This window comes from Oncorhynchus gorbuscha, unplaced genomic scaffold (genome assembly GCF_021184085.1).
Source record: "Oncorhynchus gorbuscha isolate QuinsamMale2020 ecotype Even-year unplaced genomic scaffold, OgorEven_v1.0 Un_scaffold_13:::fragment_6:::debris, whole genome shotgun sequence".
Lineage (NCBI taxonomy): Eukaryota > Metazoa > Chordata > Actinopteri > Salmoniformes > Salmonidae > Oncorhynchus > Oncorhynchus gorbuscha.
The window spans coordinates 19,094-90,455 of record NW_025744600.1 but is presented as its reverse complement, the minus strand read 5'-3'; the positions used below and the strand labels follow the sequence as shown (position 1 = coordinate 90,455).

At 46.3% G+C, this 71,362-nt stretch overlaps 2 protein-coding genes across 6 annotated transcripts in view; both read left to right on the top strand.

Annotated features, from left to right (window-relative positions):
- The window catches only part of greb1 (growth regulating estrogen receptor binding 1), a 52,428-nt gene extending 42,729 nt beyond the window's left edge, over nucleotides 1-9,699 (top strand). For all 3 annotated transcript variants that reach the window (XM_046332301.1, XM_046332299.1, XM_046332300.1), the window contains exons 22-33: nucleotides 1,082-1,241; nucleotides 1,325-1,427; nucleotides 1,841-1,996; nucleotides 2,331-2,467; nucleotides 2,621-2,782; nucleotides 3,210-3,414; nucleotides 3,762-3,924; nucleotides 4,082-4,318; nucleotides 4,726-4,861; nucleotides 5,264-5,464; nucleotides 5,561-5,699; nucleotides 9,298-9,699. In XM_046332301.1, coding sequence (XP_046188257.1) covers nucleotides 1,082-1,241; nucleotides 1,325-1,427; nucleotides 1,841-1,996; nucleotides 2,331-2,467; nucleotides 2,621-2,782; nucleotides 3,210-3,414; nucleotides 3,762-3,924; nucleotides 4,082-4,318; nucleotides 4,726-4,861; nucleotides 5,264-5,464; nucleotides 5,561-5,699; nucleotides 9,298-9,461 — 1,963 coding nt within the window. In that variant the 3' untranslated portion in view covers nucleotides 9,462-9,699. The remainder of the gene's footprint in view (nucleotides 1-1,081; nucleotides 1,242-1,324; nucleotides 1,428-1,840; nucleotides 1,997-2,330; nucleotides 2,468-2,620; nucleotides 2,783-3,209; nucleotides 3,415-3,761; nucleotides 3,925-4,081; nucleotides 4,319-4,725; nucleotides 4,862-5,263; nucleotides 5,465-5,560; nucleotides 5,700-9,297) is intronic.
- Nucleotides 9,700-17,518: 7,819 nt separating this feature from the next.
- Nucleotides 17,519-66,416, top strand: LOC124016965 (phosphatidate phosphatase LPIN1-like). Of its 3 annotated transcripts, none has more exons than XM_046332297.1 (21): nucleotides 17,519-17,836; nucleotides 32,940-33,140; nucleotides 34,207-34,302; nucleotides 48,693-49,015; nucleotides 51,130-51,246; nucleotides 51,562-51,660; nucleotides 52,158-52,269; nucleotides 52,728-53,070; nucleotides 53,249-53,342; nucleotides 53,541-53,722; nucleotides 55,132-55,225; nucleotides 55,485-55,554; nucleotides 56,406-56,498; nucleotides 56,811-56,878; nucleotides 57,181-57,319; nucleotides 59,825-59,973; nucleotides 60,211-60,297; nucleotides 60,553-60,705; nucleotides 62,389-62,503; nucleotides 62,798-62,901; nucleotides 63,048-66,416. In XM_046332297.1, the coding sequence occupies exons 1-21, from the start codon at nucleotides 17,777-17,779 to the stop codon at nucleotides 63,718-63,720; spliced, it is 3,372 nt and encodes a 1,123-aa protein (XP_046188253.1). In that variant the 5' UTR covers nucleotides 17,519-17,776; the 3' UTR covers nucleotides 63,721-66,416. The 3 variants fall into 3 exon arrangements, with proteins under 3 accessions (XP_046188253.1, XP_046188252.1, XP_046188254.1); XM_046332296.1 differs by having other exon boundaries at nucleotides 17,520-17,836; nucleotides 52,155-52,269; XM_046332298.1 differs by lacking the exon at nucleotides 17,519-17,836 and adding an exon at nucleotides 27,387-27,583 and having other exon boundaries at nucleotides 52,155-52,269.
- Nucleotides 66,417-71,362: the final 4,946 nt, after the last annotated feature.

Below are 71,362 nucleotides of genomic sequence, written 5' to 3'. Positions count from 1 at the left end.
CACACACATCTCACCTGTCTGTAGACTGGGCCAGCTCCTTCAGGTAGGGACAAACACACACACACACACACTCTCACCTGTCTGTAGACTGGGCCAGCTCCTTCAGCTAGGGACAAACACACACACACATCTCACCTGTCTGTAGACTGGGCCAGCTCCTTCAGGTAGGGACAAACACACACACATCTTACCTGTCTGTAGACAAACACACACACATCTCACCTGGGCCAGCTCCTTCAGTTAGGGACAAACACACACACACATCTCACCTGTCTGTAGACTGGGCCAGCTCCTTCAGGTAGGGACAAACACACACACATCTCACCTGTCTGTGGACTGGGCCAGCTCCTTCAGGTAGGGACAAACACACACACATCTCACCTGTCTGTAGACTGGGCCAGCTCCTTCAGGTAGGGACAAACACACACACATCTCACCTGTCTGTAGACTCCTTCAGGTCAAACACACACATCTCACCTGTCTGTAGACTGGGCCAGCTCCTTCAGGTAGGGACAAACACACACACATCTCACCTGTCTGTAGACTGGGCCAGCTCCTTCAGGTAGGGACAAACACACACACACATCTCACCTGTCTGTAGACTGGGCCAGCTCCTTCAGGTAGGGACAAACACACACACATCTCACCTGTCTGTAGACTGGGCCAGCTCCTTCAGGTAGGGACAAACACACACACATCTCACCTGTCTGTAGTCTGGGCCAGCTCCTTCAGGTAGGGACAAACACACACACATCTCACCTGTCTGTAGACTGGGCCAGCAAACACACACACATCCTTCAGGTAGGGACAAACACACACACATCTCACCTGTCTGTAGTCTGGGCCAGCTCCTTCAGGTAGGGACAAACACACACACATCTCACCTGTCTGTAGTCTGGGCCAGCTCCTTCAGGTAGGGACAAACACACACACATCTCACCTGTCCGTAGTCTGGGCCAGCTCCTTCAGGTAGGGACAAACACACACACATCTCACCTGTCCGTAGTCTGGGCCGGCTCCACACACACTGGTGAATAAGATGATGCTGTATTTGAATGTTTTCTTTGCGTTCCTCTGTCAGACCTCTGCTGAGTAAGATGATGACGTGTACAGAACAGTCTCTGTATTACCGCCAGTGGACCATCCCAAGGCCTTGCCACATGGACAGCAGCAACCGCCCCGCAGAGGGACGCACTGACAACTTCCATCCCCGCAGACTGCTGCTCAGCGGGCCCCCACAGGTACACACACACACACATTCACACACACACTGGTGACAGACTCACACACACACACACTATTCTGACTACTGGAACCTGTTCAGGTGGGGAAGACAGGGGCGTACCTCCAGTTTCTGGGCATCCTGTCTCGTATGCTGATCAGACTGATGGAGGTGGACATCTATGACGAGGAAGAGATCAACACCAGTGAGTTACCTTGACAACACTCCCTGGCCTCGGCTCCATAACTACCACGGCCCTCCACTCTGCACCAGTCTTAATAATATGCATCACATGTGTGTAGAACACTTTGAATGAATTACAGGACAGTACATAGCTTCCACGAAGAGGTTATTTTAAGTAGATATTTCCTGGTATAGACGTCTGTGTGTTGTCTACACAATATGTGTAATGCATTATGAATCAATGTTATTTTATTAAGTAGATGTGAATGTGTGTGTGTGTGTGTGTGTGTGTGTGTGTGTGTGTGTGTGTGTGTGTGTGTGTGTGTGTGTGTGTGTGTGTGTGTGTGTGTGTGTGTGTGTGTGTGTGTGTGTGTGTGTGTGTGTGTGTGTGTGTGTGTGTGTGTGTGTGTGTGTGTGTGTGTGTGTGTGGTATAGGTGACCAGCTGGAGGGTGTCCAGTACCACCCAGCCTGTGCTCCCTGGCCGATAATAGAAACACTGAGGAGCATGCCCTTCGACTACACCGTCCACAACCCCAAATATGAAGACATCAGCACTGTCTATTGCCCTGACTACTACCCCAACACTGATGGTAGGATAGGGGAGTGGGGCATCTCTCTCGGTTACCATTATGATTGTGAGGTTTACTAGATGACGTCTTTGTCTGGGACCTCCTGATCTCTTTCTCCACTATTTCCAGCTTGGCTGAGCCCTGTACAAAAAAAAAGGCTTATTCTACTGTCCACATAGGAGAACCCTTTTATGTTCTAGATAGATGTTCTAGAACCATTCTGGGTTCTAGATACGTGCATTTTATTCTAAGAGTGTAGCTGTATGTACGTGACTGTGGTTGTCAGAGATGTTCCATGGTTCCAGACTGGCGTTTGCCAGGTTAACTAACCCCCAGCCCCTGCTCTGTCCCCCAGGAAACCCCAGACGTAAGGAGGACGTGTATCTGCGCAGGCGTACGGCCAGGATCAAACTGTCCAAATACGCAGCCTACAACACCTACCACCACTGTGAGCAGTGTCACCAGTACACGGGCTTCAACCCCGGATACCAGGTGAGCTGAGAACACACACACACACACACACTATTTATTCTTAGCTGCTCAGTTGGTCTCATTCTCATTGCTCAGTTGGTCTACTCGATGTGTAATAATGTATTCTAGACCTGTAGCTAGATAATGTGTTCGACCATATACTTTACCTGGTAGATGTATGAGTCGCTGCTGCATGGCTTCACCTTCTCCCACCTGCTGCTGGGGGAGGAGATCCAGCTCTACTTCATCATCCCCAAGTCTAAGCAACACCACTTCAGCTTCAGCCAACCAGGAGGCCAGCTGGAGAGCATGAGACTGCCACTCACCTCCGATTGGGTAACCTAACTAAGGCCCTTTGCCCCTACTACTAACCATAGTACCCATTCTCTACCCTTCTTCCTCAAGGGCGCACTTGTTCACTCCCATTTATGGGTGTAAGAAATGTGGTACAAACGTCCAGCAATCCGGTGCCTTTCAATCTGCTAGAGGGGGGTGAGCAAGTGCACAAGTCAAGGAGGAGAGTAGAGAGTCAGACCACAGCCATACTCTAACATTTACATGAACCCCTGCAGAATGCACTGGCTAATTCCACCACCCAGGTTCCTGTTTGCCTCATCTGCCAACCGTTCTTTGTTTCTCTATGCCAACACCATCTGAAACCTCCTCTATATACGGACCTACAAAGTGTAGAGGCCCTAAGATCATCCAATCTTTGCAGAACCCACTCAGACATTAATATACCGCTGCATGTTCCCCCCATCAGAACCCAGACTGCATCAAGAGCCCCATCTTCACCCCGACAACGGGTCGTCATGAGCACGGCCTGTTTAACCTGTACCACGCCATGGACGGGGCGGCCCACCTCCACATCCTGGTCGTCAAGGAGTACGAGATGGCTGTCTATAAGAAGTACTGGCCCAACCACATCATGCTGGTGCTGCCCACTGTCTTCAATGGAGCCGGCATCGGTACGCTAAGTACCGCCAATTTCTTTCCCATTCACTCACTACCTCTCTCACTCTCCCTCTCACTTTGTCTCTCTCACCCTCTCCCCCATTGTGGAGTGAGTGAGTGAGTGAGTGAGTGAGTGAGTGAGTGAGTGAGTGAGTGAGTGAGTGAGTGAGTGAGTGAGTGAGTGAGTGAGTGAGTGAGTGAGTGAGTGAGTGAGTGAGTGAGTGAGTGAGTGAGTGAGTGAGTGAGTGGAGAATACACACAACAGACAAGAATAACTAACAACATGAGACGCACTAACACAGAAAAATAACAGCAGTGTTTCCTGATGTCTCCCTCTCTGACCTCTGGCCCCTCCCCCAAGGTGCTGCCCACTTCCTGATCAAGGAGCTGTCTTATCACAACCTGGGGCTGGAGCGCAGGCACAGGCTGGAGGAAGGGGGGCCGCCGGCCGACGTCTGGCCCTTCATCATAGTCTCTGATGACTCCTGCGTCATGTGGAACGCCGTGGACCTGGACTCCCACAGGCATACAAACACACACTCACCCAAACACACACACACTCACACATACAAGGAACAAGTTTCAGCTACACACACACACATCAACACATTTTTTTGTTTATATTGATGTTTTGAATGTATTGTCCTCACGGAGCTCTGTAATCATCTCTCTCCCCTCCAGTGCCTCAGGGCCTGTAGAGAGGAACGTGTCTCTGAAGCAGGTGCTGCAGCACATGGAGGCGTGTCCCGACCTCACCCAGTACGGCCTCTGTGGGATCAGGAAGTGGGGCAGTCGCTCCCCGAGTCAGGGGAAGGGGGGAGGAGCTCGTCACGAGGAACCGTTCTCCAGAGGACACCTCCACGACTTCCTGCTTCTCAATGTGGACCTGACCCAGGACGTCCAATACAACGAGAACAGGCGAGACAGTAGAATAGAGTCAAATATTATCACATTTTAGTAGACACTCTTTTCCAGATTAAGTGCCATGCTAAAGGGTACAACGGCAGATTTTTCACCTCGTCAGCTCAGGGATTCGAACCAGAAACCTTTTAGTTACTGGCCCAACACTCTTAAACGCTAGGCTACCTGCTGCCGAATATGAAAGAATGGAATACAACCAGAATGGATGAGAGAGGACAGCCACTTTACTTTACATAAGTAATTGTTATGGTAAGAGGCTGCTAGGTTGAAGTGGTTTCTATGTGAAACATCACATCTCTGGTGAAAGAAAACTTCACTGAGCCATCACTCTCTCTTTCTCACTCTTCTTTTTATCTTCCTTTTCTCACGCTCCACTCTCTTCCTCTTCCTCTGCTCCACCTCAGGTTCATGTGTGATGATGTGGACTTCACCCTGCGAGCCCACAGTGCTGGTCTGCTCATCTGTCGTTTCAACAACTTCAGTGTGATGAAGAAACAGATCGCTATCGGAGGATACCGTACCTTCATCATCAAGACCAAGGTACAGGCTTACACACACACTCACATACACAAAACCACACGCACAAATACAATAAAATAAGCAGACATGCACAAAACCACACACACACACATCACCACCTTCATCATCGTGTCACTCGACTTAAGATCAAATGTAGTGTTCCGATGAGATCGATTCATATCCCTCTCTAATGTAATATCTCAGTTCTGGGGCTCGATTCTGGGGCTCATTTTTAGGTCATTTCTGATTGAGCCGGTGGCGTGTACCGTGAATCCAGTCTCCGCCAATTCTGGAACTTTACCTTGAAATGTATATCGCGCCGTATGGTGGAACTTCAGCAACATGTATATTGAATCCAGTCGCTAATTTTGTCTAATGTTCATGCGTTGACCGTTGCAATGTTGATGTAATGTGTGGTTTTAGATAACCGACGTCCCCACCTCCGTCCAGCCGTCACAGTATATCTGTGCCCCGGACAGCAAGCATCCATTCCTGGCTACGCCTGCACAACTACTGCTAGAGAAATACCTGCAACACACCAGCCAACGGCTGTTCCCCCTCAGCGCACGCAACTACACACACCCCATTCTGTCTGTAGACTGCTACCTCAACCTGGGGCCTGAGGTACACACACACACGCACACACACACACACACAAATACATGTGATTGTTTCGATGTCAGATCACTCAACGGTGCGTCTTTTTCCCCCTCCCTCTAGGTGACGGTGTGTTTTGTGAGTTCCAGACCTCACTCCATCAACATCAGTACTGCAGAGCTGCTGTTCAGCGGCCTGTTGCTCTGCTTCTGTGATTCCTTCGTCACACCAGGCTTTCTTAAGAAGTTTCACTTCCTCAAAGGTACACGCACAAAGACCCATGCAAGCACACACCACATGTTATAACGTTTCTGGAAAGACCCAGATGCAGACAGTGTCGAAGTAACACAAGTTTATTACTAGAACAGGGGGCAGGCAAAACGAGAGGTCAAGGGCAGGCAGAGGTCAGTAATCCAGTGTGGTGGAAACAGGAGACAAAGGGCTGCGAGATAGATAGATAGATAGATAGATAGATAGATAGATAGATAGATAGATAGATAGATAGATAGATAGATAGATAGATAGATAGATAGATAGATAGATAGATAGATAGATAGATAGATAGATAGATATGGAGGGTACGGGGCAACAGAAGACAAACAGCAAAGGGGTAATGACCTTGGAGATGGGGAAAGGGCCTATAAACCGGGGGGAAAGTTTGTGGGACTCCACCTGGAGGGGCAGATACCGGGTGGACAGCCATACCTTCTGTCCGAGACGATACTCGGAGGTGTAGCCACGGGGCTATAGCAGCGTGACAGCGCATCCGGCTTGATGTTCTTGGATCCTGGTTGGTAGGAGAGGGAGAAGTTGAACCGGGGGAAGAGCAAGGCCCACCTAGCTTGCCTGGAATTGAGACCCTTGGCGGTGTAGAGATATTCCAGGTTCTTGTGGTCGGTCCACACAATGAACGGATGTTCCACCCCCTCCAGCCAGTGCCTCCACTCCTCCAACGCCATCTTCAATTCGAGAAGCTCACGATTCACCACATCGTAGTTCCTCTCCATGGCGTTGATGCGATGGGAGAAGGAGGAGCAGGGATGTAATTTGAGGTCCAGGGCAGAACGCTGGGACAGGACAGCCCCCACTCCGACATCCAAAGCATCAGCCTGCACCACAAACTGGTGGGACGGGTCAGGATGAACCAAGATGGGAGCTGTGGTGAAATAGTGTTTGAGATCCCAGAACGCCAGGTCAGCAGCTGGGGACAACGTGAAAGGAACAGGGTGTTGTAACCCCGGATAAAGCGGCGATAAAAGTTGCAGAATCCCAGGAAACATTGTAGCTGCACCCTGGACGTAGGCTGGGGCCAATCCACCACCGCTCTCACCTTCCCGGGATCCATCTGTACACTACCTGCATCGATGATGTAACCCAGGAAGGGGATGGTGGAGTGATGGAATTCGCACATCTCCGCTTTCACAAAAAGCTGGTTCTCCAGGAGATGTTGGAGAACCTGTAGGACGTGGAGCACGTGTTCTTGGGCGGAGCGGGAGAAGATGAGGACGTCGTTGAGGTAGACGAAGACTAACCGGTTCAACATGTTGCGGAGAACATCATTAACCAGAGCCTGGAATACAGCTGGGGCGTTGGTAAGGCCAAATGGCATAACCAGATACTCATAGTGACCGCGTTGAAGGTGGTCTTCCACTTGTCCCCTTCCCGTATCCGCACCAGATTGTAGGCATTCCGTAGGTCCAGATTGGAGAACATGTTGGCCCCCTGGAGCTGGAAAGACTAGGCGGAGGTGTGGTAGGGGGTAGCGGTTCTTCACCGTGATTCCGTTGAGGCCCCGGTAGTCAATGCACGGGCACAGGGTTTTTCCCTTTTTCTCCACAAAGAAGAACCCTATGCCGGCGGGGGAGGCAGAAGGATGGATGAACCCTGCCTTTAGGGAGTTCTCAATGTAGGTTTCCATGGCCTTGGTCTCTGGACCCGACAGAGAGTACAGTTGTCCCTGGGGTGGAGTGGTGCCTGGAAGGACAATCCTGCAGTCATAGGGTCGGTGTGGCGGAAGGCAAGTGACCTGGGCCTTACTGAACACCTCCTGGAGGTCCTGGTACTCCGCGAGAAAGGCGGGGAGGTCTGGGGCAACTTCCGAGCCACCAGGAAGACGTCCTGGGGCAGGCTACGCTGACTTCAGCCAATGGGTGTGGCAGAACTGGCTCCAGCCCATAGTGGCACCAGCAGTCAAATCTATGATGGGATTGTGTCGCTGGAGCCAAGAGAATCCCAATACCACGGGAACCTGAGGAGACTTAATCAGCATAAATTGGATTGCCTCGCTGTAGCCCCTCTCACAATATCATGGGAGTGGTATTGTGAGTGACCCGGCCTATAGAGCGCCCATCCAGCGCTCTAACATCAATGGAAATGGAGAGGGGCTGAGTGGGGATGCCCAGCTCAGACACCAGGTTAGCATCCAAAAAAACTCATTGGCCCCAGAGTACCCAGAGAGATTTATACTTGTTACCCCACAGCACGATGGCATGGAAACGAGTCATGGGAGAGGAAAAGTTCTCCATAAGGCCCACCAGAGTACTCGCCCCTTGATGAGCCTGGTTTTTTAATGGGCAGGTAGCTACGAAATGTCCCGTAGTTCCACAATATAGACAGCTCTGGGTGTGGAGTCGGCATAAGTGTTAATCTAGCCCTGCCCAGGTGCCTGGATTCCAAAGGAGGCGAGTCGGCAGCCCTTTGTGATTCCCGAGAGAACTCGTGTGACGTCGGGTTCACTCGGACATGTAGACTTCGGGGATCTCCGGGGTTCTTTGGAGGCGAGGTGGGAATCAAAGGCGACAGGGCACAGATTTCCTCTCTCTCCTACATTCTCGAATCCGCCCATCGATCCGGATGGTCAAGGCTATGAGGGAATCAAGGTCCATGGGTAGCTCCTAGGCTGCAAGCTCATCTTTGACCACCTCCGATAGTCCGTGAAGGAACATGTCGAATAATGCTTCCGGGATCCAGGCACTCTCAGCCGCCAACATGCGAAAAGCCATTGCGTTGCTCCCACACCGCCGTAGTCCAGGCTAGTGCCCTCCCAGACATCAGCGTTATGATGTAGCCCTATCCTCGAGCAGTCTGAGGGGAACGAAGAAGACTGCAGCTCGAATGAGGGAGCACTAGGGGAGAAAAGCCCGGCAGGTTCCAGAATCTCCAGCATAAGGCTCCGGAGGAGGTAAGCAGGTTTCTCGGGACACTGGGGTAGGCTGGGAGATTATGGGTGTGACCCGCTGTCCAGTGGGCAATCCGCAGAATTGCTCCAGCAAAGTCTCGAAAGTCTAGTCATGGCGTTCTGCAAGGGTATGGAGTCCCTCCATAAGACATTGCAGTAACTCCTCGTGTCGTCCAATGGTGGCTCCTTGCAGGGAGACAGCATTGTGTAGCTGGTCTAAGTCTGCTGGGTCGGTCATGGCCTGTTCGTACTATCACATTTTAGGAAAGACCCAGATGCAGACAGTGTCAAAGTAACAAAAGTTTATTACTAGAACGGGGCAGGCAAAACGACAGGTCAAGGGCAGGCAGAGGTCAGTAGTCCAAAAGGTACAGGACGGCAGGCAGGCTCAGGATCAGGGCAGGCAGAATGGTCAAAACCGGGAAGACTAGAGAACAGGAACTTTAGAAAAGACAGGAGCAAGGGGGAAAACGCTGGTAGACTTGACGAACAAAACAAACTGTCAATAGACGAACAAAGAACACAGGTATAAATACACAGGGGATAATGAGGGGAGGTGGGAGACACCTGGTGGGGGGTGGAGACTAGCACAACGACAGGTGAAACAGATCAGGGTGTGACACATATACACACACACAAAAGCCATCGCATCCTCATAGGTATTCTCTCTTCCCTCGTCCAGGGGCGATTCTGTGTGTGATATGTGCTGACCGCAGCTCTCTGAGACAGACGGTGGTGAGGCTGGAGCTCGAGGACGAGTGGAGGTTCCGGCTGAGTGACGAGTTCCAGACAGCCAATGCTAAAGAGGACCGCCCCCTCTTCTTCCTCACAGGGAAACACATATGAACTGCCGTACCCCTCACCGTGAGCCCTGCAGTGGGGTCAAAACAGAAAGCTAAAAACTGTCTGTATTCTTCTGGTGGATCAAGCCAATAACCCATAGACAGTAGTTGGTAGTGAATATAGCTACAGTTGAAGTCAGAAGTTTACATACACTTAAGTTGGAGTCATTAAAACCCGTTTTTCAACCACTCCACAAATGTCTTGTTATTAACAAACTATAGTTTTGGCAAGTCGGTTAGGACACCTACTTTGTGCATGACATAAGTAATTTTTCCAACAATTGTTTACAGACAGATTATTTCACTGTATCACAATTCCAGTGGGTCAGAGGTTTACATACACTAAGTTGGCTGTAGCTTTAAACAGCTTGGAAAATTCCAGGAAATTATGTCATGGCTTTAGAAGCTTCTGATAGGCTAATTGACATCATTTGAGGCAATTGGTGGTGTACCTGTGGATGTATTTCAAGGCCTACCTTCAAACTCAGTGCCTCTTTGCTTAACACCTTTGGAAAATCAAAAGAAATCAGCCAAGACCTCAGAAAAACAATTGTAGACCTCCACAAGTCTGGTTCATCCTTGGGAGGAATTTCCAAACGCCTGAAGGTACCACGTTCATTTCTACAAACAATAGTACGCAAGTATAAACACCATGGAACCACGCAGCCGTCATACCGCTCAGGAAGGAGATGCATTCTGTCTCCTAGAGATGTACGTACTTTGGTTCAAAAAGTCTAAATCAATCAAAGAACAACAGCAAAGAACCTTGTGAAGATGCTGGAGGAAACAAAAGTATCTATATCCACAGTAAAACAGGTCCTATATCGACATAACCTGAAAGGCCGCTCAGCAAGGAAGAAGCCACTGCTCCAAAGCCACCATAAAAAAGCCAGCCAATGGTTTGCAACTGCACTTGGGGACAAACATCGTACTTTTTGGAGAAATGTCCTCTGGTCTGATGAAACAGAAATAGAACTGTTTGGCCATAATGACCTTTGTTATATTTGGAGGGAAAAGGGGTACGCTTGCAAGCTGAAGAACACCATCCCAACCGTGAAGCACGGGGGTGGCAGCATCATGTTGTGGGGTTGCTTTGCTGCAGGAGGGACTGGTGCACTTCACAGAATACATGGCATCATGAGGCAGGACAATTATGTGGATATATTGAAGCAACATATCATGACATCAGTCGGGAAGTTAAAGCTTTGTCACAAATGGGTCTTCCAAATGGACAATGACCCCAAGCATACTTCCAAAGTTGTGGCAAAATGGCTTAAGGACGACAAAGTCAAGGTATTGGAGTGGCCATCACAAAGCCCTGACCTCAATCCTGTAGACAATTTGTGGGCAGAGCTGAAAAAGCGTGTGGGAGCAAGGAGGCCTACAAACCTGACTCAGTTACACCAGCTCTGTCAGGAGGAATGGGCCAAAATTCACCAAACTTATTGTGGGAAGCTTGTGGAAGGCTACCCGAAACATTTGACTCAAGTTAAACAATTTAAAGGCAATGCTACCAAATACTAATTGGGTGCATGTAAATGTGATGAAAGAAATAAAAGCTGAAATAAATCATTCTCTCCTATAATTCTGACATTTCACATTCCTAAAATAAAGTGATCCTAACTGACCTGAGCCAGGGAATTTTTACTATGATTAAATGTCAGGAATTGTGAAAAACTGAGTTTAAATGTATTTGGCTAAGGTGTATGTAAACTTCCGACTTCAACTGTATCAGTCTGGGGCTGGTATGGCTCTGTTCACTGTAGTATTAATTTAGTATCAATGACAATTTACTACCATACTCCTATTAACTCTCCACCTCTCTGTTGTGATGTGTTAAAAAGTAATCATTCCGCAGTGTCTGCCGCCGTTCATATTGTAGTTTATGATATTTTTGAGGAGTGTATTTTGTACAAATATTATTTTTGTAGACGTTTTGTTTTTTGCCTGGGCTTTTGTGACAAACTATTTTGCATATATTTGGACTGCTTTGTGTCATGTAAAAAGTACCCATGTCATGTTTTCTTTGGTGTCTTCATAATAATGTCCGTTACGAAAGCGTTACGTGTACATGTGGTTGTGCTTTCTGACGCTCAGTGTTTGCAGCCTTCTGATGATCACTATGTTGAGAAACTTGAATCCATATTTTATGTACTGAATGTGTAAATGTACGTATTTTGAAAACGATCTCCATCTCTGCTGCCTTCTATTGGTTACACACCAGTCCAGGTGTGTGTACATTCTGAATGATATATCTGTTTTACTATGATCTACTTCTTGTGGGGTAGTTACAGTTGAACGGGGCTTTAAACGAGGCCTCTCCGCCTCATGCCTTGGGGAACCAGCCCGGCACCAACACCCCTGTTTCTGATAATCAACTAATCGCAGGCTTCAGTCTGGACCTGGATTAGTTAGTGCGGATCTTCTCTTGGCCTCACAGGTCGGGTCAACTCCCACCGTGCGTTGGTATGAGCCTCTTTCTAGGTGAAGGGGGGCCTTCCTGTCCTACCCTGAGCTGAGCTAGCAGTGGAGCTTGAGTTTCACTTTATGCACACGGTCAACCCACTGGGTCTATCCCTGCAAGCCACGGATGTTAGCTCACTCCTTCCTACTGATTACACTTCACGGGTAGTTTGTGACTCGGTATACTACGCGTCAGCGGGGGCTATGTTTGTGTACAACACCAAACGAGCGATTCAATGATTATTTATAGTCCACTCTGTACTACTTGGTTACGTGGTGCGGCTCTCACTGCATGGATACGTTCCGCCACGGGGTTAAACTATTATAAATCATGTCAGACACCCCTGCTAGCGGCTGGTCCTCCCTATTGAATTTACTGGACAGCACCCACATGGGTGAGTCACACTAGCTAAGTCCCGGGTGTAGGGTTTCAGCTAAAACTAGCTGCACTTCGTCTGGGTAGAGGACAAGCTATAGACACCCAGTGCTCCTTTAGTGTGCTTTTTAGTTACCCTCAAGCCCCCCTTTGGTTTCCTGCTCAAGCCCACAATATGGTCTGGCTGCAGGCTACCTAAGCCTAGTTGTTATGTTACACTAATTCAACCAGTAAATGACCTAGTTAATGAAAACCAGTAACACTTCTTCTTTTATATTATTTTATTTTATAGCTATTTTAATGCAGTAGCTTCTAACAATATCAATTAAATTCACTTCTTACCTTGCACCAAAGTGTTCTAATACTACATCAATCAGCTCCTTTCTTCCCCAGGATCTCCCTTTCCCCATCTTGTACGTTGGTTTTTATACACATTTTGCCCAGGCCTATGCCTCCTTTGACTACAGCCACACAACACGTCGTCGCCCTTACACGTGACATCGACGCAAAGTTACATAACAGATTGTCTCGTTCACCCGGGATATCTACACACAACAATCTGTGGTGTCATCTGCCTCACGACCCATGTGCCACCAGGCAACTCCACCAGCTCCTTCCCAGGGCTCGAGTTTGACGGGTATGTCAACACATTAGATTAACCTCTGCCCCCCCCCAGCAGAGGAACATCTGCATACAGTCGACCTTCACCTGTCACTTCCTCCCTGCACTTGACTGGGTTTCGATGCTCTCTAGCTGCTTGTGGTTGAGGCCTCTTCCTGTTCTTCACCTTCTTCTTGATCGTTCTTGTTTCACTGTTACATAGAGTTCTGTCTGGGGACTGGAGGAGTCCTCGGGTCATGTTGACTTGGCTCATTCACGACAACGGGGCGCAAAAGCCTGCACAACCCGACTCGAAACGTTGACTCGCTTCACAAATCTCTCACAGCAACTCTAGTTTCTCACCTCTAGGGGGGTGGTGTCTCCCTCTTTATTCCCTTTCTTCACATTCTGTTTGCTGCACACGAGACTGAACCCTATATCTGTGGTCAGCAGAGGGCCGTACACACTATATGTTGACATGACTGACAGTCAGCGGAAGCTATTGTCACTAAGGCTCAAGTTGTGAACAGTACATCTAGTCCAATTGAAATTTGTCACACCAATCAGAATCCTATGAAAACATTTTTTTCTTAATTGTAGTTCTAGTTTGCTGTCATTTGTTCCAGTACAAATTCAACAACAGTTCTATCTTCCTTTCGTATTTATTCACCACAATATGGGAGGGACGCAAGGCTTGCCAGTTGATTTGCAGTATGACCGCCAGTACAGTACACCTTCTTCAACAAAGAACTCACTTGAGGTATTTGATTAGATTCTTTGTCCTGCAACATCTTGTCTTTGAATTAGACATTACAATATGATACAGTACTATATACAATGTTACAATAACACAAGATGTTGTGGGGTTTTCCCCTTTGAATGCACAGCATCTTTACGTTGCTTATTTGCAAATAAAAAGTAGAAGGAAAATACATTTTTAGGTACAGCAACTCAAAGACATGAGAATTTCTTTCATTTCATATATATACAGTGCCTTGCGAAAGTATTCGGCCCCCTTGAACTTTGCGACCTTTTTGCCACATTTCAGGCTTCAAACACCTCTCCCCTGCTGTCCTACCCACCCTCCCTCACTCCTAAGGTTGTACCCCTCTCCCCTGCTGTCCTACCCACCCTCCCTCACTCCTAGGGTTGTACCCTCCCCTGCTGTCCTACCTGCCCTCCCTCACTCCTAAAAAGGGTTGTACCCCTCTCCCCTGCTGTCCTACCCACCTCCCTCCCTCACTCCTCCCCAGGGTTGTACCCCTCTCCCCTGCTGTCCTACCCACCTCCCTCACTCCTAGGGTTGTACCCCTCTCCCCTGCTGTCCTACCTGCCCTCCCTCACTCCTAGGGTTGTACCCCTCTCCCCTGCTGTCCTACCTGCCCTCCCTCACTCCTAGGGTTGTACCCCTCTCCCACTCCTGTCCCCTACCCGCCCTCCCTCACTCCTAGGGTTGTACCCCTCTCCCCTGCTGTCCTACCCCTCTCCCCCTCTCCTGCTGTCCTACCCACCCTCCCTCTGTCCTACTCCCTCACTCCTAGGGTTGTACCCCTCTCCCCTGCCTGTCCTCACCCTAGGGTTGTACCCCTCTCCCTCTGTCCTACCCACCCTCCCTCACTCCTAGGGTTGTACCCCTCTCCCCTGCTGTCCTACCCACCCTCCCTCACTCCTAGGGTTGTACCCCTCTCCCTGCTGTCCTACCCACCCCCTCCCTCACTCCTAGGGTTGTACCCCTCTCCCCCTGCTGTCCTACCCACTCCTAGGGTTGTACCCTCCCCTGCCCTCACTCCTAGCCCTCCCCCTCACTCCTAGGGTTGTACCCCTCTCCCCTGCTGTCCTACCCACTCTCCCTCACTCCTAGGGTTGTACCCCTCTCCCCTGCTGTCCTACCCACCCTCCCTCTTCCCTAAGGTTGTACCCCTCTCCCCTGCTGTCCTACCCACCCTCCCCCTCACTCCTAGGTTGTACCCCTCTCCCCTGCTGTCCTACCTGCCCTCCCTCACTCCTAGGGTTGTACCCCTCTCCCCTGCTGTCCTACCCACCCCCTCCCTCACTCCTAGGGTTGTACCCCTCTCCCCTGCTGTCCTACCTGGGTTGTACCCTCCCCCTCTGTCCTACCCACTCCTCACTCCTAGGGTTGTACCCCCCTCCCTCCCCTGCTGTCCTACCTGCTGTCCTACCCACCCTCCCTCACTCCTAGGGTTGTACCCCTCTCCCCTGCTGTCCTACCCACCCTCCCTCACTCCTAGGGTTGTACCCCTCTCCCTACCCACCCTCCCTCACTCCTAGCCCCTGTCCTACCCACCCCCTCACTCCTAGGGTTGTACCCTCCCTCACTCCTAGGGTTGTACCCCTCTCCCCTGCTGTCCTACCTGCACCTCCCTCACTCCTAGGGTTGTACCTCCCTCACTCCTAGGGTTGTACCCCTCTCCCCTGCTGTCCTACCCACCCTCCCTCACTCTAGGTTGTACCCCTCTCCCCTGCTGTCCTACCCACCCTCCCTCACTCCTAGGGTTGTACCCCTCTCCCCTGCTGTCCTACCCACCCTCCCTCACTCCTAGGGTTGTACCCCTCTCCCCTGCTGTCCTACCCACCCTCCCTCACTCCTAGGGTTGTACCCCTCTCCCCTGCTGTCCTACCCACCCTCCCTCACTCCTAGGGTTGTACCCCTCTCCCCTGCTGTCCTACCCGCCCTCCCTCAAATCCTAGAAGGTGCTTCATCTGTATCTACCTCCTGGATGTTACTACCAGTCATCTCTTGGCCAAAAAATGACACATTACGATTACATCACGTTCTGTGCTGCACACCTGTTTGACGCAAATGTGGACAAAATCTTAGTCGGTTCCACAGTAACTTTATGGCACCAAGATCCAAATGTTTACTCACATTGTGTCCCCTGGACTTTGGAGGGGATGTAGGGCAGCACGAGACAGCTACTGGGTAGAGGGGACATTGCCAGCGGTTCCCCACTATAGGGTCACCATCTCAAGTGGTAATGGGGGGCCGTTTAATATCAGTTGTTTTGTCTACTGTCCACCTTCGTAGGTAATTGTCGAAGAGATTTGGCGGGTGGGTGCTCAATATTTCAAGCAGCCGAGTTAACTATAGTGCATAGCCAAGATTTGTGGATAAATCCTTTAAAAGGTCATGTAAATATCTATACAATTCCCATTGAGAAAATGAATAGGAATCCTATAGGAGAAAACAAATCTATTGAAATCGTTGGATCCAGTTAGAATCCAATAGGAATTTTGGAACCAGCATTGTATCATTTCTATACAGATATCTTAACAAAACACATACCAGTGTGCTGATGTCTGGTGTAGACGGTCTAAGCTCCTGACTCTAGACCACATACGCCTCCTTGGCCAACTGTCTCTTTCCTCACTATCTATATTTACATCTGTCCTGTAATCAAAAACTCAGATCTCCTTAAATAATATATTTCACCCTCGTCCAAAAAAATCCTTTAGGGTTCCAATGGGAAAGAAATGTATTGGAATCCGATAGGATCTTTTGACAAGGGTTTATCTGTGAGAGTGGTGGTCATTGGTGGTGTCAGAACTGGTCTAATGGTAGAATCCCTGCCAGCACACCTAAGGCCCAGGTTCATCATTATGTGTTTTATTGACAGAGGAGTTCTGTGTTAACAATAATGCTGGGATTCCTGCCATGGTAAAAGCCAGGAGTCTGTGCCTGGGCTACATCAACTAAATCGGAACTCGACACTCAGTCTCCTGACTGAAAATCATCCACCCATGTACCCCGAGCCTAGTTTCAGCACTCTAAGAAAGAATCGAGCTGCGCACTGTTTCTCAGATGTATAGAATTCAACTAAAGTCACAGCCAATCTGGTCATAGCTGGCTGTGATGTAGGATGGGATGGGACATAAACCTAACACATTCAATGACACATCTCTCTGAACAGGGGGGGGACATACCAAATTCATAGAGAATACATTGCATATGATGAAGAAAGAATACTCTGAGCCGCAGCTCAGGGGTCCAACCCAGAGATGCAAGGGGGCAGACCGGGACGTTCAACTGAGCCGTGTACCCTGGGTTGTAAGAGCATGTTGAGCTGACCTACTCGTCTTGCAGCCTTTGGGGTAGGGGGGATAGACGGGGGGAAGAGCAGCGGTTAGAACTTAGTGAACACCAGGTCCCTGTCCCAAATGGCTGTGATGACGTCACTTAGGGAGCTAAGAGTTGGGTAGCAAAGCAAGTTCCAGGAGTAACTGCCCATAGATGTTTTCCTTATGGTGTGTGTGTGTGCGTGCCTGCTTACGTGCGTATTAGTTTGTGTTTGTACCATCAAAGTGTGCATGCATTTATGTCATGACAGTGTGTATGCAATTAATGCATGTGTTTGTGTATTCTATGTGTACACATGAATACAGGTAGTGTGTGTGTGTGTGTGTGTGTGTGTGTGTGTGTGTGTGTGTGTGTGTGTGTGTGTGTGTGTGTGTGTGTGTGTGTGTGTGTGTGTGTGTGTGTGTGTGTGTGCACGCGTGTGTTGTCCTGGTGTCAGCAGCACCATCTAAAGGAGCTGGGATGGGATCTGGTCTGCCCTCTCAGGTTTCGTCTTGGAACGTGGTTCTCAGAACACGCTCGGTAAAATTAAACATCCACAGAAACGACCGGTGAGCACACACAGTATAACAGTCTTACAGAGAATGGCAATGATCACTACTTGGTTTTAACGTCTGAACACATACGTCGGACTACCGGGTTTCTTACACCTGAATACACACGTCCGTCGGATCACCAAGTGTCTAACACACACACACATGTCGGTTGGATCACCAGGTTTCTAACACACACACACACAAGTTGAGGATCCTACGCCTGAGTGGGGATCGAGCCGTGCCATGGAACCATGACCCCAGAGGAACATCTGGAAGAATTCTGCAACGACGCCAGTCCCAACTGGTTCTGGGTAGGGTGGCATGTCTGTCGGCCTGTCCGAGAGAGAGGGGGAGATAGAGATGAAAGAGAGAGAGAGAGAGAGATACTGAAAATGTAGGGTGGTAGAAGCTTGGTCCTGTACTTTTGGTGGAGAGTTATCCAATCTTAATAAGCTAAATGTCATGTCCACACATGGATGGAACAGTGTTAGTTCTGCGGCTGTTGAGGGAGAGAGGGATGGATATTCCTGGCAATGACTGTGTCCAATGTGTACCGCTACAAACTCGTTGGATGCATTTGCAGCAGGTTTTGCTTGTGTTTTGGTTATGTTTTAGAAATCGAACGGTGAATGATGACTGCATTCATTTTCCATTGAGGGAGAGAGGGAATAGGGGAGGAGAAAGCGAGGGATAGAGTGGGCGAGGGGGGAGAGGGAGAGAGAGGAATGAGGGAGGGTATTCCTTTGTCAGAGGAAGGCTCTAAAGAAAGTGCCAAAGATCCAGCCACCCAAGTCACAGGCTGTTTTCTCTGCTATCGTACGGCAAGCAGTGCTGATGCACCAAATCTGGAACCAACAGGACCGATCCTGAACAGCTTCTAACCCCAAGCCATAAGACTTCTAAAGAATTTGTCAGGGTAGCTACAGTATTTGGTTAACTATTTAACTATCTGCATTGACCCTTTTGGCACTAACGGTTTTGACTCATCACACACGCTGCTGCTACTGTTTCTTATCTGTCACTTTCTTCCTAGTTATATGTACATATCTAGCTCAATGACCTCGTACCCCTGCACATGGACTCAGTACTCGTACCCCATGTATATAGCCAAGTTATCTTTACTCATTGTGTATTTATTATAACTTTTATAATAACGGGTTATTACTTTTCTACTATTTCTCTATTTTCTTCCTCTCTGCATTGTTGGGAAGGGGCCCGTAAATAAGCATTTCACCGTTAGCCCGCACCTGTTGTTTACGAAGGATGTGACAAATACAATTTCATTTGATTTAGGTGGGGGGGGGGCCTGTGGGAACGTCTCAGATTGCGCTGTGCACTCAAAAGGCTTCCTTGGACAGATTGCCCCCCCCCTCCCCCTCCTATCCACACACACACACACACACACACTGGTGGACATTAACAGTGTACACTCTTCAGAAACTCTCTGTAAAGTGTAATAACATGGTCATGTGTACTGTACAGCTGTAGCGAGTTTAACCTGAAAGGTTGTACAGAGGTAGGATCTTTGAGGCAGTTTGCTACAACAGGCTTCTTCTTCTTTTTGTAGGGGTTGATACATTGTTTGTTTAGGGGAAATCAAGTCTGACATTTGAGAGTGAAAATGACAAAGTTTAGAATACTTTTTAAACCTTGAATACACTACAAGTTTGCATTTCTAAGAGTGATCAAATTAAGATCCCACATCACGTACAGAGACAGTAAAATGCTGCATTCCATTAGCTGTGATGAACACACTGTTTGTGGCGTGGAGTTGTACTTCTCTGACCATGTACAGTAGAGGCAATGGAGCTGGATTCGATCTTTTTTTACTAATGGTTTCATAATTATGGAAGGTTTTTAATCAATTAAATAAATCAGGAAAGAATCATGATAATGGTTATGGGTCGTCATTGTGGTAGTACAGTAATTGTGGCTGCAGATCACATCTAGCTCCCTTCTGCATTTCCCTGAAAGGTCAACATGATCATGTAATGGCCCTCAGGAATTCTACCCTAATGCATATTAAATAGTATTCTTATATTGTACTGGTGGTACTGAAAGTGTGACGGAATGGGTTTGAACCTGGGTCGTCTGTGTGCCTGTGTGACTGCGGAAGCCCGCTGAGCTAAAATCTAGGCATAAACTAGGGGGGCTAAAGCCCATCTGAGACCTGATTCACACAGTTTATATTATATTTTCGCAATGGCCTGTCCCGTATGGTTCCAGCAACTATGATTGATGCGTAACCAGTCCAGTTCAGATCAGATTGGCTCAGTCTGGCCCCTATAGTGTGAATCAGGCTTCTGAGTACTCAGGTTTCCGGCAAGGTGACTCATGACGTGAGCTTGGTTCACCCAACCACCTCTGTTACAAAGACACCTGTTCTTTCTATGTGGGTTTAAATCTCCCTACATGGCTGCAGGGTAGATGGTCCGGGCTTTAAGGTCATTGCCTAGACAGCACATCCTGTTATGTCATGTTAACAACAGGGAAACCCACCTTTGACCCCAATGTAATACCCTACAGCCACGCAAAGAAATCAATACCATATGGATCTACTATATGGACGATATATGGAGGTCACTGAACATCGGCTTTATCAGTCCCAGCCTGTGTTGTCTGTTTCAGGACACTGCCTGTTCTTTCAGAAGAACACACACATCACAGCTGACACTGTATTTAGTGGGAGAGATAACGAACAGGTCAAGGTGATAGGGACTCATGTAGGTAAAGGCTACTTTATGAGAAATTCTCTTAAAGGTGAATCTCCCCAATGGCATTATATCACAGGAGTAGTGGGGTGTATTTGTGTGTGTGCGTTCGGAGTGTGTGCGTACGTGTGTCAGTCACATTGCGACAGTGGGATATTTATTGAGGACTCCCAGGATCGGAACAGCCTGTGCCGGCCCTTTCATCAACAATGGCAGTATAGTAGTAAACAATGGAATCTCCCACCACTCAGGAATGTCTCATGGCTCGTAAATACCCCACACAGGGGCAGGTTGAGAGTTCACTCATTATGCGCTCCTCAGCAGCTCTCTGATTGGCCCACAAAACCCATCCCAGGCGACTCCCCCATCCCCATGACAACAGTGTGAATGCATTCTTGACCCAGAGTTCCTGGAAGAGATTAGGCTGCAACGCTCTCTCTCTCTCTTCCCCCCTCTCTCTCTCTCTCTCTCTCTCTCTCTCTCTCTCTCTCTCTCTCTCTCTCTCTCTCTCTCTCCCTCTCTCTCTCTCTCTCTCTCTCTCTCTCTCTCTCTCTCTCTCTCTCTCTCTCTCTCTCTCTCTCTCTTCCCCCCCTCTCTCTCTCTCTCTTTTCCCCCCTCTCTCTCTCTCTCTCTCTCTCTTCCCCCTCTCTCTCTCTCTCTCTCTCTCCCCCCTCTCTCTCTTCCCCCTCTCTCTCTCTCTCTCTCTCCCTCTCTTCCCCCTCTCTCTCTCTCTCTCTCTCTCAACCCCTCTCTCTCCCTCTCTTCCCCCTCTCTCTCTCCCTCTCTTCCCCCTCTCTCTCTCTCTCTCTCTCTCCCCCCTCTCTCCCTCTCTTCCCCCTTTCTCTCTCCCTCTCTTCGCCCCTCTCTCTCTCCCTCTCTTCCCCCCTCTCTCTCTCCCTCTCTTCCCCCTCTCTCTCTCTCTCTCCCCCTCTCTCTCCCTCTCTTCCCCTCTCTCTCTCCCTCTCTCTCTCTCTCTCGCTCTCTCTCTCTCTCTCTCTCTCTCCCCCTCTCTCTCCCTCTCTTCCCCCTCTCTCTCTCTCTCTCTCTCCCCCTCTCTCTCCCTCTCTTCCCCCTCTCTCTCTCCCTCTCTTCGCCCCTCTCTCTCACCCTCTCTTCCCCCTCTCTCTCCCCCTCTCTTCCCCCTCTCTCTTCTTCGTCTCACATGGCAGGTGACTGAGGAAGGAAATTAACAGCTTCAGGCGAGGAAAGTTTAAACACAGATACTGTGCTGGGTCAACAATCACAACAACAACAGTCAAATGGTTAGGTTGATTTGTAAATAGCTCTTAACACAATTGTATAAAGCCATATTTGAAAACATTGTCATGTGAAGTACAGCTCTATTTTGTGTGGAAAATCTGTTTGAACTCTCAAAAGCTCTTTCTAGTGGTCAATTAGTTGGATCCATTAGTTGAATGTTAAAAGCACAACTTAGAGTCTCTCAGTCAGAGCTGCTCTCCCTATTTGACCCTAACCCCTTATCTGACCCCTATCTATCCTATACCTCCCTCAGGAGTCATATACACATTCTGGGGAGGCCCGGGGACATTAGATTCTCCTCCCTCTTGGCTATCACACAATGACCGACCATTCTAACAGTTCCTAGAAACACTGCACATGTGTATTCTGTTCCAACTCATGTCCCGCGGGGCTCTTTTGTTGCCAGATAAATGACTGTGGGCTGTTTCGTAATAAATGGCTGTTTCGTAATCGGGAGACAGGGGCTGCATGCACACACACATGCAAGCACGTGCACACACACAGCCCACCCCTGAGTTTTCCTTTACATTGGGCCCCAATTCCTGCAGAAACTGAGTATTTCCCTTAAGTATTTTTTTAAAAACCTTAAGGAATAGTTTTCCCTTGGCTATGGGAATTGTTTAAGGGTGTTGCATAGAGCCCCTCAAACATTTGCTTGGCTAAGGGCCTCTTTTAAGGGTTTTACGGTAGTTTGAAGGACGTGTGGCAGAAAGAGTCTCTTGTCACTATGTAGACGACCTGATTCACTGACTGAATTTCTAATCGAAGAGAGCACATTTATTTGGGGATGTCGAACTTGTAGAAATTCTACATTCAAGACAGGAGAAACAAATTGACACGGAAAATAATAAAACGTGTTTCTTTTTGTTTCTTTTTTTTGTTTCTATTACTTTCGAGCATGTCAAGCTAATTTACAGTGGAGGTAGCTAGCGCTACAAGCTCTCACAGTCTCACGTCAGAATTAGACGTTCACCCATGTTTTCCAGACGTCAAATTTCAAAGTGTTTTAAGGTTAAATTTAGGCATTATAAGGATCGGACCCTTTTTTTGAATTTGGCTTAAAATGGCATACCCAGATCTAACTGCCTGAAGCTCAGGCCCTGAAGCAAGGATATGCATATTCTTGATACTATTTGAAAGGAAACACTTTGACGTTTGTGGATATGTGAAAGGAATGTTGGAGAATATAACACATTAGATCTGGTTGAAGATAATACAACTAAAAAAAACAACCATTTTGTTTTGTATCATCCTCTTTGAAATGCAAGAGAAAGGTCATAATGAATTATTCTAGCCCAGGCGCAATTTAGACTTTGGCCACTAGATGGCAGCACTGTATGTGCAAAGTTTTAGAGTGATCCAGTGAAGTATTGCATATCTATTCAAAATGTTGTATCAAGACTGCCCAAATATGCCTAATTAGTTTATTCATAGATTTTCAAGTTCATAACTGTGCACTCTCCTCAAACAATAGCATGGTATTATTTCACTCTAATAGCTGCTGTAAATTGGACAGTGCAGTTAGATTAACAAGAATTGAAGCTTTCTGCCCATATGAAATATGTCTGTCCTACGATTTTTTGGGGGGTTTCTTGAAATCTCATGCTAATCACATTAGTCTACGTTAGTTCAACCGTCCCGTGGACGGGACACCGATCCTGAAGACGTATTAACTATGAACTTTTTAGGTTAGAGGGTTAAGTTCAGAATTCTTAAATTAGGAACCAATATACACAGGCAGTTTGGAAAGCTAAGTCTAGCTTTTTCAAGCAAAAATGTGCATCCTGTAGCACAAACTCCAAAAGGTTCTGGGACACTGTAAAGTCCATGGAGAATAAGAGTACCTCCTCCCAGCTGCCCACTGCACTGAGGCTAGGAAACACTATCAAATCCACTATAATTGAGAATTTCAATAAGCGTTTTTCTACGGCTGGCCATGCTTTCCACCTGGTTACACCTACCCCGGTCAACAGCACTGCACCCCTCACAACCCAAGCCTCCCCATTTCTCCTTCACCCAAATCCAAATAGCTGATGATCTGAAAGCTGCAAAATCTGGACCCCTACAAATCAGCCAGGCTAGACAATCTGGAACCTCCCTTTCTAAAATGATCTGCCGAAATTGTTGCAACCTCTATTACTATCCTGTTCAACCTCTCTTTTGTATCGTCTGAGATTTCCAAAGATTGGAAAGCAGCCGCGGTCATCCCCCTCTTCAAAGGGGGGGACCCTCTAGACCCAAACTGCTACGGACCTATAACTATCCTACCCTGCCCTTCTAAGGTCTTCGAAAGCCAAGATAACAAACAGATTACCGACCATTTAGAATCCCACCGTACCTTCTCCACTATGAAATCTGGTTTCAGAGCTGGTCATGGTGCAGCTCAGCCCCGCTCAAGGTCCTAAACGATATCATAACCGCCATCGTTAAGAGACAATACTGTGCAGCCGTATTCATCAACCTGGCCAAGGCTTTCGACTATGTCAATCACCATATTCTTATCGACTCAACAGCCTTGGTTTCTCTCCATCGATTGCCTCGCCTTGTTCACCAACTTCTTCTTTGATATAGTTCAGTGTGTCAAATCGGAGGGCCTGTCTGACCTCTGGCAGTCTCTATGGGGGTACCACAGGGTTCAATTCTCGGGCCGACTCTCTTCTCTGTATACATCAATGATGTCGCCCTTGCTGCTGGTGATTCTCTGATCCACCTCTACGCAGACGACACCATTCTGTATACTTCTGACCCATCTTTGGAAACTGTCTTAACTAACCTCCAGATGAGCTTCAATGCAATACAACTCTCATTCCGTGGCCTCCAACTGCTCTTAAATGCAAGTAAAACTAAATGCATGCTCTTCAACCGATCGCTGCCTGCACCTGCCCGCCCATCAAGCATCACTACTCTGGTCGGTTCTGACTTGGAATATGTGGACAACTACAAATACCTAGGTGTCTGGTTAGACTGTAAACTCTCCTTCCAGACTCACATTAAACATCTCCAATCCAAAATTAAATCTAGAATCGGCTTCCTATGCTCTCGTTGACTGACCCTCGCTTCATATTCATCGCCAAACCCACTGCCTCCAGGTCATCGTAGTCTTTGCTAGGTAAAGTCCCGCCTTATCTCAGCTCACTGGTCACCGTAGCAGCACCCACACGTAGCACGCGCTCCAGCAGGTATATCTCACTGGTCACCCCCAAAGCCAATTCCTCTCTTGGCCGCCTTTCCTTCCAGTTCTCTGCTGCCAATGACTGGAACGAACTGCAAAAATCACTGAAACTGGAGACACATATCTCCCTCACTAGCTTTAAGCACCAGCTGTCAGAGCAGCTCACAGATCACTGCACCTGTACATAGCCCACCTGTAAATAGCCCATCCAACTACATCATCCCCATACTGTATTTATTTATCTTGCTCCTTTGCACCCCAGTAACTCAACTTGCACATTCATCTTCTGCACATCCACCATTCCAGTGTTTAATTGGTATATTGTAATTACTTTGCCACCATGGCCTATTTATTGCCTTACCTCCCTTATCTTACCTCATTTTCACACAATGTATATATACTTTTTTTTCTACTGTACTATTGACTGTATGTTTGTTTATTCCATTTGTAACTCTGTGTTGTTGTATGTGTCGAACTGCTTTGCTTTATCTTGGCCAGGTCGCAGTTGTAAATGAGAACGTGTTCTCAACTAGCCTACCTGGTTAAATAAAGGTGAAATAAAACAAATACAAATGAAAAAGGTTAGGCATTAATTCCGATGGTTAAGGTAAGGGAAATGGTTTAGGATTGGCTTAAATCTAAAATATGAAAAACAACTTTCTATCGCTGAATTTGAAAATGCAACCTTTGTGATCAGAGGCAGATGCTTATGCCCATTCCCCATCCACAATGCTCTAGCAAAACCGAAACCTACTTGAAGGCAACAGCGCTCACTGATGCCCCTAGTGGCCGGTTTCCATGTCATTTCCCGACTGTCCTCAGACATGGATGGATGTCGAAAGCTGACTTGTATCACTGGTGGCCTGCCTGAGCTAGCTAGCCAGCAGCTTTCTAGGTATGGGTTGTGCACCTTCCATTGTCTAGCTAAGTAGCTAGCTAGCTAGTGGATGTTTTCCTTTTGAAACCAGGTCAGAGAAAAGCAACAAACACCTCCACAAATGTTATTTACATTGATATCCATACTAAATGAAGCACTTGAGGGACCTTAACTTAACACCCTTAACTTTTTCACTTAATGTCAGCGAGAAATTCACCTTAAAATGTTTTGTGCGACTGACTTAAAGCTAAGGAAACTTCAAGGGAAAGATGAGAGGGAAATGAACTTAAGATGCTTTATGTAACCGGGCCCAGAGCCTTATTCCCCTTCTGGCTGCCCAGCACTCACAACGTGCTGTCATGTCATAATGAGTGGAATTCTGGCGTGTTCTTGGAATTCTGAGCAACAACAACGTAGCTTGCTGTGTTTGTTTTTTTAGGTATACTCAAACATGTCCCTGTGCCGGTACTTGCAACTTTAGTCACCAGAGTTTCCCTGAGGACTCGCACAAGTTATGGCTGTATCTACTAAATCACATTGCTCATTGAAACAAGCTTCAGGGCTCTTCCACCCTCATCGTCTTTTTAGTCACTTCTTACTCTCGCTCTGCTGCCCCGTAGAGCCCATAGGCACCTGCAACAAACCAGGCCCTGCCCTGATTACAGGCATTGTAGAAGAAAGGAAAAGAGGCACGGTCACTGGCTTGAAGTACTGTCATTACAGCTACTGTAAATATGCCACTTGGCCTGCCCTACCCAGTCCTAGTTCCCATTGTAAACACTTTGTTGCTATGTATTGTATTTCTGGGAATTCTCACCTATAGGCCTGTTGGATCCTATAGAAAATGGTTTATTTGCGTAGTTGGTGACAGGTCAATGGATGCATTGCCAGGCATCAGGGTTTGGGAAGTAAATGATTACCACAAAAAACTGTATCTGTAATCAGTTACGTTACTAGCAGTAATATTGTAAATGGATAACAGATACTTTTGAAAGACTAGAGGATTATTTCTTGGATTACTTTTAAATTCAGAAAGGATGTTTTGCAAAAAAAATACATTATGACACCTTCCTGCTTTCTCAATGACATTCAATTCAGCGTTGACAATCGGCGCAGGTTTAAGTTTGTTCCACCTGAGCGAGTCTGACCACAAGTCAGAGACCACTATGATGACATACCGAATATGTTTGATGGGGAAAGTAATCAGAACGGCGTGGTGGGGAAAGTAATCAAAAAGTAGCGGACAGTAAATAGATTACGTTACTGAGTTTGGCTGATCCAGAAATGATGTTATTGATTTACAATTTTGGACAGGTAACTAGTAACTGTAACAGATTACATTTAGAAAGTCACCTACCCAACCCTGCCAGGCATGCAGCCATATATACAGGCTGGCTTCTGTCGCAGGTTATATCATTTCATTGCTGACAAGACATAGTACGTAAGCAAAGAAGCTTTGCTATTGGATGAAGGAGTCACCTCACCAACAGCTGTCTTCTGCATAACCCCGGTGATATTTACACTTATATGAATATTTTCCTACATCTGTGGAGGACATTACAAAATGACTTTTAGTCTGCCAACTGGACTACACCCCCCTCGCCCCCACCTCGCTTTTAACGTTCTGAAAATATGTCAATTCACCTCTTCGACTGAAGAAATTATAGCCTATATGGGTTAGCCTACTGATCTGAGATTTAACAACGACACTGTCCAATACACGTGTTACTCTGTAGCTAGTAAGGTCAGTACTGTTATGTGTGGGCTGCGGGGTTCTACCATTGGTTCCCATGGATGGTTTTACGCCGTGCTACGTCACCAGCCGAGTATAGGGAGGGTTGTTTTTCTCTCCAGTGACAGGATGAGTATCTGCACCGCGCTTTAGCACACCGCCAAGCGGAAGATCAAATGACGGAAAGGTTCCGTTCGCTATTACAATGTAATAGTTGAATTGGAATAAGAAACGCAGATTTACCGACACAGCGGAAGACATTTGAATGGCTAAAATACTCTGAACCGACAATTCGTCCTCAATAATGTACGTATGAATGCGATTGTGAATCCTAGGCTATTTATCCATATGATATTCTTCTAGTTTCGGTGTAATTTCTTATCGACGGATAGCTGCACCCAGATCATCTTTGCATGTGTTATTATTAGCCTCGTTTCCTTTAAAAAAAATATGAATCAATTGCCAGGCGTTATGGCAAGGACCGCTTCTTATAACCTACAGACTGCACTTATGTTCATAATTGCGTTGATGCAATGGAGATTGAAATAGGCTATGGTCATAAACAACGGCTCATTTTCCCAAAGTTGTTATTTACGCATTCTAAACTGGGCGGAATGTGAAGGATTCTGTGTCCGCGGTGTTTTATATAAACAGCTGTTTGTGTTAGGTCATGCTTGTCGCCTGCTGCAGTATCTGTGTTATGCATCAGCATATCTCGCAATTAACCTAAAATATATTTGTAAACATATTTTAAATACTGTCAGTTGATGAGGACCAGTGTTGGACAAAAATGGGCCACCTGAATATGTTCTCTACCCAGTTCATGGCCATTTTATTTGGAAACCTTGACTGCCAGACTGCTTTGGATGGGAAGTCACATGACTTCTACTCAGTGGGGAAGGGAAGTGGGATACCTAGTCAGTTGTACAACTGAATGCATTCAACTGAAATGCGTCTTCCACCTTTAACCCAGCTCCTCTGAATCAGAGAGGTGCGGGGGGGGTTTGCCTTTATCGCCATCCACGTCTTCGGCTCCTGGGGAACAGTGGGTTAACTGCCTTGTTCATGGGCATAACGAGAGATGTTTACCTTGTCAGCTCGGGGATTCGACCCAGCAGCCGTTCGGTTACTGGCCCAACACTCTAACCACTAGGAGTAAAGTACTTAAAGCATAAATACATTTGCATTATCATGATGATGTGGCAATTTGCTTCTTTAAAATCTAATATCTAAAAAACTTGACAGGAAAACATTTTGGGACTGTATCAACAGTGGACTAATGAACAAAAATAGTTTTCCTTCAATTAAAAATAGGCCTACTTTAAAGTACTACTTACCTATATATATTTTTTATATCTGTACTTTACTATTTATATTTATACAGCTTTTTCTTTTGCTTCACTACATTCCTAAAGATAATACTGTACTTTTTACTCCATACATTTTCCCTGACACCCAAAGTATTCGTTACATTTTGAATGCTTAGCAGGACAGGAAATTTGTCAAATTCTGTGAATTAAAAAAACAAGAACAAACATTGTCTGGTTTGCTTAATATAAGGAATTTGAAATAATTTATACATTTACTTTTGATACTTAAGTATATTTAAAACCAAATACTTTTAGACTTTTACTCAAGTGGTATTTTTACTGGGTGACTTTCACTTTTACTTGAGTCATTTTCTATTAAGATATTTTTTTAACTTTTACTCAAGTCAATGTCTATTGAGTACTTTTCCCACCACTGTATATAAATAAGATCCTCCACCCTCATGATTTGCATAAGGTATGAGTTGATCCTATGTGCTTGTACTTCTACCCAGAACTGACATAGTATTGTGAGTAGAGGTCGACCCGATTATGATTTTTCAACCCCGATACCAATACCAATTATTGGAGGACCAAAAAAAGCCAATAGCGATTAATCTGACAATTTTTTTAATGTATTTGTAATAATGACAATTACAACAATACTGAATGAACACTTATTTTAACTTAATATAATACATCAATAAAATCAATTTAGCCTCAAATAAATAATGAAACATGTTCAATTTGGTTTAAATAATGCAAAAACAAAGTGTTGGAGAAGAAAGTAAAAGTGCCATATGTGCCATGTAAGAAAGCTAACGTTTCAGTTCCTTGCTCAGAACATGAGAAAATATGAAAGCTGGTGGTTCCTTTTAACATGAGTCTTCAATATTCCCAGTTAAGAAGTTTTAGGTTGTAGTTATTATAGGAATTATAGGACTATTTCTCTCTATACCATTTGTATTTCATTAACCTTTAACTATTGGATGTTCTTATAGGCACTTTATTATTTCCAGTGTAACAGTATAGCTTCCGTCCCTCTCCTCGCCCCTACCTGGGCTCGAACCAGGAACACATTGACACCAGCCACCCTCGAAGCAGCGTTACCCATGCAGAGCAAGGGGAACAACTACTCCAAGTCTCAGAGCGAGTGACGTTTGAAACGCTATTAGCGTGCACCCCTCTAACTAGCTAGCCATTTATGATCGGTTACACCAGCCTCATCTCAGGAGTTGATAGGCTTGAAGTCATAAACAGCGCAATGATTGATGCACAACAAAGAGCTGCTGGCAAAACGCACAAAAGTGCTGTTTGAATGAATGCTTACGAGCCTGCTGCTGCCTACCACCGCTCAGTCAGACTGTTCTATCAAATCATAGACCGTTCCGTATTTTATCTAAGGGGTGGCATCCATTAGTCTAAATATTCCTGTTACATTGCACAACCTTCAATGTTATTTCATAATTACGTAAAATTCTGGCAAATTAGGCGGCCCAAACTGTTGCATATACACTGACTCTGCGTGCAATGAATGCAAGAGAAGTGACACAATTTCACCTGGTTAATATTGCCTGCTAACCTGGATTTCTTTCAGCTAAATATGCAGGTTTAAAAATATATACTTCTGTGTATTGATTTTAAGAAAGACATTGATGTTCATGGTTAGGTACACATTGGAGCAACGATACGCACCGCATCGATTATATGCAACGCAGGACACGCTAGATAATATCATCAACCATGTGTAGTTAACTAGTGATTATGATTGATTGATTGTTTTTTGTAAGATAAGTTTAATGCTAGCTAGCAACTTACCTTGGCTTACTGAACGAGGCAGTTAACCCATCGTTCTTAGGCCGTCATTGAAAATAAGAATGTGTTCTTAACTGACTAGTTATAAAAGGTCAAATAAAGGTGTAAAAATACATTTTAAAAATGGCCAAATTGGTGTCCAAAAATACCGATTTCCGATTGTTATGAAAACTTGAAATCGGCCCTAATTAACCGTCCATTCCGATTAATCGGTCGACCTCTAATTGTGAGTGTAGTTTATTTTACTGTGGGATATACCTTGGGCCAATACTGTGTGTCTTTTGATTGGTTGGAAACCAGGAAGCAGGTTCATGTCCTTGAGGGGGAAGTGGAGGAAACTCTTGAGCTGAATGAGTTCCCCTGTTAACACATGGTCTGTTTTTGTGTTAGTGGGGATGGCAGAACGTGTGGGGAGTGGGGGTTGGGTAATCATGTAATTGTCCTGAAATGCCACTGATACTGGGTATAGGGCGGCAGGTAGTCTAGCGTTTAGAGTTTTGGGCCAGTAATCGAAAGGTTGCTAGTTTGAATACCCGAGCCTACAAGGTGAAAAATGTGCCTTTGTGCCCTGACCCTGTAAAACAACACATTTCACTGCCCCTATCTGGTGTATGTGACAGTAAAAACGTCATTTTAGGGGGAGTCTTGTCAGTTGTCACACTGAGGGAGAGAGACGTGTGTGTGTGTGTGGGAGGGGGAGAGAGAGAGGGACTTTATGCTTCCATTGTTTGAGTACTGTTTAAGGTATCTTAGTCAAGGATTTACTGTTTGATCAAGTGCAAAGATTAGATCTGTTAGTTTCAGAAGCTAATACAAAAACGTTTTCAGAAAATGACAACAATGTGAAAAACAGGATTCATAGATTCAAGCAGCTATACTTTACCTCAAGATATCTGTTCTCCAACGTCTAACTTTGCCTGTTCTATTCGTCCTTGAACATAGACTATCAGGTGCCCAGGCATAAAGTAAACACTTAGTAGGTCTGTCTCTCTGTGGTTGATGATGTCTGTAGAGTCTATTAAATAGATAGCCCACTCTGAGACCCTGGTAATTGAGAGGTGTTACGAAATAACGATCATCGGTCAGGAGAACTGACAGGATATTAAGCCATCTGTCCAGAAGGCACGTGTGTGTGTGTGTGTGTGTGTGTGTGTGTGTGTGTGTGTGTGTGTGTGTGTGTGTGTGTGTGTGTGTGTGTGTGTGTGTGTGTGTGTGTGTGTGTGTGTGCGTGCGTGCGTGCGTGCGTGCGTGCGTGCGTGCGTGCGTGCGTGCGTGCGTGCGTGCGTGCGTGCGTGTGCGCATGCTAGACTCCACTCAGCAGAAACTGAGTCGGGATAATAAGAACAGAGTTTACAGCCAACAAAGTAAACTCACTGTTTCGTGAGATGTCGTTCTCCCTCTCCCTTTTGCAATTGGTACGATGTGTTACGAATCCAATTTGTACTTTTTACACATTTGTTGTGCTTAAGATCCCGGAGTGCATCTTTAACTCTGACTTCCACATAAACCAGGCATACATGTCGAAGGGAGATTTGCACCCAAATAATTGTAGTTGTGTGGTCAAGACTTCTACAGAACACGTTGTCTCTGTCTTTTGCCCTGTTAGCGAAGCGTCTTTTGTCTATCCTACATGAATAATTATGTCTGAATCCTAACTTCGTTCACATTGGGCCTCCGGTGAAACGGTTTCCTCTCCCTCCCCAGGGCCCTGTTGGTAATTCGAAGACATTAGTGTTGCTGCCCGCCTGTGACTAAGACACTGGCATGCTGATTAATCCCCTTTCATATGCCAGTGCAGCAGAGGGCACTGTGCCCCAAGTGCATGTGTGTGCCAGTGTGTGTCAGTGCGTGTCAGTGTGTGTCAGTGTGTGTCAGTGCATGTCAGTGTGTGTCTGTGTGTGTCTGTGCGTGTCTGTGCGTGTCAGTGCGTGTCAGAGTGTGTCTGTGTGTGTCTGTGCGTGTCTGTGCGTGTCAGTGTGTGTCTGTGTGTGTCAGTGCGTGTCAGTGCGTGTCAGTGCGTGTCTGTGTGTGATATGCAGAGTGTAGGCACGTGTTTCAATGAGAACGTCAGTGTGTTTATTTGGAGGGGAGGAGATAGGATCTCAAGCACCTTCAGCCATACAGCCTCGGTTTAGTCAGAGTTGTCTGCTGAATATAGCTTTCCATTACAATGCAACTCCAGCTCCATTCTGCTGCTTCTTCTGCACAGGGCCGTGGGACTCGGCAGAGGGCTTTTGAGGCACGGTTGGTTGCTTTTCAGCATTATTGTGATAAATGCATCAGTAAAAAGCCTTATAATGACCTGATGTGAGGGGAATGAGGATGGTGGGTCAGAGTGGAATGTGAATCACAGTCAGAGAGTCGGGGAAACATAATTCAGCTGATCCAGCCATATTTCCCAAGGCATTCACGTCACTCTGGTATATCATGATATTACTCGACAGGATCATCAAGAATCAGCGTCAGGCAGTTTGGGAAATGAGAGATTTGATGTATTTCTCTCTTCCTCTCTCCCCCTCCACCCTCTCACCCTCCCTTAGTCTCAGACCATGAACTACGTGGGCCAGTTGGCGGGCCAGGTGTTTGTGCAGGTGAAGGAGCTGTACCGGGGCCTGAACCCGGCCACTCTTTCAGGCTGCATTGATGTCATCGTCGTACGGCAGCCCGACGGCACCCTGCAGTGCTCGCCCTTCCACGTCCGCTTCGGCAAGATGGGCGTGCTGCGCTCCCGTGAGAAAGTGGTGAGGGGACAAGGGAATGGGGCGAGGGGGGGGATCTGGGTAAAGGGGCACTGGGGCAGAGGACATACGGTAATCGAGAGTGATGGTTGTTAATAGTACTGGCAAGAGGGAGGGAGAGGGGGGGGGTCCTCCTGGCTCAGTTTGAAATGGAAGTTACCAGAGAAATAGGAGGATGAGAGAAAAATAGAAAATAGATCAATAAAAACATTTTAAAAGAAGGAGAGTTGGACATAGAGATGGTTGGTGAGGCAGATGCATGCCGGGAAACAGAGAACGTTTTTTAGATGGAGATGGGAAGTAGGAATACAGAGAGACATGAAATGTAGAGCGGAGGAAAGGAAGTGATTGAGGGTAGAGCGGAGGTAGCTCAGTTGGTAGAGCATGGATTGAGGGGTAGAGGTTCGATCCCGGGACCACCCATACGTAGAATGTATGCACACATGACTGTAAGTCGCTTTGGATAAAAGCGTCTGCTAAATGGCATATATTATTATATATTATATTAGGAAAGGAAGTGATTGAGGGTAGAGCGGAGGAAAGGAAGTGATTGAGGGTAGAGCGGAGGAAAGGAAGTGATTGAGGGTAGAGCGGAGGAAAGGAAGTGATTGAGGGTAGAGCGGAGGAAAGGAAGTGATTGAGGGTAGAGCGGAGGAAAGGAAGTGATTGAGGGTAGAGCGGAGGAAAGGAAGTGATTGAGGGTAGAGCGGAGGAAAGGAAGTGATTGAGGGTAGAGCGGAGGAAAGGAAGTGATTGAGGGTAGAGCGGAGGAAAGGAAGTGATTGAGGGTAGAGCGGAGGAAAGGAAGTGATTGAGGGTAGAGCGGAGGAAAGGAAGTGATTGAGGGTAGAGCGGAGGAAAGGAAGTGATTGAGGCTAGAGCGGAGGAAAGGAAGTGATTGAGGGTAGAGCGGAGAAAGGAAGTGATTGAGGGTAGAGCGGAGAAAAGGAAGTGATTGAGGGTAGAGCGGAGGAAAGGAAGGGATGGAGAGTAGAGCGGAGGAAAGAGAGAGTGAGCGATAGAGTGGGATAGAGAGCTATAGTGATGGCTGGTTTCCTCTGTGTATCAGGTGGACATAGAGATCAATGGAGAGCCTGTGAGTCTACAAATGAAGCTGGGGGAGAACGGAGAAGCCTTCTTCGTCAAGGAGACAGAGAACACACTGGTACGTACCGTGTGACACACACACACACACACACACACACACACACACACACACACACATAACCATGGCTAGAAACAGCACCCATATTGTTCACAGGACAACATATGCTGAATGTCACTCAGCACAAACCCTAAAGAGAGAGAGAATGAAAGAGAGTTGAAAGAGAGAGTAGAAGAAGTAGCCAAGTGAATTGATGTAACATGTGATCATACTTCTTAACTCTCTGGCGTTGTGTTTTTAAAGAAAGGACTGTACAGCCAGCGGCCCCAGTTAATTGATGTTTATTCTGATGAAAGACACAAGGAAACACATTAGAGGTGCAGGACAACAGTATGCTGAAGGCTGTAGATTCGTGATTCATTCTTTAGCATGCAAATAATATATATATATATATATATGTGTGTGTGTGTGCAAGCGGTGGGTCACTTTCTGAAATAGTGCATTCTATTTACGTATTTACAATGTGTACAAGTTCACTATTTACATTTCCTATATCTCCCCCTAGCTGCAAGCATAGGCAATCACATAACACCTTATTGACATCTGACTTAAACCAACCAATAGAAATACAGAAATATTGCAGTGTCATGAGGAAACATATCCAACCCTGTTAGACGGACTTGGTGCGTGTTCAGTAATGTGAACGGTGCTTTTTGGAAACAAACCGTGAGGACACATGCTGTAACTGGATCCTAGACAGGACGGGAACAGAATGGACCCCTTACCCCGCCAAGGCCACACACACAGCCCGGCCAAGAACCATGAAGAATCTATGAAAAGGTCACAGGTTCATGCCAAAAAGGTTTCGGGCAGAATCTCAGTGATGTGATCTCACACAGTATGAAGTGATGCAACAGTCATGCTTGTACACACACACACACACACACACACACACACAAGCCATGCGTACTAAATAGTGTGCCAGTGTGAAATTTGTGGCACCGTCTTATGCAGATACAGACGACAGGAGGAGCGAAATAATCTTTTAATAGATGACATTTACTACGATCCGCAAATTGAAAGTCAATTCGTAACCATTAGTAGGGGAAATGCCAGACTGAATCGTTTTGTTTGATGTACAGTCTACAGATGTGTGTTCTTATTGTCAATCATTTATTCATCTAGTATGTGGCTCTCAGAGTAGCTGCTACACCCAGCTCCCAGCCTTTAGTTATAACATCACGCAGGAGAGAGGAGGAGAGGGAAGTGATGAAGGGTGATACTTCGTCTTTTCTCCAATAAGGGAGTAAAACAGACAGTCATAATCTGGGGTTTAGATTCATTGGGCTGTCGTGACTGTCTGAGTCAGACTTCGATCCATGCCATGGTCCATTTCCCTCCACCCCTCTTTCCTGATACAACCTCTCCTCTTTACTTCTGTCTTTTCCTCTCTCCTCTCCTCTCCTTCTGTCTCCTTCCACACCTCTCCTCTCCTTCTGTCTCCTTCCACACCTCTCCTCTCCTTCTGTCTCCTTCCACCCCTGTCCTCACCTTCTGTCTCCTTCCTTCTACCCCTCTCCTCACCTTCTGTCTCCTTCCACCCCTCTCCTCTCCTTCTGTCTCCTTCCACCCCTCTCCTCACCTTCTGTCTCCTTCCTTCTACCCCTCTTATCACCTTCTGTCTCCTTCCTTCTACCCCTCTCCTCACCTTCTGTCTTTTCATCTCTCCTCTCCTTCTGTCTCCTTCCACCCCTCTCCTCACCCTCTGTCTCCTTCCTTCTACCCCTCTCCTCACCTTCTGTCTCCTTCCTTCTACCCCTCTCCTCACCTTCTGTCTCCTTCCTTCCACCCCTCTCCTTACCGTCTATCTCCTTCCTTCCATCCATCCTCTCTTCCCTCCTCTCTCCTCCTCTCTCCTCCTTCCTCTCTCCTCCCTCCTCCCTCTGCTATCCTCCTCTCTCCTCCTCTCCTCCCTCCTCTCTTCTCTCTCCTCTCTCCTCCTCTCCTCCCTCCTCTCTCCTCTCTCCTCGACTCTCTTCCTCTCCTCCTTCCTCCTCTCTCCTCTCTCTCCTCTTCTCTCCTCTCTCTCTCCTCTCTCCTCCTCTCCCCTCCTCTCTTCTCCTCTCTCCTCTCTCCTCCCTCCTCCCTCTGCTCCTCTCCTCCCTCCTCTCTCCTCCTCTCCTCTCTCCTCCTCTCTCCTCCTCTCCTCCCTCCCTCCTCCCTCCGCTCTTCTCCTCCCTCCTCCACTCTTCTCCTCTCTCCTCCTCTCCTCCCTCCTCTCTCCTCCTCTCTTCTCCTCTCTCCTCCCTCCTTTCTCCTCCATTCTCTCTCCTCTCCTCTCTCCTCCTCTCCTCCCTCATCTCTACTCCTCTCTCCACCTTCCTCTCTCATCCTCTCACCTCTCCTCTCTCCTCCCTCCGCTCTTCTCCTCTCTCCTCCTCTCCCCTCTCCTCTCTCTCCTCCTCTCTTCTCTCTCCTCCTCTCTATTCTCTCCTCTCTCCACCTCTCTCCTCTGCCCTCCTCTCTCCTGCTCCTTCCTCTCTCCTCTCTCCTCCTCTCTTCTCCTCTCTCCTCCTCTCCTCCCTCTGCTCTTCTCCTCTCTCCACTTCTCTCCTCTCTCCTCCTCTCTCCTCCCTCCGCTCTCCTCCTCTCCTCTTCCTCTCCCCTCCTCCGCTCTCCTCGTCCTCCTCTCTCCTCTCTCCTCCTCTCTCCACCTCCTCTCTGCCCTAGTCTATGCCCCTCTTTCAGGCAGAGACATGTTCCTTAATAACAAAGACTCACTGTAGAGCTTCTATTTCCCTGACAGTGATTGTTTATCTTTTCCACATCTAGTCGGTTCTTCATTTTACAGTATGTGTCTTGGTTGGACTGTAAATATCTTGTTTCTCCTAGCCTTCTGGGAATAATCTCCCTCCTAAACATAGCTGTCCCTCCTCCGCCCCACTGAAAAAACAACCCTATTTATGCACAGTCCACACACACGGCTGAGAAATAGATGGGAGGGGTTGAGTGGAGCTGAAGAATGGGACTAAAAACAAACAAAATTAACTATTGTAAAATATACTGTGTCTGTCAAATGTATATAGTATGTATAAGCTGGAAGTAGAAGCCTAAGAGTTGTTGTCCGTTAGTTTACTTCAATTAGGGGAGGGATGGTAGTGTTAGGGGAACATAATAAAGGAAAATATATTTAAATATATATAAACTCCCGTTCAAAAGTTTGGGGTCACTTAGAAATGTCATTGTTTTTTAAAGAAAATAACATTTTGTTGTCCATTAAAATAATATCAAATTGATCAGAAATACAGTGTAGACATTGTTAATGTTGTAAATTACTATTGTTGCTGGATGGAATTCTAATGGAATATCTGCATAGACGTACAGAGGCCCATTATCAGCAACCATCACTCCTGTGTTCCAATGACATGTTGTGTTAACTAATCCAAGTTTATCATTTTTAAAAGGCTAATTGGTCATTAGAAAACCCTTTTGCAATTATGTTAGAACAGCTGAAAATTGCCGTGCTGATTAAAAAAGCAATAAAACTGTCCTTCTTTAGACTAGTTGAGTATCTGGAGCATCAGAGAGAAAAAAAGCCAAGAAACTGAAGATCTCGTACAGCGCTGGGTACTACTCTCTTCACAGAACAGCGCAAACTAGCTCTAACCAGAATAGAAAGAGGAGTGGGAGGCCCCGGTGCACAACTGAGCAAGATGACAAGTACATTAGAGTGTCTAGTTTGAGAAACAGACGCCTCACAAGTCCTTAACTGGCAGCTTCATTAAATAGTACCCGCAAAACACCAGTCTCAACGTCAACAGTGAATTGATGCTGGCCTTCTAAGCAGAGTTGCAAAGAAAAAGCCATATCTCTGACTGGCCAATAAAAATAAAAGATTAAGATGGGCAAAAGAACACAGACACTGGACAGAGGAAGTTTTATTGCTTCTTTGATCAGATCAACAGTTTTTCAGCTGTGCTAACATACAGTGGGGCAAAAAAGTATTTAGTCAGCCACCAATTGTGCAAGTTCTTAAACAGATGAGAGATGCCTGTAATTTTCATCATAGTACACTTCAACTATGACAGACAAAATGAGGGAAAAAAATCCAGACAATCACATTGTAGGATTTTTTATGAATTTATTTGCAAATTATGGTGGAAAATAAGTATTTGGTCACCTACAAACAAGCAAGATTTCTGCCTCTCACAGACCTGTAACTTCTTTTTGAAGAGGCTCCTCTGTCCTCCACTCGTTACCTGTATTAATGGCACCTGTTTGAACTTGTTATCAGTATAAAAGACACCTGTCCACAACCTCAAACAGTCCACTATGGCCAAGACCAATAAGCTGTCAAAGGACACCAGAAACAAAAGTGTAGACCTGCACCAGGCTGGGAAGACTGAATCTGCAATAGGTAAGCAGCTTGGTTTGATGAAATCAACTGTGGGAGCAATTATTAGGAAATGGAAGACATACAAGACCACTGATAATCTCCCTCGATCTGGGGCTCCACGCAAGATCTCACCCCGTGGGGTCAAAATGATCACAAGAATGGTGAGCAAAAATCCCAGAACCACACGGGGGGACCTAGTGAATGACCTGCAGAGAGCTGGGACCAAAGTAACAGCCTACCATCAGTAACACATTACGCCGCCAGGGACTCAAATCTGTCATGTATTGTCATATATTGTCATGTCTTGTCCCTGTGCTTTCTCTTCTATTCGTTTCCCCCTGCTGGTCTTATTAGGTTTCTTTCCCTCTCTCTATCCCTCTCTCTCTCTATCGTTCCGTTCCTGCTCCCAGCTGTTCCTCATTTTCCTAACGACCTCGTTTTCTCTTTCACACCTGTCCCCTATTTTGCCCTCTGATTAAGTCTCTATTTCTCTCTCTGTTTCTGCTTCTGTCCTTGTCGGATCCTTGATGGCTGTGCTGTGTTCTTGTTCCGTCCTGTCGTGTTTTTGCCTTCATCAGATGCTGCGTGTGAGCAGGTGTCTCTGTCAGCTACGGCCTGCGCCTACCCGAAGGGACCTGCAGTCTGTGGCCGCTTATCCTGTTATTCCCCTCTACAAACTAGAGGATTTCTGTTAGCCCCGTTTGGACATTTCCTGTTAAGGATTCAGGATTTGTTATTTTCTGTTTGGACTTGAATAAACTCTGTTTCTGTTAAGTCGCTTTTGGGTCCTCACTCACCTGCATAACAGAAGGATCCGACCAAGAATGGACCCACGGACTACGGATCCTCGCAACTCTGCCGTCGAGATCCAGGGAGCGATGCTCGGCAGACACGAGCAGGAATTGTCTGCTGCTCGGCATGCCGTTGAGACCCTGGCCGCTCAGGTCTCCGACCTCTCTAGACTGTTTCACAATCTCCGTCTCGATCCAACAGCTACTTCCCGGGCTTCCGAGTCTCCGGAACCCAGAATTAATAACCCACCGTGTTACTCTGGGCAGCCCACTGAATGCCGCTCGTTTCTCACCCAGTGTGATATTGTGTTCTCTCTCCAGCCCAACACATACTCAAGGGGTAGAGCTCGTATCGCCTACGTCATATCTCTCCTTACTGGACGGGCTCGTGAGTGGGGCACGGCAATCTGGGAGGCAAGGGCTGAGTGTACTAACAAGTATCAGAACTTTAAAGAGGAGATGATACGGGTTTTTGATCGTTCAGTTTTTGGGAAGGAGGCTTCCAGGGCCCTGGCTTCCCTATGTCAAGGTGATCGATCCATAACGGATTACTCTATAGAGTTTCGCACTCTTGCTGCCTCCAGTGACTGGAACGAGCCGGTGTTGCTCGCTTGTTTTCTGGAGGGACTCCACGCTGAGGTTAAGGATGAGATTCTCTCCCGGGAGGTTCCTTCCAGCGTGGATTCTTTGATTGAACTCGCCATCCGCATAAAACGACGGGTAGATCTTCGTCACTGAGCTCGTGGAAGAGAGCTCGCGTTAACGGTGTCCCCCCTCTCCGCATCACTACCATCTCCCCCCACTGGCTCAGGTGTTGAGCCCATGCAGCTGGGAGGTATTCGCATCTCGACTAAGGAGAGGGAACGGAGAATCACCAACCGCCTCTGTCTCTATTGCGGTTCTGCTGGACATTTTGTCATTTCATGTCCAGTAAAAGCCAGAGCTCATCAGTAAGCGGAGGGCTACTGGTGAGCGCTACTACTCAGGTCTCTCCATCAAGATCCTGTACTACCTTGTCGGTCCATCTACGCTGGACCGGTTCGGCAGCTTCCTGCAGTGCCTTGATAGACTCTGGGGCTGAGGGCTGTTTTATGGACGAAGCATGGGCTCGGGAACATGACATTCCTCTCAGACAGTTAGGGGAGCCCACGGCCATGTTCGCCTTGGATGGTAGTCCTCTCCCCAGTATATTATGTGAAACACTACCTTTAACCCTCACAGTATCTGGTAACCATAGTGAGACCATTTCTTTTTTGATTTTTCGTTCACCTTTTACACCTGTTGTTTTGGGTCATCCCTGGCTAGTGTGTCATAATCCTTCTATTAATTGGTCTAGTAATTCTATCCTATCCTGGAACGTTTCTTGTCATGTGAAATGTTTAATGTCTGCTATCCCTCCTGTTTCTTCTGTCCCCTCTTCACAGGAGGAACCTGGTGATTTGACAGGGGTGCCGGAGGAATATCATGATCTGCGCACGGTCTTCAGTCGGTCCAGAGCCACCTCCCTTCCTCCTCACCGGTCGTATGATTGTAGTATTGATCCCCTTCCGGGGACCACTCCCCCCCGGGGTAGACTATACTCTCTGGCGGCTCCCGAACGTAAGGCTCTCGAAGATTATCTGTCTGTTGCTCTCGACGCCGGTACCGTTGTGCCTTCTTCCTCTCCCGCCGGAGCGGGGTTTTTTTTTGTTAAGAAGAAGGACGGTACCCTGCGCCCCTGCGTGGATTATCGAGGGCTGAATGACATAACGGTTAAGAATCGTTATCCGCTTCCCCTTATGTCGTCAGCCTTCGAGATTCTGCAGGGAGCCAGGTTCTTTACTAAGTTGGACCTTCGTAACGCTTACCATCTCGTGCGCATCAGGGAGGGGGACGAGTGGAAAACGGCGTTTAACACTCCGTTAGGGCATTTTGAATACCGGGTTCTGCCGTTCGGTCTCGCTAATGCTCCAGCTGTCTTTCAGGCATTAGTGAATGATGTACTGAGTGACATGCTGAACATCTTTGTTTTCGTTTACCTTGACGATATCCTGATTTTTTTCACCGTCACTCCAGATTCATGTTCAGCATGTTCGACGTGTTCTCCAGCGCCTTTTAGAGAATTGTCTTTATGTGAAGGCTGAGAAGTGCGCTTTTCATGTCTCCTCCGTCACATTTCTCGGTTCTGTTATTTCCGCTGAAGGCATTCAGATGGATCCCGCTAAGGTCCATGCTGTCAGCGATTGGCCCGTCCCTAAGTCACGTGTCGAGCTGCAGCACTTTCTTGGTTTCGCGAATTTCTATCGGCGTTTCATTCGTAATTTCGGTCAAGTGGCAGCTCCTCTCACAGCCCTTACTTCTGTCAAGACGTGCTTTAAGTGGTCCGTTTCCGCCCAGGGAGCTTTTGATCTCCTCAAGAAGCGTTTTACATCCGCTCCTATCCTTGTTACTCCTGACGTCACTAAACAATTCATTGTCGAGGTTGACGCGTCAGAGGTGGGCGTGGGAGCCATTCTGTCCCAGCGCTCCCATTCTGACGATAAGGTCCATCCTTGCGCGTATTTTTCTCATCGCCTGTCGCCGTCGGAACGTAACTATGATGTGGGAAACCGCGAACTGCTCGCCATCCTCTTAGCCCTAGGCGAATGGCGACAGTGGTTGGAGGGGGCGACCGTTCCTTTTGTCGTTTGGACTGACCATAAGAACCTTGAGTACATCCGTTCTGCCAAAAGACTCAATGCGCGTCAGGCTCGTTGGGAGTTGTTTTTCGCTCGTTTCGAGTTCGTGATTTCTTATCGTCCGGGCACTAAGAACACCAAGCCTGATGCTTTATCCCGTCTCTTCAGTTCTTCTGTAGCCTCTACCGACCCCGAGGGGATTCTCCCTGAAGGGCGTGTTGTCGGGTTGACTGTCTGGGGAATTGAGAGACAGGTAAAGCAAGCACTCACTCACACTCCGTCACCGCGCGCTTGTCCTAGTAACCTTCTTTTCGTTCCCGTTTCTACTCGTCTGGCCGTTCTTCAGTGGGCTCACTCTGCCAAGTTAGCTGGCCACCCCGGCGTTCGGGGTACGCTTGCTTCTATTCGCCAGCGGTTTTGGTGGCCTACTCAGGAGCGTGACACTCGCCGTTTCGTGGCTGCTTGTTCGGACTGCGCGCAGACTAAGTCAGGTAACTCTCCTTCCCATTCCTTCTCGACCATGGTCTCACATCGCCTTAGACTTTATTACCGGTCTGCCTTCGTCAGCGGGGAAGACTGTTATTCTAACGGTTGTCGATAGGTTCTCTAAGGCGGCTCATTTTATTCCCCTCGCTAAGCTTTCTTCCGCTAAAGAGACGGCACAAATCAGAATGTGTTCAGAATTCATGGCCTTCCGTTAGACGCCGTTTCGGACAGAGGTCTGCAATTCACGTCTCAGTTTTGGAGGGAGTTTTGTCGTTTGATTGGGGCTTCCGTCAGTCTCTCTTCCGGTTTTCATCCCCAGTCTAACGGTCAAGCAGAACGGGCCAATCAGACTATTGGTCGCATCTTACGCAGTCTTTCTTTTCGAAACCCTGCGTCTTGGGCAGAACAGCTCCCCTGGACTAAGAGTCCTAGGTATTGTCGCGGTCAGAGAGTATGGCTTTCCACTCGCAACCTTCCCCTTACGACAGCTTCTCGCAAGTTGACCCCGCGGTTCATTGGTCCGTTCCGTATTTCTCAGGTCGTTAATCCTGTCGCAGTGCGACTTCTTCTTCCGCGACATCTTCGTCGCGTCCACCCAGTCTTCCATGTCTCCTGTGTCAAGCCTTTTCTTCGCACCCCCGTTCGTCTCCCCCCGTCCTTGTCGAGGGCGCACCTATCTACAGGGTCCGGAAGATTATGGACATGCGTTCTCGGGGACGTGGTCACCAGTACTTAGTGGATTGGGAGGGGTACGGTCCTGAGGAGAGGAGTTGGGTTCCATCTCGGGACGTGCTGGACCGTTCGTTGATCGATGATTTCCTCCGTTGCCGCCAGGGTTCCTCCTCGAGTGCGCCAGGAGGCGCTCGGTGAGTGGGGGGGTACTGTCATGTATTGTCATATATTGTCATGTCTTGTCCCTGTGCTTTCTCTTCTATTCGTTTCCCCCTGCTGGTCTTATTAGGTTTCTTTCCCTCTCTCTATCCCTCTCTCTATCGTTCCGTTCCTGCTCCCAGCTGTTCCTCATTTTCCTAACGACCTCGTTTTCTCTTTCACACCTGTCCCCTATTTTGCCCTCTGATTAAGTCTCTATTTCTCTCTCTGTTTCTGCTTCTGTCCTTGTCGGATCCTTGTTTGCTGTGCTGTGTTCTTGTTCCGTCCTGTCGTGTTTTTGCCTTCATCAGATGCTGCGTGTGAGCAGGTGTCTCTGTCAGCTACGGCCTGCGCCTACCCGAAGGGACCTGCAGTCTGTGGCCGCTTATCCTGTTATTCCCCTCTACAAACTAGAGGATTTCTGTTAGCCCCGTTTGGACATTTCCTGTTAAGGATTCAGGATTTGTTATTTTCTGTTTGGACTTGAATAAACTCTGTTTCTGTTAAGTCGCTTTTGGGTCCTCACTCACCTGCATAACAAAATCCTGCAGTGCCAGACGTGTCCCCCTGCTTAAGCCAGTACATGTCCAGGCCCGTCTGAAGTTTGCTAGAGCGCATTTGGATGATCCAGAAGAAGATTGGGAGAATGTCATATGGTCAGATGAAACCAAAATATAACTTTTTGGTAAAAACTCAACTCGTCGTGTTTGGAGGACAAAGAATGCTGAGTTGCATCCAAAGAACACCATACCTACTGTGAAGCATGGGGGTGGAAACTTCATGCTTTGGGGCTGTTTTTCTGCAAAGTGACCAGGTCGACTGATCCGTGTATCGTGAGATTTTGAGTCAAAACCTCCTTCCATCAGCAAGGGCATTGAAGATGAAACGTGGCTGGGTCTTTCAGCATGACAATGATCCCAAACACACCACCCGGGCAACGAAGGAGTGGCTTTGTAAGAAGCATTTCAAGGTCCTGGAGTGGCCTAGACAGTCTCCAGATCATCATGAGAGCAAACCACACACAAGTCGGAGTTAGTTATCACAAAGTCCATTTTTAATTATATGAGCTCTATCACAACCCTGTGACTCTCAGATCAATTCAGTGTCTATCAATGAATTCTCTGAGAGTTCCTTACACATTGCAGCTGAGATCCTTTAATAGCAAAGAACACACATAGTCAGACATAATTTATCGTTCAACTTTGTCTCCTAAACTATGTTATTTTCTCAAACTCAGAACCATAAACCAATCCTCCATATCAACAGGCATATATCAAATCCATCCTATCTTGACAAGATCACAGAGACACACTGACTGGCACACAGACATTGTGGAGCCAAGAGATACACGCTTGACCTTTCCCCTCTCTCCGGTCCAAGCAACTTAGTCTTGACATAGAACAGATACTGCAACCCCGCCACAGTATTATACAAAAATAACATTCTGATGAGAAGTAACTTACAAACATATGATGAATATAAAACATTTTACCTATGTTACCAACCAATTCTGATTATTCCCCAACAAACCCCATAGAAAATCTTTGGAGGGAGTTGAAAGTCCATGTTGCCCAGCAACAGCCCCAAAACATCACTGCTCTAGAGGAGATCTGCATGGAGGAATGGGCCAAAATACCAGCAACAGTGTGTGAAAACCTTGTGAAGACTTGCAGAAAATGTTTGATCTCTGTCATTGCCAACAAAGTATTGAGATAAACGTTTGTTATTGACCAAATACTTATTTTCCACCATAATTTGCAAATTAATTAATTAAAAATCCTACAATGTGATTTTCTGGATTTTTTTTCTCATTTTGTCTGTCATAGTTGAAGTGTACCTATGATGAAAATAACAGGCCTCTCTCATCTTTTTAAAGTGGGAGAACTTGCACAATTGGTGGCTGACTAAATACTTTTTTGCCCCAGAGCTAGAAAGTTGGCTGTCAGAAGTATTACAATGTAAACTTACTTTTAATCTGTGTGTCTGCATATTTCAAGACATGGCAGATGGGGTTGTAATGAGACCCAATGGGCTGGACTATTCTCTTCTCATCACTCATCTTGAAAAAATCTATACTGAAAACGTGGAAATAAATCATGAATCCTTCTTCATTAACAAAATGGAAAAATGGAATGATTTATCTTTAAATATTGAAATAGTATGGGCGACCGAGAAAAACTAATTGGTACAATTTAAGGGCATGCGGTAAACAATAACGCAGGCACCAGGGATGGGGGTGTGAGTATATAGTCATTGTTTGTGTGTGTCTGTAACACAGGAGGTTGGTGGCACCTTTATTGGGAGAACAGGCACGTGGTAACGGCTGGAGAAGTGGAATGGTATCAAATATTCCATTCGCTCCATTCCAGCCATTATTTTGAGCCGTCCTGCCCTCAACAGCCTCCACTGGTCTGTAAGTTGTTGTCCATATGTGTATGTTTGAATTTGATGTGAATTTTTAAAAATAATTTAAAAAATATTATAATTATAATATTTTATTTTTAGGAATGACATGTTCCTGTTTGGATTGTGCTATAGTTTAGATTAGGTGGATGCACTAAACTCATTCAAATCTACAACAAGGAGTAATCCACATATAGACATTGGACAGGCCCGAGACGTGATGCAGTTTTAGTCTAAATAATGGTGCTCATTTCATATATTTTATTTAGTGGTGTTGAGGCAGGATTGCATTCCAGTAGGATGAGTTGAGTGTGATGTAGGTTTCAGGGTCAGGGTATTAAGTGAAAGGATGTAACCTGACATGCTGTGCCCAGAGCTCTAGCTGCTAATACGTCTGTGTCCGTACAGCGTTGGACCGCACGTGGCCTTGTGCGTGTGATAGTATGCATTGTGGGCAGTGTTAGTTTGGTGCTAACTGTAGTAGCCTTAGGGTCTTAAATTGCAAGTGTAAACACACTATGCAAGATTGTAGACACACACTGCACTCCTAGTGTATTTCCTTAGCAGAGGAAATCTTTACCATCTGTATGTGTTCCTAAACCCAAACCCACAGATCCCTCTCACGGCTAGACCTTCTAATGATACACAGTACTACAGAGTGCTGCAGCTGCAACCTAGTTTACTGCAGATCGGGACTATTCAACTACACGCCTAGAGGGCCTACTACTGCTAATCTGTACCTGATTGGTTAATTGGCTGATTCATGTCACTAATTGGCCAGAGAGCCAGTGGTGTGTATTCATGGATGCCAAGGGAATCAGGCTTCCCCCAAAAACCAACCTAAATGAACAAAAAAGAAAAGACAAAACATGCCAAATAATTTATTAAGCCCCTCTGTGTTTCATTAAGCCTCTCTGTGTCCTTCAATTCACAAGTGGCTGAACGTATCTCACAGGAGAAAGCTTCAGACTGAGTGAAACGGCGCCCCTCTGTCTCATTATGTGTAGCGCATCTATCTGATGCTGTCTGGCCAAAAATAGTATGACATTGTTGATGCCCATAGCATTGAATGCAAGGGAAGCCAGTGAGCATTTGGCATCCCTTGATACATTTTTTTTTTCAAAGAATAGGGGTTGAGCTAAACTGAGCAAGCTCAATTGTGAATGGTCCTGGTCCACCAAAGAAAGTGTAAAGGGAAGCCAGTTTGGATTCGGCTTCACACCAATCACATCAAGTCAAAAGTAAAATGTCATTGACTGAAAACATTTGAATTGTTCCATCTCGTTGTCTTTGCCCTCCGGTGGCTAGCTAGCTAAAATCTTCCCTTTACTAAATAAACCATGGACAGAGATGGTTATTTGGACTTGGTGTACCTGCCAATGATTATAATGGTGAATCTGATCCAACCATAAAATCATACAATGTGACCCTGGCCTGAGAGGATGGAAGGTCAATATGTAGCTAGTAGTAGACCGTTTTGGCAACATGAAAGGGAGGAGAAAGGTATTGGCATTCCTTTGCAAGTAGGGTGAGTCAACATGTTATTTTCTACTTGCAAACACACACTAACACACAGAAATCAGTACCATATGAACAGCCACATGATATATAGCTTACGTTGACTGGACTAAATCGTTTTTCCTATCTTTAAGTTGTCCCTGCATTAGACCAAGCTAAAGTGATGAGACGACGTTGAAAGGTTGAAGTTGAAGTGGTGCTGGACTGATGTTAGCAGAGGCAGCCCTTGTTTTGACCTGTGGTAAACTCTCCGTTGTTCTAAATCAATAGTTTGTGTTTACATGAACTTGCTTGACCCAAAACATGAATCACTTGCTTGACCATGCTGTAGGTCATGTTTGTTACATACAAGATGCTTTGTGGACTTCGTCGGACAGATGTTCCTGTCTAGTTTCGTGATGAAACGAATGAATTTATTCTGCCGACAGTGACGTTGTCTTCTTGTTGTCTCAGCCTTTATCGCGGTTGCGTATGAGCTAACGGGTTGTAGACCCTTTCTGTGTTTGCGAACGTTGGCGCACGAGGGTGCGGTGAGCACAAGTTGGTGGCAGAACACGGGAGAGTTCTTATAGAACTCCAGCAAAAAAAGCCTCTATTTACATGTTGCTTACGAGTGCATTTCACACTACTTATTATAATTGGATTTTAAGGCTCGTATGAATGTTCTGCTTAATATAATGTTTTGTGTCATCATTGCAAAGCAACTGCATTATATTTTTTTTTAAACACCAACTAAAACCAGTAAAAATCCCCCTTGGCTAGCTTTTGCTACAGCCTATGTCAATGAGCGTTAGCATTCTAGCTAACAACTGCTGCATCCAAAATAGTTATTTTGCCAAGATCACAACCAAATGTAATCTTAGCAACTGTTCGAGCAAGAATGAAAACATCATCGTAAGTGTCTGAGAACCCCAAAAAGTTGTTATTTATTTTTAGAAGTAAACAAAGCATAAATGCTATGTTAAATGGGCACAGATAGCGATTAGTTTCTCACTGCAGCCAAGAGTGAAGTCAGCATGTCGTGTACTGGAAAGGGGTCTATAGTGCAAAAAACAACTACATTATCATAACACATAGGTTGTAATATGGCTTTTTTTCCCCCTGGCTTCCCCATTGATTTTACCCACACACTGCTACTGCAGAGAGCCTAGTCACCTGGTGTACCCTGAAGATTAGAAGGAGGGATTGAAAAGATGTTCTTCTTTATATCAAATATGAACATGTATTTCAGTCTAATTTCTCCTGATTGTCATTTCCATGGCTAATTCTTACTTAACAATCCATTTACGGTTCATCATGACCTCACTTCCGGTTTCCTGTCCCCAACAGGAAGTGGTTCCGTCATACCTGGCGACGTCACCTATCGTGTCCCAGGGGGCGGAGCTAATGGAAGCTCAGCTGGGGAGGGGTGTGTCTCGCCTCTCTGACCCCGCCACCCTCCAGGTCCAGTCCCTGGGATCCCAGCAGACCACAGGAGGAGGAGGAGGTGAAGGAGGGATGATGATGAAGAAGAGAAGGAAAAGGAGGAGGAAGGCACGGGAAAGCGGAGGAGGGAGACGGGAGGAGAGTGGGGAGTACTCAGAGGATGAGGACATGTTCACCATCGACATGAGCACTGATGAGGAGAGAGAGCACGACAACAACAGTAGCAGGTGATGACAGCAATTACACTATTTACATCAACACTGCATGGCTGTGTGTGTGTGTGTGTGTGTGTGTGTGTGTGTGTGTGTGTGTGTGTGTGTGTGTGTGTGTGTGTGTGTGTGTGTGTGTGTGTGTGTGTGTGTGTGTGTGTGTGTGTGTGTGTGTGTGTGTGTGTGTGTGTGTGTGTGTGTGTGTGTGTGTGTGTGTGTGTGTGTGCGACATACTGTGAAGTTCTCAGGACTCTCATTTGAATACAGACAGGGTCACATTTGGGCTGTTTGGAGTGGTCTGCCAGTATTGCAGGGCGAGGCTTGTTTATGCGACACACAGCTGTCTATCAGCAGCTACTGACTGCAGTCAAGTGGTTGTGTGGGGAGGAGAGAGAAGATTACACTGTCTTGTTGAGGTATTCTCAGTTTGTTCTTTCTGCGATCCTGCATATGTGTGTTTGGTAGAGGAATGATCCCTCTGAGATGTGGTTTTTGGGAACGTGCACGTGTGTGTGTTTTTTGCGTGCATGTGTGAGAGAGAGAGAGTGAGAGAGACTCTGGTTAAGAGTCAGAATAGCTTTGCTCCACTGCAGAGGTATAAAAAAACGCCTGATCAGCATCACAATGGTTTCTGCGAAACACATGAACCGCTGCCAGCTCCTCTCTGTTTGTGTGGGACCCAGCAGGGAGGGGCAGACTCTGTTCTCAGGCATTCCATGCAGGTCTGAGACAGACAGACAAACACCTATACACACACACGCAGCACGCAAGCACACACACACGCACACACACACACAAGATCACTTCACAAACAGCCCCTCTCCCTGAGTAGTAAAGCAACAGTTGGTAGTGCAGTCAGTCACTCAGTCTGTTAGTCTGTCCATATGCTGGTTGGGTGCTGGCTGTGAGACTGAGACTGGATTAACAAGCCTGAAGTGGCCAGTGTCTGTCTTTTGTGAACCCAAGTATCTGTGTTCTGTGTGTGTGCGTTTTTGTGTTCAGGCTCTGTGAATACCAGCTCTCTGTCCCACGTGTTGGAGATGCTCCAGTGCCTCGTTCTTTTCCCACAATGCGCTTTGACTCTGTGGATGAATTACTGTGGTGAATGGGACCTCTCTCAGTCCCTCCTGATTCTCTCTCATTCATTTGATGTGTGTGTGTGTGTGTGTGTGTGTGTGTGTGTGTGTGTGTGTGTGTGTGTGTGTGTGTGTGTGTGTGTGTGTGTGTGTGTGTGTGTGTGTGTGTGTGTGTGTGTGTGTGCGTGCGTGCGTGCGTGCGTGCGTGCGTGCGTGCGTGTTTATTTGGTTTTACTATCCTTGTGGGGATCAGAAATCATCAGTAGAAAAGGACAATTTAGCCAGTTGGGACGTTTCGCTGGTCCCAACAAGGAAAAAGGCTATTTTCAGTTTAGGGGTTAGGTTTAGGGTTCGGGTTACAATTAGGGTTCGGGTTACAATTAGGGTTAGGATATGAATATTTCTCATAAAAACTATTGGCATTAATAATTGTACCAATACTTCCAGTGCTGCAACTGGATTCACATCCTCATACACATCAAACTGTCACGACTTCCGCCGAAGTTTGTCCCTCTCCTTGCTCCGGCTGCGTTCGGCGGTCGACGTCACCGACCTTTCTAGCCATCGCTGATCCACTTTTCATTTTCCTTTGGTTTTGTCTTGTCATCCATCACACCATCACACCTAGTTCCAATTCCATCAATTACATGTTGTGTATTGTTTCTTGTAGTGCTTATGCCCGGTATGCTGGTATTTACCGGGTTTTGTTTGACCCATTTACATTATTGTTCTGTTGACGGTGGTTTTTGGATATTAAACGACAGAGTTGTAAATCAGTTTCCGCTCTCCTGACTTCTCTGCCGCCAGTACACACCTCACTACACAAACCAACATACATTTTTCTTTACATCTTCAGCAAAAGAGGCCTGAGAAAACACTGTGTATGATATCTCTGTGTGTATACGTCTGTGTCTGTGCCTGCGTGTGCATGGGTTTGGGTGTGTGTTGTTGCTGCTAACGTGTCTCTCTCTCTCTCTCTCTCTCTCTCTCTCTCTCTCTCTCTCTCTCTCTCTCTCTCTCTCTCTCTCTCTCTCTCTCTCTCTCTCGCTGTCTCAGGGCCTCTTCTCGGGAGCTCAATGGAGAGCAGGGCCCTAAGGCCAGTGTGTTGAGCAGCAACTACACCCAGAACACAACATACACACACTCTGATGCAGACTGGGCACGCTCACAGAGGTACATAAATATGACTCCAACATACACACACACACACACACACACACACACACACACACACACACACACACACACACACACACACACACACACACACACACACACACACACACACACACACACACACACACACACACACACACACACACACACACACACACCAGACATGACTAGAATAGAATAGAATAGAATAATACACAGTTTGGTTCGACTCATCTTGTCGTATGCCTTTGTAAATTAAAATAACTGCGTATGGCTGACAGTTGTTCTCTCTGTATGTCTGTCTCCCTCTCCCCTCTTTCTCTCCCCTTTCAGTGCTATAATAGAGCAGACACGTACTCTGTCTATCCCTCCTAGTGGTGGTCTGTCCATCTCCTGTCCACAGCAGACTTCTGTCTTCCCTTCTCCTGTCAGGTAAGTCATGTCACCATCCAATTTCACTTTTCAGTATAGCTTAATTAAGCCTTAATAAAAGTTTCGGACCAACTACATATTGTCTGAAACCCTGGGACAGAAACCAGCAGAGTCTTCCCACTGGGCACAGTTCAACATATAGTTTTGATTCACATTTGGTTGAGTTGTTTACTAATGTGAATTCAAAGTGAAATCAACCAAATATGTCACCATATCATTGGATTTGGGTTCAAAGTAAGGTGAAAACAATACAAGTGGCTGAATGTATGATCTAGTGGCTGAAATGATCTAACGTTGATGACTTTTTGCAAATCCAATAGGTTTTCCAGGTTAATTCAACGTCAACACATATAATTGTTTGGTTGAAATGACGTGGAAACAACATTGATTAAATAAATAAAAATCCCAGTGGGTTTGTGCTGTATTGTTTATGTCCATGGGTCAGTGTCGTGCTGGCTCAACCAATCACATCTCTCTGTGTGTCTGTCACTCAGCAGCCCCGGTGGCTCCCGCCCCTCCACTCCGAAGAGTGACTCGGAGCTGACCAATCAGAGCAAAGACAACCCTGAGATTCTGTGGGCCTGGGGGGAGCTGCCACAAGCTGCTAAGGTACAGAGGGAGGGAGAGAGGGAGGGAGGGAGGGAGGGAGGGAGGGAGGGAGGGAGGGAGGGAGGGAGGGAGGGAGGGAGGGAGGGAGGGAGGGAGGGAGGGAGGGAGGGAGGGAGGGAGGGAGGGAGGGAGGGAGGGAGGGAAAGCAATAGAAAAAGAGAGTCATAGAGGGAGGGGGGAAGAGAACGATTCAGAGAGACAGTATGTCTAGCTGTAGTCCACACAGTGATCCAGGAATCAGCACTGAACTTTAACCACTTTAATCATCTTCCACGAGAGTAGCTGAGGACATGCTTTTACCCTAGCGCTCATGCTAACCACACATCCTCTCTCTCTCCTCTCTCTCCTCTCTCTTCTTCTCTACTATTGACACCCGGCCTCCCGCGTCCTTGCTGTAGCGTGCTTTCTTCTTCCTTACTCTCTCCTCTTGCTCTCTCTTTCCCTCTCTCCACCTCTAGCCCTCCTACCTCTCTCCGCCCCAGATGCAAGATTCTGGGATGAAGTCCCCTGTCTCCATCCCTGTGTGTGACAGCACACACTTCAGAACCATCCCCGGAGACTGTGGCCCCCCTGGCCAGACCCAGAGCCACCCAGACAATGGCCCCCCATCCCTCAACCCGTACATGCCCCAGCCTGGTAACAACACGGCTGGGCCAGTTGCTGGAGGGGACATGGAGTTAGTAGGGGCAGCCTGTAGAGAGGTGGAGGGGCTGATGGCCTCCAGGTTGCTGTCAGAACTGGATGAGGTGGGCCAGAGGAGCAGCCCGGTCAGACGCACAGACTCCCCATCCAAGAGGAAAGGTACGTCTTCTCGAACCATCGCCTCGCAAGTGGAGTTTAGATTGCAGAATTTGAATGTCAGCTGTCACTCAGCATGCGTTCACGTCTGTAGATGTGATTGCCTCCACCATTAGCTCCACGTCAAGTTAATGGATGAAAATCATTGTATCCATGGTAACGTGTGACGCTGTACCTGCAGACAAGAGGAGCCACCACCTGGGCTCGGATGGAGTCTACCTGGATGACATCACTGAGCTGGAACCAGAGGTGGCTGCTCTGTACTTCCCTAAAAGGTAACACGCCCCCCCCCCCCACACACACACACACACACACACACACACACACACACACACACACACACACACACACACACACACACACACACACTCACCTGTAACACACACACACTCACCTGTAACACACACACACACCTATTCTGTCCTACACAAACACTCGTCCCCCACTCCTGAACCGATGACCCTGTTCCTTAGTGACGGTTCAGTGAGAGGGGGCTCGGAAACAGGGGCGCGGAGCACCAACCAATCACCTCAGTCGGTGGGGAGCAGTGGGATGGACAGCGGTGTGGACAGCTACGCTGACCAGCTTGGAGACATGCCCAACATTGCCATCTCTCTGTGTGGAGGTCTCACTGAAAACAGAGAGATCACAAAAGGTACTGGCTGTTAGACACATGGGCTGCATCTCAATACTGTCAGCTTTGACTTACTGGTATAACTGGATATTGTAGCTCCATCTACTTGCTGTCATTGTTTTCACCTATCCAGCCCTCTCCTGTCTGTGTGTCTCTACAGAACAGTTATATTAACCCTCTCCTGTCTGTGTGTCTCTAAAGAACAGTTATATTAACCCTCTCCTGTCTGTGTGTCTCTACAGAACAGTTATATTAACCCTCTCCTGTCTGTGTGTCTCTATAGAACAGTTATATTAACCCTCTCCTGTCTGTGTGCCTCTATAGAACAGTTATATTAACCCTCTCCTGTCTGTGTGTCTCTACAGAACAGTTATATTAACCCTCTCCTGTCTGTGTGTCTCTACAGAACAGTTATATTAACCCTCTCCTGTCTGTGTGCCTCTATAGAACAGTTATATTAACCCTCTCCTGTCTGTGTGTCTCTATAGAACAGTTATATTAACCCTCTCCTGTCTGTGTGTCTCTATAGAACCGTTATATTAACCCTCTCCTGTATGTGTGTCTCTATAGAACAGTTATATTAACCCTCTCCTGTCTGTGTGTCTCTATAGAACAGTTATATTAACCCTCTCCTGTCTGTGTGTCTCTATAGAACAGTTATATTAACCCTCTCCTGTCTGTGTGTCTCTATAGAACAGTTATATTAACCCTTTCCTGTCTGTGTGTCTCTACAGAACAGTTATATTAACCCTCTCCTGTCTGTGTGTCTCTATAGAACAGTTATATTAACCCTCTCCTGTCTGTGTGCCTCTACAGAACAGTTATATTAACCCTCTCCTGTCTGTGTGTCTCTATAGAACAGTTATATTAACCCTCTCCTGTCTGTGTGCCTCTATAGAACAGTTATATTAACCCTCTCCTGTCTGTGTGTCTCTATAGCACAGTTATATTAACCCTCTCCTGCTGTGTGCCTCTACAGAACAGTTATATTAACCCTCTCCTGTCTGTGTGTCTCTATAGAACAGTTATATTAACCCTCTCCTGTCTGTGTGCCTCTACAGAACAGTTATATTAACCCCTTCCTGTCTGTGTGCCTCTACAGAACAGTTATATTAACCCTCTCCTGTCTGTGTGCCTCTACAGAACAGTTATATTAAACCTCTCCTGTCTGTATGCCTCTACAGAACAGTTATATTAACCCTCTCCTGTCTGTGTGCCTCTACAGAACAGTTATATTAACCCCCTCCTGTCTGTGTGCCTCTATAGAACAGTTATATTAACCCTCTCCTGTCTGTGTGCCTCTACAGAACAGTTATATTAACCCTCTCCTGTCTGTGTGCCTCTATAGAACAGTTATATTAACCCTCTCCTGTCTGTGTGCCTCTACAGAACAGTTATATTAACCCTCTCCTGTCTGTGTGTCTCTACAGAACAGTTCCAGGAGAGAGCCATCTCTTACCAGCAGTTCACTGAAAACCCCTCCATCATCGACGATCCCAACCTGGTGGTCAAGATTGGAACCAAGTACGTAAAATACTTCTAACTAACCTTTAACCTCATAGCAGTAAAGATGTGATCGTTCCCGATTAATCCGGAATTCCTGCTTTTCTGACGTAGTCCTCCGTATATCATTGAATCTGACCCATCCACATCCATCCAGATGTTCTATGTTGTCCTGATCTGATTGGAGAAGTATGTATGTACTGTATACTACCGATAAAAAATGAACTGCAGACACTAAAGATACAACAGTGATCTTATGTTTGTGTCTGTTCTCCTCCAGGTACTACAACTGGACCACCGCAGCCCCTCTCATGCTGGCTATGCAGGTGTATCAGAAGCCCCTGCCCATGGTAAAACCTCAGTAACATTAGCAACATGCTATTAGCATAGCATCTAGGCTACTCGACTTGGTGATGAGACTGTGTGCTAATGTCAAATAATGTGCTACATTTGGGTACCTGAGTGGTTTTACCTAAGAGGTTTAAAACGCGAATCATTTTGCAATGTAAAGAGAGAAGTCCAACTGTAACCCTTCTAGCTAAATCTGGTTCTGCGTCTGGCTTCACGTGTTTTGTTTTTGTCTGAATTCTTCTGTCTCGCTTTGGACTTCCTGTACACTAAAAAGCGTTCTCCTGAACCACGTCTCCTCCTAACACTTGAGTCTTTCTTCCCCCTTTGTTTTTCCCTGTTTTAATTTGTTCTCCCTCCATCTCACCTCCCATTCGGCCCTGTCTTGTGTGTCTTCAGCACTCCTGCCTGAGTTACGTGTACTCTGCCTTTGGCCTCTTCTCCTACTGTTTACCCAGTCTGTTTGGCTCCAGCCCTGTGGGTCCCTTTGGTTTCTGTCTGTCTGTCTGTCTGTCTGTCTGTCTGTCTGTCTGTCTGTCTGTCTGTCTGTCTGTCTGTCTGTCTGTCTGTCTGTCTGTCTGTCTGTCTGTCTGTCTGTCTGTCTGTCTGTCTGTCTGTCTGTCTGTCTGTCTGTCTGTCTGTCTGTCTGTCTGTCCCTCTACTTCTCTCTCTCCCAGTCTCTGTGTTTCCCTCCCTCTTGCTGCCTCTCTTCCTTAGATCGCCATCATCCAGTCACACGGACACACTTGCTTCACGTTTTTTGCGTTTGGGTTTTTGTATCTCTGTGTTTTTTGCGTTTTAGTGGTTTTGTTGAGTTGGGTTTTTGGTCAGGAACTGTGTGCGTTTGCTTCAGGCCACGGTGGAGAACATCATGAAGGAGAAGATGCCCAAGAAAGGAGGCCGCTGGTGGTTCTCATGGCGCAGCAGGAACAGCGACTCCAAATCGGTACACACACACACACACACACCTCTGTAACACAACACACACACCTCCTGAACACACACCTCTGTAACACAACACACACACCTCCTGAACACACACCTCTGTAACACAACACACACACACTCTGTAACACAACACACACACCTCTGTAACACAACACACACACCTCTGTAACACACATACCTCCTGAACACACTTCCATAACCATTTGGGAACCTCCGCAGAAGTTACAATGCTGGACACCACTTGCCTTTTTGACTAGTGCTAGTGTGTCCTGGCTGTTGTATGAGTGTGTGACTGGTTGTCTGTCCCCAGGACTCAGTGTCTGAGACAGGAGTTGGAGACGGGGGAGAGACCTCTCTCAGCATGGCTTCAGTCAATGGGTAATGACACTTCTCTAACACCAGAACAGTTTACGATATATGTGCAATATGAATTAACTATGTTGAGTACACATTTATATACCTTAGTTTGCATATCCTCGAATAAAGTACACAACAGGGGGTGGTTTCATGGACACAGATTAAGCCTAATCCTGGACTAAAAAGCATTTTAATTCATTTGAATCCGGGAAACCGCCCCTAGAGGTTTATAGGCAATTTTTTTTATATATTTATTTTAATATTCTGTTCAAATAATCGGACATTATAGCTGAACTGTTGTTGTATCTGTTGATGTAACACAGAATGAAGGAGGAGTCTTCCTCCAGCGATGAGGAACACAGACCGTCCAATCAGGACTCAGAATCCTGCCAGCCCGAGCCTCTTCTCACTCCTGGTAGTGTCTTCTACAGGAAGACCCTCAGACTGACCTCAGAGCAGCTGGTGAGAGACTCAACACTGTTCCCCTAACCTCTGTTAAGCTAACTTCTGATCTGAACTGCTGGTGAGAAACACAATACTCATCTCATTTGATGAGGTGATGTTGAATTGTGTATTCTCAGGCAAGTCTTCAGTTGAACCAATCAGTAGCAGGGTTAGTTAGTAGAGGCTGTATGGGTAATGTAGTTTTTCTGCCCTCAAGAAAATCTGCAGTTAAACCAATCAGTAGCAAGGTTATGCTGCATTCAAGACAATGTGGAACTCTGAAAAAAATCAGTTCCGACTTAATTTTATTATATATTTTTTATTTCACCTTTATTTAACCAGGTAGGCTAGTTGAGAACAAGTTCTCATTTACAACTGCGACCTGGCCAAGATAAAGCATAGCAGTGTGAACAGTCAACAACACAGAGTTACACATGGAGTAAACAATAAACAAGTCAATAACACAGTAGATTTTTTTTATTTTTAGTTGGAGGCCACGGAAGGAGTGTTGTATGGCATTGAAGCTCGTTTGGAGGTTAGATAGCACAGTGTCCAAGGAAGGGCCAGAAGTATACAGAATGGTGTCGTCTGAGTAGAGGTGGATCTGGGAATCGCCCGCAGCAAGAGCAGCATCATTGATATATACAGTGAAAAGAGTCGGCCCGAGAATTGAACCCTGTGACACCCCCATAGAGACTGCCAGAGGACCGAACAACATGCCCTCCGATTTGACACACTGAACTCTGTCTGCAAAGTAGTTGGTGAACCAGGCAAGGCAGTCATTAGAAAAACCGAGGCTACTGAGTCTGAATATGGTGATTGACAGAGTCGGAAGCCTTGGCCAGGTCGATGAAGACCGCTGCACAGTACTGTCTTTTATCGATGGCGGTTATGATATCGTTTAGTACCTTGTGTGTGTCTGAGGTGCACCGGCGACCGGCTCGGAAACCAGATTGCACAGTGGAGAAGGTACGGTGGGAATCAAGGTGGTCAGTGATCTGTTTGTTGACTTGGCTTTCGAAGACCTTAGATAGGCAGGGCAGGATGGATATAGGTCTGTAACAGTTTGGGTCCAGGGTGTCTCCCCCTGTGAAGAGGGAGATGACTGCGGCAGCTTTCCAATCCTTGGTGATCTCAGACGATATGAAAGAGAGGTTGAACAGGCTGGTAATAGGGGTTGCGACAATGGCGGCGAATAGTTTCAGAAATGGAGGATCCAGATTGTCAAGCCCAGCTGATTTGTACGGGTCCAGATTTTGCAGCTCTTTCAGAACATCTGCTATCTGGATTTGGGTAAAGGAGAAGCTGGGGAGGCTTGGGCGAGTAGCTGCGGGGGGGGGTCCTGACTTCCCTGAACAGTTGCATATCGCGGGGACTATTCGATGCTATTGCAGTCCGCCACAGGATGTTTTTGTGCTGGTCGAGGGCAGTCAGATCTGGAGTGAACCAAGGGCTATATCTGTTCTTAGTTCTGCATTTTTTTGAACGGAGCATGCTTATCTAAGATGGTGAGGAAGTTACTTTTAAAGAATGACCAGGCATCCTCAACTGACGGGATGAGGTCAATATCCTTCCAGGATACCCGGGCCAGGTCGATTAGAAAGGCCTGCTCGCAGAAGTGTTTTAGGGAGCATTTGACAGTGATGAGGGGTGGTCGTTTGACTGCGGACCTGTAGCGGATACAGGCAATGAGGCAGTGATCGCTGAGATCCTGGTTGAAGACAGCGGAGGTGTCTTTGGAGGGCCAGTTGGTCAGGATAACGTCTATGAGGGTGCCCTTGTTTACAGATTTAGGGTTGTACCTGGTGGGTTCCTTGATGATTTGTGTGAGATTGAGGGCATCTAGCTTAGATTGTAGGACTGCCGGGGTGTTAAGCATATCCCAGTTTAGGTCACCTAACAGAACAAACTCTGAAGCTAGATGGGGGGGCAATCAATTCACAAATGGCGTCCAGGGCACAGCTGGAAGCTGAGGGGGATCGGTAGCGTGCGGCAACAGTGAGACTTATTTCTGGAGAGAGTCATTTTAAAAATTAGTAGTTTGAACTGTTCGGTATGTACCTGGAAAGTATGACATTATGTTGCAGGCTATCTCTGCAGTAGACTGCAACTCCTCCCCATTTGGCATCATCCTAGAGCTCCGCCTTCTCTGACCTGAAGATTCCTGACATCACGTCAACAAAAAACATGGCGGCCTTCATCGTTTACATAAAAATATGTATTCTTACCTAATGCATTTCCTCTCTTCTTTAAACACTTTAGCAAGAGGCATATAGCATCTCTGCAAACAAAAGATTCCTTCAGGTGTTGGCAACTTGAACGCACTGAAGTGGGAGGTCGAAAGACTTCCTAGTCGGGATCTCAGAGTTTGCCGAGTTGTCTTGAACGCACCATTAGAGTTAGTAGAGGGTGTATGGGTAATGTAGTCTTTCTGCCCATCAAGCCAGTCTGCCGTTGAACCACTCAGTAACAGGGTTAGAGTTAGTAGAGGCTGTATGGGTAATGTAGTCTTTCTGTCCTCAGGCCAGTCTTCAGTTGAAGGAGGGTCCTAATGAGGTGGTGTTCAGTGTGACCACTCAGTACCAGGGCACCTGTCGCTGCCAGGGCACCATCTATCTCTGGAGCTGGGACGACAAGATTGTCATCTCAGACATTGACGGCACCATCACCAGGTAAGTGTGTGTGTGTGTGTGTGTGTGTGTGTGTGTGTGTGTGTGTGTGTGTGTGTGTGTGTGTGTGTGTGTGTGTGTGTGTGTGTGTGTGTGTGTGTGTGTGTGTGTGTGTGTGTGTGTGTGTGTGTGTGTGTGTGTGTGTGTGTGTGTGTGTGTGTATTGGCAGTTGTATGTGATCACGTTATATCTGTTAATGATAGTCTAATTACATGTGGCGAGCACCATCCTCTTTTTCAGATCTGACACCCTGGGCCACATCCTGCCAACGCTGGGCAAAGATTGGACCCACCAGGGCATTGCCCGCCTCTACCACCGAGTCAGCCAGTGAGTCTCACACAACAGGAGTTACATAACTATAGGTGGCCGTTAGAGTTATGAAACGGGGCTCACATTCAGAATATGCCTCAGTGTAAGATGAGTGAATCATGTCAGCTTTAATCGTGGTGTTTGGCTTTAGTACGTTGCACCATCCTGAAAGCAGCCATTTCGTTGAACTTCTGTCTCCTCCCTCTCTCTTAGGACTTACTAGGAGAGTTTAAAAAAATGTAATTCTTCCCTCCCTCTCTCTCTCTCTCTCAGGAACGGTTATAAGTTCATGTACTGCTCTGCAAGGGCCATAGGTATGGCTGATATGACGAGGGGGTATCTCCACTGGGTCAACGAGAGAGGAACCATGCTGCCTATAGGACCTGTCCTACTCAGCCCCAGCAGCCTGTTCTCAGCCCTGCACAGGTGAGGAACACACACACATCATCACCGTCAAAATAAACACAGCAGAGGCGTCAAACTCAATAGAGAACAATGTACAGTACATTTTAGCAGGCGCTCTTATCCACAGCATATATTTTCATACTGGTCCCCCATGGGGATAAAACCCACAACCCTGACGTGGCGAGCACCATGCTAAACCAACTGAGCCACACGGGACCACAGTAGCTTATATAGAAGAGACATCCCAATATTATATAACGATCATTCTGACCTTCCTGTCCTGTCGTCCTTCCTGTCCTGTCTTGTCAACCTGTGTTTCCTGTTTTGTCCTTCCTGTCCTAACCTGTCGTCCTGTCCTGGCATCCGTGCCCTATCCTTCCTGTCCTGTCTTGTCCTGTGTTGTCATCCCTGCCCTATCCTTCCCGTCCTGTCTTGTCCTGTGTTGTCATCCCTGCCCTATCCTTCCCGTCCTGTCTTGTCCTGTGTTGTCATCCCTGCCCTATCCTTCCTGTCCTGTCTTGTCCTGTGTTGTCATCCCTGCCCTATCCTTCCTGTCCTGTCTTGTCCTGTGTTGTCATCCCTGCCCTATCCTTCCTGTTCTGTCTTGTCCTGTGTTGTCATCCCTGCCCTATCCTTCCTGTCCTAACCTGTCATCCTGTCTTGGCATCCCTGCCCTATCCTTCCTGTCCTAACCTGTCGTCCTGTCCTGGCATCCCTGCCCTATCCTTCCTGTCCTGTCCTGGCATCACTGCCCTATCCTCCCTTCCCTATCCGTCCTGTCCTGGCATCCCTGCCCTATCCTTCCTGTCCTAACCTGTCGTCCTGTCCTGGCATCCCTGCCCTATTCTTCCTGTCCTAACCTGTCGTCCTGTCCTGGCATCCCTGCCCTATCCTTCCTGTCCTGTCCTGGCATCCCTGCCCTATCCTCCCTTCCCTATCCGTCCTGTCCTGGCATCCCTGCCCTATCCTTCCTGTCCTAACCTGTCGTCCTGTCCTGGCATCCCTGCCCTATCCTTCCTGTCCTGTCCTGGCATCCCTGCCCTATCCTCCCTTCCCTATCCTTCCTGTCCTGTCCTGGCATCCCTGCCCTATCTTTCCTGTCCTAACCTGTCGTCCTGTCCTGGCATCCCTGCCCTATCCTTCCTGTCCTGTCCTGGCATCCCTGCCCTATCCTTCCTGTCCTAACCTGTCGTCCTGTCCTGGCATCCCTGCCCTATCCTTCCTGTCCTGGCATCCCTGCCCTATCCTCCCTTCCCTATCCGTCCTGTCCTGGCATCCCTGCCCTATCCTTCCTGTCCTAACCTGTCGTCCTTTTCCTGGCATCCCTGCCCTATCCTTCCTGTCCTAACCTGTCGACCTGTCCTGGCATCCCTGCCCTATCCTTCCTGTCCTGTCCTGGCATCCCTGCCCTATCCTCCCTTCCCTATCCGTCCTGTCCTGGCATCCCTGCCCTATCCATCCTGTCCTAACCTGTCGTCCTGTCCTGGCATCCCTGCCCTATCCTTCCTGTCCTAACCTGTCGTCCTGTCCTGGCATCCCTGCCCTATCCTTCCTGTCCTGTCCTGGCATCCCTGCCCTATCCTCCCTTCCCTATACTTCCTGTCCTGTCCTGGCATCCCTGCCCTATCCTTCCTGTCCTAACCTGTCGTCCTGTCCTGGCATCCCTGCCCTATCCTCCCTGTCCTGTCTTGTCCTGTCCTGTAGGGAGGTGATAGAGAAGAAGCCTGAGAGGTTTAAGATTGAGTGTCTGACCGACGTGAAGCAGCTGTTCCACCCCAACACTGAGCCTTTCTACGCAGCCTTCGGCAACAGAGCCACGGTGAGAGCCCTGCTCCCTCCCTCCATCACTGTACATGTTAACTTGGGCTACTTTTTAGATTCATTTGACTGGGACCATAAACAGTATATACATTTTACATTTACATTTTGGTCATTTAGCAGACGTTCTTATCCAGAGCGACAGCCAGTAATCAACTTTTTTGCCAATGTGACAGATTCAGCCAAAAGGCTAATTTCAAACAGAATATTATGTTTAATTATGTTGTGGTTGTGTATGGTTGTTTTGGATAGTATGTCAGTCATTGTTACAGTTGTTGTTGTTGTTGTTGTTTAGGATGTGTATTCCTATAAGGAGGTGGGCGTTCCCCTAAACAGGATCTTCACAGTCAACCCCAAGGGAGAGCTGATACAGGAACACGCCAGGACCAACATCTCATCGTAAGTCAGACCTCTCTGTCTCTTTCTTTATCCCTCCATCTTCCTCCCTCAATGTCTCTCTCTCCCTCAGTAGCTCTGTCTGTCTCTGTCGAATGAACAATGAAAGTAAATGAAGTGAAGTATGTTTCTGTTCCTGTTCCTTCCAGGTATGGTCGTCTGTGTGAGGTGGTGGACCACGTCTTCCCCCTGTTGATCAGAGGTCACGTCTCGGACTTCTCCTGCCCTGACACCTTCAGCCAGTTCACCTACTGGAGAGAACAGCTGCCCCAGATCCACAGCCCTGATCAGCCCCAGGTCCACAGCTCTGATCAGCCCCAGATCCACAGCCCTGATCAGCCCCAGGTCCACAGCCCTGATCAGCCCCAGGTCCACAGCCCTGATCAACCCCAGGTCCACAGCCCTGATCAACCCCAGGTCCACAGCCCTGATCAACCCCAGGTCCACAGCCCTGATCAGCCCCAGGTCCACAGCCCTGATCAGCCCCAGGTCCACAGCCCTGATCAGCCCCAGGTCCACAGCCCTGATCAACCACAGGTCCACAGCCCTGATCAGCCCCAGGTCCACAGCCCTGATCAGCCCCAGGTCCACAGCCCTGATCAACCCCAGGTCCACAGCCCTGATCAACCCCAGGTCCACAGCCCTGATCAACCCCAGGTCCACAGCCCTGATCAACCCCAGGTCCACAGCCCTGATCAACCCCAGGTCCACAGCCCTGATCAACCCCAGGTCCACAGCCCTGATCAACCCTTGGTCCACACCCCTGACCATCCTCTGGAAATCAGCTGTGGAGACCCACTTCCACACCAGACCACCCCATAAGTGACCTGTGTGCAATCTGGGAAGGAAAGGGAGAGACACATTTATGATGATGACGGCGTGCAAATGAAAGAAGCATGTCTCTGCTCTAATGTCACACACACATACACACACACACACACACATACACACGCACAGCAATGCATAAGCAGACCTTAACACACACATGGTTGCCATGTGCATACTTATGCACTAGTGGAAGTTCTCTCCGACAACAACAGGCATGTTAGCACTGAGTGGTATTTCTATGTACTCACCTTTCCTATTTGTGTTCTACTCCTCAGTGTTCTGCTCTACAATACCTAGCCTACTGTTCATCAGGTGCAAAAGGTGCTACTTGTATACATACTGTAGCTGCAACTCCGACAAGAAGCACTGATTCAGTTAACCTGGGGGAAATCACTGTGAAGAACAGCCTATCAACGACAGCTATTTCACCCAATTAGCATTGCCCGATTGATTCTAGCACTTTTAGTCTCCAATGTGGGTACAGTAAACCGCGATGCATGTTCGGTTGACCCGTTCAGATCTAACGATCACATGAAGTGCGAATGTAATAAATGTCGAACAAAGCAGGATTATGCTCAACTAGCGCTATTATCATAGCGCATGGCGATAATTCAGTTCACCCGTTCGACCTCCAAACATTTGTCGATATAATCAAAACAAATGTTATTTGTCACAAAAACAGGTGTAGACCTTACTGTGAAATGCTTACTTCCAAGCCCGTAACCAACAGTGCAGTACAAGAAATAGAGTTAAGTAAAACATTGAATAAATGCGTTTTAAAGCGCGTTTCCGTTCTAGTAAGTAGCGTTCTATATTCGGTTTTTATTCTTCCGTTTTTGTTGTTGTTGTCATGTTTTGTGTATGATAGATATGTTAGTGATCAACTGAACTGAAACTGTTAACCAGTGCAGCTCCTCACTATTGTTAACAAGGCACAGAGGAGGGCTGCCTCTCTCGTTGATGCCTCTCGCCCATAGTCGTCAACAGTCCTTATATGGTCATGTAACCAAACAACCTGAGAAAAACGTGAAACTGACGTTACTCTTGACAGTAAGCCGTGCAAGAAAACTCAGGTTGTCAGTTTTAGCAGTCGTCTCTGTCTTCGTTTCTCCGCCACTCGTCACGGGTTTCCACGGACCGTGACACACATTGTCATCAAATCAAATCAAATCAAATGGCATTTGCCACCTGTGCTGAGGTCTACACCTGTTATGTTGGGCGCATGTGACAAAAACAATTTGATTTGATTTGATGACCTGTCCGATCCTCTCTGTGTGCAGTGTCATGGTTTTGGCTAACATTAACAGGTAATCTTGTGCAGACAGTAGAAAACATATTATATCCTCTGCTTTGGTGTAACTGCGAGATGAGAGAAACCTACAAATGTATGAACTATTTAATTAATTTCACATTTTTAAGCGAGCAGCTTGTGAACGCACTTGGATTTGGGCTTTGGTTTTTATTTCACTTTAAATATTGTGTTTATGTGATTGAATCTGAATAGAGTTTTGATGTTCATTCTCACTGTTGTACATAGTGCAACCTTTTTTTAGCGATCGAATTCAGAAACATTGTCAGTAAAAGTGGCTGGCTGCTGGACTACAGTAGTTTGACCTTAAGGCTAACAACATTTTTGCACTGACAGACGTATAGTGTCCACTGAAGCGAAACCATTGAGATATTCTACAGTCAACCAATCAACATTCTCCTGAATTCTAGAATCTACTACTTAGATACAAAGAACTTGGACAAACAGGTTAAATTGAACTGTCGCTCCTTGTAATTTCAGCAATTAGAATGCACAACAACCTTGACGGTTCTGAACCTCCCCAAAGGGTTTTAAAGCACAAAGCACTAACGACAGTCCGTCTGTCCAATCAGATCTCTGTTGTGAACAGAGGCGGCAGGATGTTTCTATGGGTGGCTACCGTGGAATGTGTATCAGCATATGTATATTGTGCAATTGCCAATGTCATCCTGTGTGTAATACGGATGGATATTCAAGACGTCCTGCATTACCGGAATGAATACTAACACTGTGATACAGTATTTCTCTCATTTTTTATTGATCATATTGATGACCACTATAAAACCTGATTGCATCACTATGGAGGAGAGAAGGTTCCCACCGTCCCTGTGTCATATGCCGTGTTGATTACTTTCAACACCTTTTACATTCACTTTGGTTGAATTGACTACCAGTGGGATGGTTGAAACCTCCATTTGCCATGGTTCAGGAGTATTGTGACATGGCCACTAATGTGAGATGTTGAATTTACCACCAACCGAAGAGGTGTGTTGGTATTAGGAGGATAACGGATGGACGGACGGATGGATGGATGAGTCAATGGAGGCATGTGATATCACTGTTGTTGTGTTTTAATCCTCTGTGTCGTTGTCTTCTGTTCTCCCTTTACTGTACTGTCACAAGATTTGTTCCAAGTATGTTAAAGTACTACTGTATATTCAGATTAAATGACTGTATTCTTTCTGTGAAAGATCTATATAAACAACGAGCTTGTTGCCTTACAGTATGCCGTGGCTGTCTCTACCCTCGTTAGTTTGTTTCTGAGATGTACAGAGTCAATTACTCTCGCACTGTGTCATGTTGTATAGGTTAACAATCCAGTCTGAAAATAGCTATAATGGAAATAGGTTTTTCAATAAATGCAAAGTTGATTGTTGATGGATTGGATGTGTATGTCTCTCCTTTCTCCTCCCTGTAGTGAACATGATATGAAACCAGATGCAGAGAGAGCATGTGTGTCGTATTTCTTGAGTTTTAGAGTTTTTTTCCTGACCACATGACTGAAAAGTAACAGAACCATGATTCATTCCACTCTACAGAGCAAAACGAACACCCGTACTACCCATGTCTACCATGGTGTTGCTCCATGGCTTTGTGAAGGCTGGATAACCTACTGTCATCTAGTGGAAGATATACTTATAACACCTTTTCATATAAATCCCATGTACAGTAATCAGCTCACTGACAGATCTGTCTGATACTCACGGGGATCACATGTGAAGTGATTTTTACAATAACAATAACACAACTGATTATATTATTTAAACCAGTCTGAAGTTTAGTCAGATGAATCAAGCATTTTGCTATACACCCGCAAGAACATCTGCTAAATATGTGTACGCTACCAATAAAACGTGATTTGGGATGGACCGGAGGGGCTCCAGAGAACAGAACTACACAACAACGGTTTTACTTCCACTTATTAGTTGCCTCATCTACAACATCTGCGTGTGAGAGACGGTAGGGTAAAGTATTATTTTCTTTCAATTTGTTCAATAGTTGTCAGGGAATCAGTAGGAGATTATTTACAGACAATTATGTTTGTCATAAAAAAAGAATAATATGTAAAACATGTTTTTATTGAAGGCATTAGTCCCTGAGTGACAACTTTACTTTTCCCACTCTGTAGGCAGTGATCTCTGCCATAGTTGATATCTCTTGGCTATGAAAATGTTTCCATCCACATGCAATGAGTAATTCTGCTTTTAAAGTATTTGATTGTGAATGATGAGAGGAGAAAAGATGACAAGACAACTGGAAATGATTCAAATAGGAACTCATCGGGGTTCTCCAGACGATAGCTGCTCCTCATTTGCTCATCTGCAGAAACTGCTCGACCGTCTTTATGTAAGTTCAGCTGGCTTTTCTTTCTGTTAAGTTGTTTTGCTCATTCGTTGCTGGGAAATAACGCAAGAACCTTATTAGGCCAGCTGATTATATTAGGCTCCTTGAGTCTTGTTCCAGTAAGTTTCAGTCTGTAAGACAGCCAGGAGACGCCATTCTCTCATCAGGTAGACTCTCCATACAGCACTCTGCCTTGTGTCATATACAGTAGGCCAGTGGCTCCCAATCTTTTTCCGCTACTGTATCACCAAATGAATTTTTCTCTGCTCGGAGTACCCCTGAAGTACCCCCTCATGTACATGTACATTTTACCAGTAGGCCTATGGTCTCATGATTCTTCCCAAGTACCCCCTTGTGGATTAGTCCTAGGACCCCTGGTTGGGAACCACTGCTATGACTCCTTCTCTGTCTTGTACTGACAAGTGACAGGACAAATCTGTAGGCTCTTTTTCTGTATGGACAACATACATTCTATGAAGAACTTTGTCTTAAAGATCACGTGCTGGACACCTATTTTCTCAGAAAGGATGTATTTGACACAAGAAAATAAATGAGGTTCTATCCGATCAACTGCAGGAGAGAATGGCGGTTCCAGGCCGGAGTGAGGAAGTAGGAGAGAAAGAGCATGCAACAATGGCTGCCGGTGGATTAATCACACTGTGAGGTCAAATAATGTCCATCATCTTTGAATCGATTTACTGCATATGTGAATGAGTGACGCGGTATATTAAAAACCAAATGCAGTACAATTGTATTATTTATTAAAACAAATGCATTGAAAGTTTGTAAATATAGCATGCAAAGCCAAGATATTTGACTTGATTTTATTTTATTAGTCCTCACTTGGACTAATCTTCCAAGAGTCCTCAAACATTAAAATAGAATATATAATACGGTCGCATTAACACATTGTTCCAGACATAATACACTGCCATATTGACCAGATAAATACCCTTAACAGCCTGAACAGATCGACTGATTCCTTCATCTACCATAGTCCCACACAACCTTCCAATGTATTATATTTAAATGGTTCTAAAGTATTGTTTGAATATATATATTGAAAGGTTTCTGGTTTGCTGAGACAAATTATTCAATGTCTTTATTGCTCTGAATTGAAATGTTATTTTGCCTATTCTGTCTGGATAACACATACAGTTGAAGTCGGAAGTTTACATACACTTAGGTTGGAGTCATTAAAACTTGTTTTTCAACCACTCCACAAATTTCTTGTTAACAAACTATAGTTTGTTAGGACATCTACTATAAGTCGGTTAGGACATCTACTTTGTGCATGACAGAAGTAATTTTTCTAACAATTGTTTACAGATTATTTAACTTATAATTCACTATATCACAATTCCAGTGGGTCAGAAGTTTACATACACTAAGTTGATTGTTCCTTTAAACAACTTGGAAAATTCCAGAAAATGATGTCATGGCTTTGGAAGCTTCTAATAGGCTATTTGACATAATTTGAGTCCATTGGAGGTGTACCTGTGGATGTATTTCAAGGCCTACCGTCATACTGCTCAGGAAGGAGACGTGTTCTGTCTCCTGGAGATGAATGTACTTTGGTGGGAAAAGTGCAAATCAATCCCAGAACAACAGCAAAGGACCTTGTGAAGATGCTGGAGGAAACAGGTACAAAAGTATCTACATCCACAGTAAAACTAGTCCTATATCGACATAACCTGAAAGGCTGCTCAGCAAGGAAGAAGCCACTACTCCAAAACTGCCATAAAAAAGCCAGACAACAGTTTTCACCTGCACATGGGGACAAACATCGTACTTTTTGGAGAAATGTCCTCTGGTCTGATGAAACAAAAATAGAACTGTTTGGACATAAGTTTAAATGTATTTGGCTAAGGTGTATGTAAACTTCTGACTTAAACTGTAGATGGTGGACAATCTATTCCTAGTATTTACTGAATGTCTCTTACCAACTGAATAAAATAAATTTTTATTTTCCACATACATGAATACTGTTGTGAATGGAGTTTGGCCGTTTTAAATGGTGTACATTGTGAAATAAAATAAGCAGGTGTTTTTCAATTATCTTGTTGATTGATGACCAACCAAGAGCATTGCGCATGACTACAACAGAAGAACCACCTTAAAACAATCCTTGTTGCTTATTTATGTTCAATCTGCATCCTCCTATTTTCACTTGCTGATGCATTTCCCCAGACCACAGAACAGTAGTTCACCTGACACTCAATTAATGCTTGGGTTGTTGTATAAGAATCTGTCCCGGTACATTTTTTACATAGATGAGTTATTTGAGATGACCATGATAAGCAGTTGTCTAACTGCACTCCTAGTAGTTTGGTTTATACCAGTTCCTCAAATTTTACTTCCCCATACTTAATTTTATCCCATGCTGTGTTGGCCTTTTCCTGGTGGAACAGACCAACATAACCTTGGTTTCCTTGGTGTTCAAAACAAGTTTGTTCTGGCAAACTCACTCCCTGATATTTCCCAGATCTATTTGTAGAGCTTGCTGTACCCGTTGAACTGATTGTCTTGCTGTATAAATTGTAGGATCATCTGCAAATATAGTAGCTTGAGTTTTAGATACGGAATAAGGAAGGTCATTGGTATATATTAAGTAAAGAAGTGGCCCAAGGCAGCTGCCCTGCGGTGTTCCACAGTTTAAAGCATGAGGGGAGGCAAAACAACCCATTGATACAGGTGGACTGTTTCCTGGCAGTTAGATATGACTCTACCCAATTCAATGGAGCTTCCTAAAACCCATAATGCATCAAAATTATTTCATGATCCACTAAATCAAATGCTGCACTAAAATAAAAAAAATAGTACACCTACAAACCTGCCACTATCCATAGCATTGAGACGCTGGTCAGTCATGTCAACCAATGCAGTGATAGTGGAATGGTTTTTGCGATAAGCATGCTTGATTGGCTGTGATCAGATCATTATTTTCCATGTATTCCCATATTTGTCTACTCACAATACCCTTCAATATCTTACTGAGTGAATGGAGTATCCTAATTGGTTGACTGTTGGCAGGAGTAATGGGTTCTTTGCTGTCCTTCAGGAATAGACACAGTTTAGCATGCTTCCATTTGGAAATGTCCTCTTTTCCAGTGACCAATTAAATATGTATTTCAGCGGAGCTGCAATCTGGGGAGCAGCATATCGAAATAAAACATTGTCCATAAGATCATAACCTGTAGTTTGACCTCAATAGGTTTAACACCTCAACTGACACCATGTGTAGACTAAAAGAGCAGGTATTGTTGCTCATAATATGATCATCAATCCATTGGACAATGGCTTGTTTGGAAGAATGGGTGTTTACATTATCACTCAGTATATGATTTTATTTGTATTTATTTTTAATCAGCAAAATGACATCAGCTGGTTTTGTTATTGTTCTCCTGTCAACCTCCATACTAGATGGATATGATGAGATAGATGTACCAAGTAAGCCCTTAACTTTACTCAATACCTTTTTTCGTCATTTTTACAATCAATAAAAGCATTTTTGTAAAATAAAGTTTACTTCTCATTATTTAATTTAACTGCATAATTACGTAGTGTTCTATTTTTCTGTTCATCAATTTCTAGTTTAGATTTGGCCGCTAAGAAAATGCCTCACCCTGATTCATCAATCTACGGAGATGGACGAGCCACAACAGTACTCTTTCTTTCTTTCTTACTGATGGTCCATTACCTCAGTGAGCAAATCAATAAAACATTCTGTAGGGTGATTTAGTTCATCCTCTAGATAAATCAGCTCCCAGGGTACAGCAGCCAAATCATTTAGAAATTGCTCATGTTTAAATGTTTTAAAAATTATATGGACCACAATCCTTGGGGGTTTCTTTGGAACCTTGGTGTTCATGGTTATGGTCACAATATTATGGTCTGTCCAGCCCACGGGCATTGATCTGGCTTTTAAGCATTACAGAAGATCAGATCAGTTCACATGTCCGAACGGTGACCTAGTTGATGATC

What these genes read in the sequence shown, in the direction of transcription:
- LOC124016965 (XM_046332296.1), top strand. Translation starts at nt 17,777, where the DNA reads ATGACCCCAGAGGAACATCTGGAAGAATTCTGCAACGACGCCAGTCCC. An exon ending in AGGAGACAGAGAACACACTG is followed by an intron (nt 34,303 to 48,692) that starts GTACGTACCGTG and finishes TGTCCCCAACAG; the next exon opens with GAAGTGGTTCCGTCATACCT. An exon ending in GACTGGGCACGCTCACAGAG is followed by an intron (nt 51,247 to 51,561) that starts GTACATAAATAT and finishes CTCCCCTTTCAG; the next exon opens with TGCTATAATAGAGCAGACAC.